General features: G+C 34.0%; 3 protein-coding genes and 2 long non-coding RNA genes across 9 annotated transcripts; 2 read left to right on the forward strand and 3 right to left on the reverse strand.

Moving 5' to 3' along the window:
• Positions 1-25,584: 25,584 nt before the first annotated feature.
• LOC139512505 (uncharacterized) lies at positions 25,585-30,371 on the reverse strand. Its single transcript, XR_011662291.1, has 3 exons — positions 30,176-30,371; positions 26,959-27,046; positions 25,585-26,084 (listed from the first exon to the last, which is right to left on the reverse strand). It is a non-coding gene; the product is annotated as an uncharacterized lncRNA (long non-coding RNA).
• Positions 30,372-36,359: 5,988 nt separating this feature from the next.
• On the forward strand, positions 36,360-40,658 carry LOC139512504 (uncharacterized). The gene is made up of 3 exons (XR_011662290.1): positions 36,360-36,486; positions 38,482-38,680; positions 40,045-40,658. It is a non-coding gene; the product is annotated as an uncharacterized lncRNA (long non-coding RNA).
• A 1,258-nt stretch (positions 40,659-41,916) lies between these two features.
• Positions 41,917-47,073, reverse strand: LOC139512507 (uncharacterized). The gene is made up of 2 exons (XM_071300151.1): positions 46,401-47,073; positions 41,917-44,293 (listed from the first exon to the last, which is right to left on the reverse strand). Exons 1-2 carry the CDS (start codon positions 46,991-46,993, stop codon positions 42,100-42,102), a joined length of 2,787 nt encoding a protein of 928 aa, XP_071156252.1. The 5' UTR covers positions 46,994-47,073; the 3' UTR covers positions 41,917-42,099.
• A 5,212-nt stretch (positions 47,074-52,285) lies between these two features.
• LOC139512513 (lysozyme-like) lies at positions 52,286-55,588 on the forward strand. The gene is made up of 5 exons (XM_071300171.1): positions 52,286-52,443; positions 52,743-52,808; positions 53,876-53,958; positions 54,335-54,449; positions 55,329-55,588. The coding sequence occupies exons 1-5, from the start codon at positions 52,383-52,385 to the stop codon at positions 55,532-55,534; spliced, it is 531 nt and encodes a 176-aa protein (XP_071156272.1). The 5' UTR covers positions 52,286-52,382; the 3' UTR covers positions 55,535-55,588.
• Positions 55,589-57,154: 1,566 nt separating this feature from the next.
• Positions 57,155-71,858, reverse strand: LOC139512510 (neuronal acetylcholine receptor subunit alpha-10-like). 5 transcript variants are annotated; one of them, XM_071300159.1, is made up of 8 exons: positions 71,745-71,858; positions 63,551-63,651; positions 62,675-62,811; positions 61,473-61,517; positions 60,330-60,439; positions 59,308-59,852; positions 58,409-58,602; positions 57,155-57,804 (listed from the first exon to the last, which is right to left on the reverse strand). In XM_071300159.1, the coding sequence occupies exons 2-8, from the start codon at positions 63,621-63,623 to the stop codon at positions 57,223-57,225; spliced, it is 1,686 nt and encodes a 561-aa protein (XP_071156260.1). In that variant the 5' UTR covers positions 63,624-63,651; positions 71,745-71,858; the 3' UTR covers positions 57,155-57,222. The 5 variants fall into 5 exon arrangements, with proteins under 5 accessions (XP_071156260.1, XP_071156259.1, XP_071156258.1 ...); XM_071300158.1 differs by having other exon boundaries at positions 71,714-71,851; XM_071300157.1 differs by having other exon boundaries at positions 71,581-71,754.
• Between the last annotated feature and the right edge of the window lie 231 nt (positions 71,859-72,089).

Genomic DNA, 72,089 nt, shown 5'->3' on the forward strand with positions numbered 1-72,089 from the left:
CTTCAAATGCCGATTAATATATTATTTATGTTCCCGCTATCTGTAAATTTAGTTAAGTTTTGCGTTTCAAAAGATGTTTGCCCTCCTTCGTCAAAAAGAATATCCGTATCGATAAAGAACTGATTTGAGCCTATTTGTGCCACGGCAGTTTTCAAAAGTACATTCGATTGCAATTCTGTCCGTTGAGAATACAAAATAGTAATATTATGTTCCGTATCATCAATGTCATTCACGAGTTGAACGTTGGGCGAATTCGAAGATAGTGGGTTTAACGTGCATTACATTAGTTTGTGTGGTGTTTCTCATTACAATGTGCGTTTAGATTTACATTCGTTTAGTCTGTGTATACCAAGGTAGTTAAAGATAACAAATTTGTTCATACGGCATTATGTGTCGGCTGTTTTACTGCAATGAGTTGGTGGATGTATTTCGTGACATTAAACGCTAGGTCTAGTCTCAATATTCTTGTAAGATTTAGATTTCACCAATTTCGGATGTCGACTCTTTTGTCCTGTGTCCGGTATAACGATATCATCTAATATGCTTTCAGGGAGGTCCGTTATACCAACGTTTTTGTTCTATGTCCTCGCGCGAGATATTTTGTGACTTCAACGGGTAATTTGTAGACAATAATGGGAAGAAGTAGTGTGCCGTATGTTTCATGTGTCTTACCCAAAGTTTCTAGATCTTGACGCTACCTCCAATTTGATCGTAAAAAACTTCGTAAGCTTGTTTACTGATTTATAGGCGAAGGAATTTCTAAATCTAGTGCTTCGTGTTCTACTTCATGAGCTTTCAAGCAGTTACACTTTTGTATATTTGAAAGTAACTAGTTAAGATGTACGGACGACTCACATGAGTCCCAGAAGGTTTACCATTCTGAAATCGTGCCTTCGAAAGTTGGAAGCGTACGTTTTGGTCCGTTACTCTGATTAAAAGTTGCAGGAAATGTACTTTATTGCGTGTTGATTATGAGAATGGCTTGGGCAAACTGGTTTTCAAACGACAGTGCGTTGTGTAGGTTTGCTATGTTTTGCGTTGAAACAAACGGTATAGTTTTTGGAATTAAAGTGTGCGTTCTAGTACTTTAGTATTTGATTCAATGTGACGGGACTGCAGGATTTTGGACATTTGTATGAACTTACGTACGTGTCAAATCAAGGTTATAATATTAACCGTAAATTCATCTGAATGAAATAATCTAATTTACCACATTTTCCGGTTCCGTTAACTTTAGAATTTGTTCATTCAAGTCCTAAAACAATGTTTGTGTTTGCACAAGTTTTCCTAGTGTTGTAATGACTTCTACTTGATCGAATTTTGTATTCTCCTTTGTTTCATCTAATCTTCGGTATACCTTGAACTACACGTATTTTGCGACTGACTATCTGAACAACGGAACCGAAATTACGTTAGTGATTGCGAAAAGCAGATTAGCGCAAGTGAAAACCCTTACATAACCGCAACTAGAACTTATGGCCGCAGTTATTGGAACTAGACTAGCTTTTCATGTAAAATCGACCTTCTAATGTAAAAACGTGGCTTTCTGGTCGGATAGCTGTATAGTATTGCACTGGTTAAATCATCGAAACTGTTTAAACGATTTATTGTGAATCGAGCGCGAGGAATAACAAAATCTACAAAATCAACATTAATGGAGATATTGCCCAAAAGAATGCAACCCAACCAATCTCTTAACACGAGGAATTGACGTCGATCAATACATCGATAGTGTCCTTTAAAAAAAGACAGAATTAGTTAACGGTATTGACAATTACAGAAAAAAAACGAAGACGAGGAATTTCTAAACAATGAAGTTCATACTGATCACTATGATATCAGTAACGTTATAGACAATTGGAAATATTGAAATTTTCAGGAAAGTGATTTGAGTAACTGCTTACGTTCAGCGGTTCATATTTAACTACCAATATACCGATATACCAAACATCTGAGATAAAAACACAAGGCAATATCCTAGCACTAGACAATTGTGACTCTTCATAGATGACGGTAGCTTTTTGAGATGCAATGGAAGGATTCACAGCGGAATCATTTTAGAGAATACCAAATTTCCGTATTTATTACCTGCGAATCATTTACTTACCAAACTGATAGTGACAGACGCACACGAGCGTTCACTTAATTCGGACTCAATGCTACGCTTACTTACGTATTACAATCGTATTGGGTACCGATACTTAGACACTATGTTAAGGAGTAATTGATCAAGTTTTCGCTGTTGTTAATCATTGTAATGTTACGTAAGTGTCACGTGTTGACATTATAGTCAAAATAGATATACATACATTCTATTCGCTTTTGCTATTGTTAGCTATATAGTTGTCCGATGTAACCTCTTAACGATATTGGTGTCAAGTTAACCTCTTAACGATATTGGTGTCAAGTGACCAGGATGAATTTACAGCTGAAATCGATACTAGCAGGACATAGTAGTGCCGTCTCCGGAATATTCCAGAAATTCGACGAAAAATGGGGAGAGCGGCACAAAACTTGTTGATTCCAATAACCTTCGAAACAGAAATCGTTAACTCTGATGATTATTTATTTAATTTAGAAAAAAAATACAGCCAATAGCAAAATTTATCTAAGTACAAACATCAACGCTAAACACACATGCCACAAGTTCGCAACATCACGCAAACGTACATGAATGCATAATTTTACATACCTTCATACAAGAGCTTGCGTTATTTTTTACGACAAAATTGAAACATATGTACGTGGTTTAGAATCCCTTGGTCAGACAGAGAATACATATGACCCATTATTGGTCCCTATCATATTGAAAAAGTTACCGGGGACGTACGCATAAATCTTACAAGACACCATGAATCAAATAGTTGGCAATTAAATGAACTACTACATATACTATCTCAAGAACTCAACATTATGGAGAGAGGCAATTCCTCTGATCATACGGAAACTTAAACCACTACAGCAGCATTTCACACCAATGCAAAGGTACGTACAAAATAAATCAACACAAATAAACGTAAAATCATGTGTACTTTTGTAACGAATCACATGTTCCCGTTAATTGCACTAAGATAATTGATCAAACAGCAAATATTTCTGTTGTTAAACAGCATCGTTTATGTTTTAACTGTCTTTGACCCCCAATATAGCTGATTGCAAATCACACAAAAGTTGCAGGAAATGTAAAATAAAGCAGCATACTAGTTTATGCAAAGACGAGGTTAAAAAGATGAAAAACAGAGTAACACTAATGAATATATTACTAGTAACACAATTCAGTAAACACAACACAACGCGAAGAAAACGGGTACAGTTCTTCACTCACAGACACAGACTAAAAACTGTCGTAGCGCAAGTAAGTTCGGGCATTCAATGTACTTACACAAACACATTACTTGACAAGGGCGCACAGATGCCCTCATCACAGAAAAATAAGCTACAGAGCTTGATTTGACAATTACCAGACAGAAGACCATAAACTTGTCAGGATTTTGTGACACAAGTGATGGCACAGACAACGGCAAATTACCTATCAACGTTTTGATTGTACCAGAAATAGCTGTACCAATGAAGACTTATGTACGTAATATAACAAATTTAAAGTATTTGTTTGGCTTGAAATTAGACCATCCGGTCTCACATGACCCAATGGTTGAAGATTCTCTATTGAATTATATCTAATTCGATTATTACTGGTCAATTGTCGATGATAGAATAGTATGAGGAACAGGACCTACTACCGTCAAGTCGGAAATCCGTAACCTTCTGTCCGGCACAATCAATTGAATACCTGCAAATCCAGATCACACACTTACGTCAATGATGAACATATTAGTAGGTCACAAAGTTGAAGAGTAGAACTTTTATAATGGAGAAATTTATGGAAGTTGTAGCTGCTAGTATAAATAATAGTGACAACAAATCTGAAAACAGACAATTCCAAGATTTATATAAATCAAGTGGTAGAGGTTACCATATGGAAACATAAAGATATGTTGATAAGTTACCTTGTAAGGAGGAACACCACACCTTACTAGAAAACAGAAGTATTGAATAACGGAGAACAGAAAATGTCATTAAGCGTCTAAATCGTGAACTTACACTTTTACAGAAAAACGGAAAAATTATTAATGAACAAGAAAAACGTAGATTTATCGAGAGAGTTGATGAACGATCAGCCAAAACAATTGTTCATTCCATACCGCACCATCATTTCCGTAAAAAGTCGTCAACCACGCCAATCAGAATTGTATTTGACTGTAGCTGCAAACCTTCACCTATTAATCTAAGCTTAAATGATTGTTTGATGGATCTTTGGCCAAACTTTAATGATTTAACCGGAATTTTTCTCCGATTTAGAATGCACAAATACGCCGTCTCGACAGGTATAGAAAAAAGCCTTGCTTATTATGGGCCGGAGGAAGAGGATCGTGATGTTACCAGATTCTCTTATGCGTAGTAACCCGGATGACCCAAATAATCAACTAACCGCAAACAGATTCAAGTCAGTATAATTTGGAGCAACTTTCTCTCCGTTTATCCTAAATGCTGTTATACGTAAACATTTGACTGCAACTCAACAGACTGGACAGCAATGTTAAAGAAATACTTTTATGTTGACAATATTATATCGAGCTTTAATTAACAAAGAGCTTTGTTAGACTTCTTCCATGCATCACGTTTATTATTTGTATGATGCGAGAGCATAAGAAATTGAACATTTATCAAAATCATCATGTAACCGAGAAGCTTAATCCTTATGGAACAATTTTGTTCGGTGGATGGTGGGAGACATTGAGAGGAATAACGAAAAACTGCATTAAACGAGCACATATGGACAATAAAACATTCAACACGATAATGACTGAAGTAGAACGTTTACTCAGTGATCGCCCACTAACATACGTTTCATCGGATCAAACGCGGACGACGAACCCCTTACTCCGTCACATTTATTATATTGAAAACGGACCAAGACGCTACCGTCTAACGGCCTTAAAGACTGTAGTTTACAACCAGGAACCAAAGACACTACGCATGAACCAGTAACTGGCTAGACAATCGAAGATTCTTTCATTAATTCTTAAAAACTACATAAAAAGATGGAAGCAGGAATACATAAATTCGCTTAGGAAATATTACCGATACACAGATCGAAACACATAGAACATTAACGTCGGAAATATGTAGTATAGATTCAGGACTATGTATCTAGAGTAAATTGGACTTTGGCGATCATTGACAAATTATTTTACGGCAAAGATGGACTTACACGATCAGCCATAATTCGAACAAAAACTGGTTTGGTATCTAGACCAATCATCAAAATTGAATTCTTTGGAACTTGAAAATATAGCAGCTCAGAGTGAGGAAAAGACGAAAACAAAACATAGACTAACATGTGTTAAATATAAATCGTGAAAAGTAAAATGATAACGTGTGATTAGCATATGGACATTAAAATTAATTTAAACCGTGGGCTGTTAAATATTTTACATATAAACTTTAAAATTTTACTAGTAATTTATTTTATTAGAACTTTAATAATTAATGTTGTGATCACTTTCATTTATTCTAAAGTAATTCATGTGCGGCCCAAGTATGTTAAGAGCAAAATCACAAACGCAACGTTCTCGCTGCCCATATTCATTGTAACATGTGTGACATGTTGACATTAGAGCTTGAATAGAAAGAATTATTCACACGAGTCATTATATCAGAGGGAGAGGTATCCATTGCCTCAAAAATGACAAAAATCTGTAATGCCCTAGACTCGTACGACTTAGCCAGGAAAGGATAAGGTTGGTACCTTTATATATCACAAATTCGAAATGAACTATTGCCAGCTGGCCAAACCAAGACATTTTCCACATGGGTCATGACACAAGAGGTATATGTAGTAGTTGTATAATGGCCCATAGTACGTATGTCCTAGACCCGTACGAGTTTGTCAGGAGGGGATAACAAGGGTTGTGGTACTCCGATTCATCACGAAGTCGAAATGGCCAAATTAAGAAATTCTCCACGTGGGTCATTATATCAGAGGAAGAAATAGGAATTGCCTCTAAAATGACCCATACTACTATACCCTAGACCGTACGACCTAGTCAGCAAAGAGAAAGATGGGCACCTTTATATATCTCAAAGTCGAATTGAACTATTGACGACTTGTCAAACCAAAAGATTCTCCTCGTGGACCATGATACAGAGGTTAAGGTACTAATTACCTTTAAAATGACCAGCAAGTAAAAGTATGTTTGAATATTTTGATATACAAGAGTACTTCCCTTACCCTTTTCCTACCAATACGTACGGATCTATGATATACGATACATGGGCCTTTTTAGAGAAAACACCTACGCTAATCTTTTTGTTAGCCCACAAGGAGAAACTCTTAGTTTGTTCTTTGTGATATACAAGAGTACTTCCCTTTGCTGTTCAACAGGTACGGGTCTAGGACATAAGAACCATGGGTAATTTTCGAGGCAACATTATTCCATACATCTGATATATTTGACAACGCAATCAGGGTTAGTGCTATGGCCCATCTTAAAGGCAATGGCTACCTCTACCTCTGCTAATATGGTCCACGTTTAGATTATCTTAGTCGGTCAGCTGGCAATATTTCATTTTGACTTCGTTGTACACCGGGATACTATATCCCCCTTTAAACCGTCTGCTGACAAATTTGCACAGGTCTAGGGCATGATTGTTATGGGCCATTTTAGAGGAAATTTCTACCTCTACCACTGGTATAATGGCCTACGTGGAGAATCTCATAGTTTGGCCAGCCGGCAATAATTCAGATCGAATTCGTTGTATACCGTGACACCATATTCCCCCTATTAACCCTTTACTGACAAAATCGTACGGGTCTAGGGTATAAATGCTATGAGCCATTTTAAAGGCAATAAGTACCTCTTCCTCTGGTATCATTGCCCACGTGGAGAATCTTTTCGTTTGGCCAGCCGGCAATAGTTCATTTTCGAATTTGTGATATACCAGGGTACACCCCCCCCCTTATCCTTTCCTGACTAACTCGTACGGGTCTAGGGCATTAGTGCTCTGGACCATTTTAGAGGCAATACCAACCTCTACCTCTGGTATAATGGTAGATGTGGAGAATCTCTTAGTTTGGCCAGCCGGCAATAATTCAGATCGAATTCGTTGTATACCGTGACACCATATGCCCCCTTTGAACCCTCTACTGACAAACTCGTACGGGTCTAGGGTATAATTTGTATGGGCCATTTTAAAGGCAATAAGTACCTCTTCCTCTGGTATCATTGCCCACGTGGAGAATCTCTTCGTTTGGCCAGCCAGCAATAGTTTATTTTCGAATTTGTGATATACCAGGGTACACCCTTTATCCTTTTCTGACTAACTCGTACGGGTCTAGGGCATAAGTGCTATGGGCCATTTTAGGGCCAATACCAACCTCTACCTCTGGTATAATGGTCGATGTGGAGAATCTCTTAGTTTGGCCAGCCGGCAATAGTTCAGTTCGAATTCGTTGTATCCGGGATACCATATCCCCCCTTTGAACCCTCTACTGACAAACTCGTACGGGTCTAGGGTATAATTTTAATGGGCCATTTTAAAGGCAATAAGTACCTCTTCCTCTGGTATCATTGCCCACGTGGAGAATCTCTTCGTTTGGCCAGCCGGCAATAGTTCATTTTCGAATTTGTGATATACCAGAGTACCCCCCCCCCCCTTATCCTTTTCTGACTAATTCGTACGGGTCTAGGGCATAAGTCCTATGGGCCATTATAGAGGCAATACCAACCTCTACCTCTGGTATAATTGTCGATGTGGAGAATCTCTTAGTTTGGCCAGCCGGCAATAGTTCAGTTCGAATTCGTTGTATCCGGGATACCATTTCCCCCCTTTGAACCCTCTACTGACAAACTCGTACCGGACTAGGGTATAAGTGCTATGGGCCATTTTAAAGGCAATAAGTACCTCCTCCTCTGGTATCATTGCCCACTTGGAGAATCTCTTCGTTTGGCCAGCCGGCAATAGTTCATTTTCGAATTTGTGATATACCAGGGTACCCCCCTTATCCTTTTCTGACTAACTCGTACGGGTCTAGGGCATAAGTGCTATGGGCCATTTTAGGGCCAATACCAACCTCTACCTCTGGTATAATGGTCGATGTGGAGAATCTCTTAGTTTGGCCAGCCGGCAATAGTTCAGTTCGAATTCGTTGTATCCGGGATACCATATCCCCCCTTTGAACCCTCTACTGACAAACTCGTACGGGTCTAGGGTATAATTTGTATGGGCCATTTTAAAGGCAATAAGTACCTCTTCCTCTGGTATCATTGCCCACGTGGAGAATCTCTTCGTTTGGCCAGCCGGCAATAGTTCATTTTCGAATTTGTGATATACCAGAGTACCCCCCCCCCCTTTATCCTTTTCTGACTAACTCGTACGGGTCTAGGGCATAAGTCCTATGGGCCATTTTAGAGGCAATACCAACCTCTACCTCTGGTATAATTGTCGATGTGGAGAATCTCTTAGTTTGGCCAGCCGGCAATAGTTCAGTTCGAATTCGTTGTATCCGGGATACCATTTCCCCCCTTTGAACCCTCTACTGACAAACTCGTACGGGACTAGGGTATAAGTGCTATGGGCCATTTTAAAGGCAATAAGTACCTCTTCCTCTGGTATCATTGCCCACGTGGAGAATCTCTTCGTTTGGCCAGCCGGCAATAGTTCATTTTCGAATTTGTGATATACCAGGGTACGCCCCCCCCCCTTATCCTTTTCTGACTAACTCGTACGGGTCTAGGGCATAAGTGCTATTGGCCATTTTAGAGGCAATACCAACCTCTACCTCTGGTATAATGGTCGGTGTGGAGAATCTCTTATTTTGGCCAGCCGGCAATAGTTCAGTTCGAACTCTTTGTATCTTGGATTCCATATCCCCCCTTTGAACACGCTACGGACAAACTAGTACGGGTCTAGGGTATAAGTGCTCTGGGCCATTTTAAAGGCAATAAGTACCTCTTCCTCTGGTATCATTGCCCACTTGGAGAATCTCTTCGTTTGGCCAGCCGGCAATAGTTCATTTTCGAATTTGTGATATACCAGGGTACCCCCCCTTATCCTTTTCTGACTAACTCGTACGGGTCTAGGGCATAAGTGCTATGGGCCTATTTAGGGCCAATACCAACCTCTACCTCTGGTATAATGGTCGATGTGGAGAATCTCTTAGTTTGGCCAGCCGGCAATAGTTCAGTTCGAATTCGTTGTATCCGGGATACCATATCCCCCCTTTGAACCCTCTACTGACAAACTCGTACGGGTCTAGGGTATAATTTGTATGGGCCATTTTAAAGGCAATGAGTACCTCTTCCTCTGGTATCATTGCCCACGTGGAGAATCTCTTCGTTTGGCCAGCCGGCAAAAGTTCATTTTCGAATTTGTGATATACCAGAGTACCCCCCCTTTATCCTTTTCTGACTAACTCGTACGGGTCTAGGGCATAAGTCCTATGGGCCATTTTAGAGGCAATACCAACCTCTACCTCTGGTATAATTGTCGATGTGGAGAATCTCTTAGTTTGGCCAGCCGGCAATAGTTCAGTTCGAATTCGTTGTATCCGGGATACCATTTCCCCCCTTTGAACCCTCTACTGACAAACTCGTACGGGACTAGGGTATAAGTGCTATGGGCCATTTTAAAGGCAATAAGTACCTCTTCCTCTGGTATCATTGCCCACGTGGAGAATCTCTTCGTTTGGCCAGCCGGCAATAGTTCATTTTCGAATTTGTGATATACCAGGGTACGCCCCCCCCCCTTATCCTTTTCTGACTAACTCGTACGGGTCTAGGGCATAAGTGCTATGGGCTATTTTAGAGGCAATACCAACCTCTTCCTCTGGTATAATGGTCGGTGTGGAGAATCTCTTATTTTGGCCAGCCGGCAATAGTTCAGTTCGAACTCTTTGTATCTTGGATTCCATATCCCCCCTTTGAACACGCTACGGACAAACTAGTACGGGTCTAGGGTATAAGTGCTCTTGGCCATTTTAAAGGCAATAAGTACCTCTTCCTCTGGTATCATTGCCCACGTGGAGAATCTTTTCGTTTGGCAAGCCGGCAATAGTTCATTTTCGAATTTGTGATATACCAGAGTACCCCCCCCCCTTATCCTTTTCTGACTAACTCGTACGGGTCTAGGGCATAAGTCCTATGGGCCATTTTAGAGGCAATACCAACCTCTACCTCTGGTATAATTGTCGATGTGGAGAATCTCTTAGTTTGGCCAGCCGGCAATAGTTCAGTTCGAATTCGTTGTATCCGGGATACCATTTCCCCCCTTTGAACCCTCTACTGACAAACTCGTACGGGACTAGGGTATAAGTGCTATGGGCCATTTTAAAGGCAATAAGTTCCTCTTCCTCTGATATCATTGCCCACTTGGAGAATCTCTTCGTTTGGCCAGCCGGCAATAGTTCATTTTCGAATTTGTGATATACCAGGGTACCCCCTTATCCTTTTCTGACTAACTCGTACGGGTCTAGGGCATAAGTGCTATGGGCCTATTTAGGACCAATACCAACCTCTACCTCTGGTATAATGGTCGATGTGGAGAATCTCTTAGTTTGGCCAGCCGGCAATAGTTCAGTTCGAATTCGTTGTATCCGGGATACCATATCCCCCCTTTGAACCCTGTACTGACAAACTCGTACGGGTCTAGGGTATAATTTGTATGGGTCATTTTAAAGGCAATAAGTACCTCTTCCTCTGGTATCATTGCCCACGTGGAGAATCTCTTCGTTTGGCCAGCCGGCAATAGTTCATTTTCGAATTTGTGATATACCAGAGTACCCCCCCCCCCTTTATCCTTTTCTGACTAACTCGTACGGGTCTAGGGCATAAGTCCTATGGGCCATTTTAGAGGCAATACCAACCTCTACCTCTGGTATAATTGTCGATGTGGAGAATCTCTTAGTTTGGCCAGCCGGCAATAGTTCAGTTCGAATTCGTTGTATCCGGGATACCATTTCCCCCCTTTGAACCCTCTACTGACAAACTCGTACGGGACTAGGGTATAAGTGCTATGGGCCATTTTAAAGGCAATAAGTACCTCTTCCTCTGGTATCATTGCCCACGTGGAGAATCTCTTCGTTTGGCCAGCCGGCAATAGTTCATTTTCGAATTTGTGATATACCAGGGTACGCCCCCCCCCTTATCCTTTTCTGACTAACTCGTACGGGTCTAGGGCATAAGTGCTATTGGCCATTTTAGAGGCAATACCAACCTCTACCTCTGGTATAATGGTCGGTGTGGAGAATCTCTTATTTTGGCCAGCCGGCAATAGTTCAGTTCGAACTCTTTGTATCTTGGATTCCATATCCCCCCTTTGAACACGCTACGGACAAACTAGTACGGGTCTAGGGTATAAGTGCTCTGGGCCATTTTAAAGGCAATAAGTACCTCTTCCTCTGGTATCATTGCCCACTTGGAGAATCTCTTCGTTTGGCCAGCCGGCAATAGTTCATTTTCGAATTTGTGATATACCAGGGTACCCCCCCTTATCCTTTTCTGACTAACTCGTACGGGTCTAGGGCATAAGTGCTATGGGCCTATTTAGGGCCAATACCAACCTCTACCTCTATTATAATGGTCGATGTGGAGAATCTCTTAGTTTGGCCAGCCGGCAATAGTTCAGTTCGAATTCGTTGTATCCGGGATACCATATCCCCCCTTTGAACCCTCTACTGACAAACTCGTACGGGTCTAGGGTATAATTTGTATGGGCCATTTTAAAGGCAATAAGTACCTCTTCCTCTGGTATCATTGCCCACGTGGAGAATCTCTTCGTTTGGCCAGCCGGCAAAAGTTCATTTTCGAATTTGTGATATACCAGAGTACCCCCCCTTTATCCTTTTCTGACTAACTCGTACGGGTCTAGGGCATAAGTCCTATGGGCCATTTTAGAGGCAATACCAACCTCTACCTCTGGTATAATTGTCGATGTGGAGAATCTCTTAGTTTGGCCAGCCGGCAATAGTTCAGTTCGAATTCGTTGTATCCGGGATACCATTTCCCCCCTTTGAACCCTCTACTGACAAACTCGTACGGGACTAGGGTATAAGTGCTATGGGCCATTTTAAAGGCAATAAGTACCTCTTCCTCTGGTATCATTGCCCACGTGGAGATTCTCTTCGTTTGGCCAGCCGGCAATAGTTCATTTTCGAATTTGTGATATACCAGGGTACGCCCCCCCCCTTATCCTTTTCTGACTAACTCGTACGGGTCTAGGGCATAAGTGCTATGGGCTATTTTAGAGGCAATACCAACCTCTTCCTCTGGTATAATGGTCGGTGTGGAGAATCTCTTATTTTGGCCAGCCGGCAATAGTTCAGTTCGAACTCTTTGTATCTTGGATTGCATATCCCCCCTTTGAACACGCTACGGACAAACTAGTACGGGTCTAGGGTATAAGTGCTCTTGGCCATTTTAAAGGCAATAAGTACCTCTTCCTCTGGTATCATTGCCCACGTGGAGAATCTTTTCGTTTGGCAAGCCGGCAATAGTTCATTTTCGAATTTGTGATATACCAGGGTACCCCCCTTATCCTTTTCTGACTAACTCGTACGGGTCTAGGGCATAAGTGCTATAGGCCATTTTAGAGGCAATACCAACCTCTACCTCTGGTATAATGGTCGGTGTGGAGAATCTCTTAGTTTGGCCAGCCGGCAATAGTTCAGTTCGACATCGTTGTATCTTGGATTCCATATCCCCCATTTGAACCCTCTACTGACAAACTCGTACGGGTCTAGGGTATAAGTGCTATGGGCCATTTTAAAGGCAATAAGTACCTCTTCCTCTGGTATGATTGCCCATGTGGAGAATCTCTTCGTTTGGCCAGCCGGCAATAGTTCATTTTCGAATTTGTGATATACCAGGGTACCCCCTTATCCTTTTCTGACTAACTCGTACGGGTCTAGGGCATAAGTGCTATGGGCCATTTTAGAGGCAATACCAACCTCTACCTCTGGTATAATGGTCGGTGTGGAGAATCTCTTAGTTTGGCCAGCCGGCAATAGTTCAGTTCGAATTCGTTGTATCTTGGATTCCATATCCCCCTTTGAACCCTCTACTGACAAACTCGTACGGGTCTAGGGTATAAGTGCTATGAGCCATTTTAAAGGCAATAAGTACTTCTTCCTCTGGTATCATTACCCACGTGGAGAATCTCTTCGTTTAGCCAGCCGGCAATAGTTCAATTCGAACTCTTTGTATCTTGGATTCCATATCCCCCTTTGAACACTCTACTGACAAACTTGTACGGGTCTAGGGTATAAGTGCTCTGGGCCATTTTAAAGGCAATAAGTACCTCTTCCTCTGGTATCATTGCCCACGTGGAGAATCTCTTCGTTTGGCCAGCCGGCAATAGTTTATTTTCGAATTTGTGATATACCAGGGTACCCCATTTTATCCTTTTCTGACTAACTCGTACGGGTCTAGGGCATAAGTGCTATAGGCCATTTTAGAGGCAATACCAACCTCTACCTCTGATATAATGGTCGGTGTGGAGAATCTCTTAGTTTGGCCAGCCGGCAATAGTTCAGTTCGAATTCGTTGTATCTTGGATTCCATATCCCCCCTTTGAACCCTCTACTGACAAACTCGTACGGGTCTAGGGTATAAGTGCTATAGGCCATTTTAAAGGCAATAAGTACCTCTTCCTCTGGTATCATTGCCCATGTGAAGAATCTCTTCGTTTGGCCAGCCGGCAATAGTTCATTTTCGAATTTGTGATATACCAGGGTACCCCCCCTTATCCTTTTCTGACTAACTCGTACGGGTCTAGGGCATAAGTGCTATGGGCCATTTTAGAGGCAATACCAACCTCTACCTCTGGTATAATGGTCGGTGTGAAGAATCTCTTAGTTTGGCCAGCCGGCAATAGTTCAGTTTGAATTCGTTGTATCTTGGATTCCATATCCCCCCTTTGAACCCTCTACTGACAAACTCGTACGGGTCTAGGGTATAAGTGCTCTGGGCCATTTTAAAGGCAATAAGTACCTCTTCCTCTGGTATCATTGCCCACGTGGAGAATCTCTTCGTTTGGCCAGCCGGCAATAGTTCATTTTCGAATTTGTGATATACCAGGGTACCCCCCCTTATCCTTTTCTGACTAACTCGTACGGGTCTAGGGCATAAGTGCTTTGGGCCATTTTAGAGGCAATACCAACCTCTACCTCTGGTATAATGGTCGGTGTGGAGAATGTCTTAGTTTGGCCAGCCGGCAATAGTTCAGTTCGAATTCGTTGTATCTCGGATTCCATATCCCCCCTTTGAATTCTCTACTGACAAACTCGTACGGGTCTAGGGTATAGGTGCTATGGGCCATTTTAAAGGCAATAAGTACCTCTTCCTCTGGTATCATTGCCCACGTGGAGAATCTCTTCGTTTGGCCAGCTGGCAATAGTTCATTTTCGAATTTCTGATATACCAGGGTACCCCCCCCCTTATCCTTTTCTGACTAACTCGTACGGGTCTAGGGCATAAGTGCTATGAGCCATTTTAGAGGCAATACCAACCTCTACCTCTGGTATAATGGTCGGTGTGGAGAATCTCTTAGTTTGGCCAGCCGGCAATATTTCAGATCGAATTCGTTGTATCTTGGATTCCATATCCCCCCTTTGAACCCTCTACTGACAAACTCGTACGGGTCTAGGGCATAAGTGCTATAGGCCATGTTAGAGGCAATACCAACCTCTACCTCTGGTATGATGGTCAATTTGGAGAATCTCTTAGTTTGGCCAGCCGGCAATAGTTCAGTAAGAATTCGTTGTAAACCGGATACCATGTCCCCACTTTGAACCCTCTACTAACAAACCCGTACGGGTCTAGAGTATAAGTGCTATAGGCCATTTTAAAGGCAATAAGTACCTCTTCGTCTGATACCATTGCCCACGTGGAGAATCTCTTCGTTTGGCCAGCCGGCAATAGTTCATTTTCGAATTTGTGATATACCAGGGTACCCCTTATTCTCTCCTGACTAACTCGTACGGGTCTAGGGCATAAGTGCTATGGGCCATTTTAGAGGCAATAATATGAATTGTTAATAATGACTCAGATTGGTCTCCATAATTTTGAAGAATCATATGTCATTGAAATAGTAATTGACAGTTGTTATTTTTCTGTTATTTTTATTTCTGCAATTAACTATGTTTGTATTTTTCTGATATGTTTAAATAGAAAATACTGTCGTAATATTGTATGTTTTAGTTTCATGATTGGACTATATTTGTAGACAACGAACAAATTACCATCAATTCTCTGTCATTCCTAAATTTCTATATTTAATCAATTTTTTTTAATTTATTGTAGCTTACATTGATTTAATTATCACAAAATTTTAATAAGAACTGTTCTTTACTTTATTTGTTTGTTGTAATTAATTTCTATATTTAATTATATTTTTTTAAAACTTGTTATTGCTTTAGTTTACATTACTTCTCTAATCACAGAATGTTAAAAGACCATTTCTTTGTTTTATATTTATGGAGGCATTTACATTGTTTTTATTACATTTACAATGTTGTTTAAAGACGCAGACCTTGAAGAAGACCCAAAGTTGATTCAATAAACGCGGACCTCGAAGAAGACACCCATTGACATGCCTATTTGAAGTAATATCAAATATAAATAGGAACGTTATTTAATTATAATTATCGTTCATAGTTTCTAACAACACTTCTTCGAACGCAAGTCATCTCATGAATATTATTGACGGCTCATGAATATTATTGAAGGCTGGCCTCATGAATATTATCGCCGGCTGCTATCGACGGCTAGATCCACACTAGTACTTTTGCCCTGTATTAGCTTTCTTTCAGGTAAAACATGTAATTGTCTCGACAATTGTATCGAAATTGGAAGTTGGTGTTGACATTCACAACTATTTGCGCATTTACAAGTTAATTGTTCTTATTTAAATATAAAAGTTGTCTTATAAATAGGAAAAAATCGATGCGAAAATTATTTTGGAGCAGGAATTTCAGATGTTGAGAAATGTACACTGAATGTTGATAAAACAAAACAAAGACTTTCGTTACCGTGTCAGTTCAAAATCGATCATGCCCGCTTGGTTAGTACCTATATCCGCTGTACGATGATACACGGTGATAAATGATATCTGGGAGTCTTGAACGTCAGAAAAATATACTGGATCTGAACATGATTGAAACATTTGCCCCTGGATGTTAGGCTACAAACAAAATCAATTATTTTTCTTTACCTTCTTCAAATTATATTAACAGTATACTATTCCAAGAAGAGAACTTCTCATACATGTACTTTTCATTTTAAAATAAAGTATATGAATCAGTCATGTGAGTGTTGGATGATGCCTTTAAATAGTTTTGTTTAAAAAAAAACCATCACGAACTACTGACTTAAAAAGTCACTTTAATAGTGACGGTTCATTATTATGGATACAGAGAGGAAATTATGGGACGCTAAATTGATGTGAACAAAATTTTTAGATTTGGTGTCATCTTTATCATACGATCCGTCCTGACATAGAAATATTATTGGTTTACAATGAGGCCATATATATTTATTTGATAAAGTGTAAATATGTTCAGTTTTGGTTGATGCGGTCAAATAATGTTGTTAAAACGAATCAGTGGTTGTCGTTTGTTTATGTGTTACATATTTGTTTTTTGTTCATTTTGTTTTTTATATAAATAAGGCTGTTAGTTTTCTCGTTTGATTTTTTTTACATTGTCATATCGGGGCCTTCTATAGCTGACTATGCGGGATGGGCTTTGCTCATTGTTGAAGGTTGTACGGTGACCTATAGATGTTAATGTCTGTGTCATTTAGGTCTCTTGTGGACAGTTGTCTCATGGGCAATCATGCCACATCTTCTTTTTTATACAGTCTGATATATCGAAACTACTGAAATTTGTTTACTATTCAATATTTTGAATAAAAAGAGGACATGCTGGTACTCTAATTGATGTGGAAATTTTTCCAATATTGCTGTCATTTGAATGATACAATCCATCGTGATATGTAACTATAAGTGATTTACTATGCGGCTTTATATATATATATTAACATTTACATAATAAAGTGTAAATATGGTCAGTTTGGGTTGATGCTGGCAAATATGGTCAGTTTTGGTTGAGGCGGACAAATAAGTTTGTTATATGAGTCAGTCTGAGATATCAAAACTACTGAAATTAGTTTACGGATCAAAATTTTTAATTAAAAGAGGACATGCTGGCACTATAAACTGATGCGCGTGATACGCCTGTTGTCCTCGGTGTTACTTAGGAATTAAGGGTATCAGGGGAACTAGCTGTCTACTGACGTATACTTTTCTCTACTCCATAGTTTGGTTATTGACGACAACGTTGTCGTTATTTTACAGGTATCTCACTTGAAATGTCCCAAGAATAACTGACTCTTGTATAAAGTTACATTTTTAATTCCATCTCAATTATTGAAATATCTTTTATAATTATACTGCAATCAGCTATTTTACTATACAGATAAAGCTATACGTATAAACGTTAGCTTTATACGTCAATGACCTCAACTCACCTATAAGCCCCGCCTACTTACAACGTCACGTCACAACCATGACAACGTGTAGTAACAATGGTCAAACTTTTATGAATTTAAACCTGTTATGTCTTCAAATTGGTAATTTATATACCATGTTTATCAAATGTTATTAATTAAATTCATTTTCCCTTTCTAATTCCTTAAATTGTCAATGCTTACCGCCTAGACTACGCTCATAGGGAAATACCCCAAAATGGTACCCCAAGGGGGAAATTCCAAACACTTTTTTTTAATAATATTTGTTTCATATTTTTATTATTTTTTTTATTTTTTATCGATTTCAGTATAAAAACAATATACGTATAGTGTCTTGAAATATGAAATTTATTTGTATTCGGCACGAAACGGGAAAATGCTCGGTAGAACCTCGCATTTTCCCGTTTCTAAGCCTCATACAAATAAATTTCATATTTCAAGACACTATACGTATATTGTCTAATTATTAATAGGTGTATATAGTTTCAGCTTAGATTAACAACTGGCCACTCTTAAGTATTTCTTTCTCATTCCCACGATCGCAACTTTAACCTTTCAACTCTAACATGTGTTTTCATTCAATTCTCACTCCGATCTAGATCTTACCAACTTTACCCTAAAGTGCACTCGCCACACGAGCATAATTTTGTAGTCATATATATATACAATGTATTGTTTTCCAATATTGCTTTCATTTATATTAAACAATCCATCCTGATATAAAAATATAAGTGATTTACTTTGCGGCAATAAAGATTTACATCATGTACATAATAAAGTGCAAATATGGTCAGTTTTGGTTGATGTGGACAAATAATTTAGTTATACCAGTCAGTCTGAGGTATGAAAACTACTAATATTTGTTAATGATACAATATTTTGAATAAAAAGAGGACATGAAGCAAACTAAATTAGGTAGCATTGTGTACCAATATTTCTATTATTTGTATTATACAATCCATCCTTACATAAAAATATTACAGATTTACTATGCGACTATAAGAGTTGGTCAGTTTTGGTTGATGCGGACAAATATGGTCAGTTTTGGTTGATGCTGTCAAATATGGTCAGTTTTGATTGATGCAGACAAATAATTTTGTTACATGAGTCAGTCTGAGATATGAAAACTACTGATATTTGTTTCTGATGCGATATTTTCATTAAATATAGGAAATGCTGGCACTATAAATTGATGCGAAAAAAAATGGTGGTCATTGATTTCCAATAGTGCAGTTATTTGTATGCTACAGTTCCTCTTGACCTAAAATTATAACTGAATTACTGTGCAGCTATATACATGATATAGATTTACATAAACAAAAAGCAAATATGGTCAGTTTTTATTGATGCAGACAAATAATTTTGTCACATGAGTCAGTCTGAGATATGAAAACTACTGATATTTGTTTCTGATGCGATATTTTTATTAAATATAGGAAATGCTGGCACTATAAATTGATGCGAAAAAAAATGGTGGTCATTGATTTCCAATAGTGCAGTTATTTGTATGCTACAGTTCCTCTTGACCTAAAATTATAACTGAATTACTGTGCAGCTATATACATGATATAGATTTACATAAAAAAAGCAAATATGGTCAGTTTTGGTTGATGCGGGCAAAAGATTTTATTACATAACTCAGTCTGAAGTATCAAAACTACTGATATTTGTTTGTTTACAATTTAGTATTTTGAATAAAAAGAGGACATGCTGGCACTCATGATAAATTGATGGGAACATAATTTTTTGGTCATTGTTTTCCAATATTGCTGTAACTTGTAGTATATTACAGTCCCTCTTGACCTAAAATTATAACTGAATTGCTGTGCAGCTATATAGATTTGCAGAAAAAAAGAGCAAATAATGTCAGTTTAGATTGATGCGGTCAAAAGATCTGTGTTAAACAGGTCCTTCCGAAGTATGAAAACTACGATTCAATATTTTGAATAAAAAGAGGACATAATAGAACTATAAATTGAGTGCAAACAAAATTTTAAAGTCATTGTTTTCCAATATAATTGCTGTCATTTGTACAATACATCCTTGCCTAAAAATATAACTGGATTACTGCAGTATAACGTTGTGCACGATGTTCCTACAACACGACGTTACACTAAAAATGCGGCGTCAAAGAGGGTTTTTGACTTCGATTAATTTTTGCAAGTTTTATTCGGTTTTTTATATGTTGTTGTTGATTCTGGTTCTGTTCTTTTTGTGATGTCATTTTACCATAAATTACCTCAAGTTGTGGAAATCGATTTAATAATGTTTACCCTTTAAGTTATTTCACCTAAATATGCAGTACTGTCGCAAGTAATGTAGGAAGGAAAAATGGGACGGAATTACATGTAACGGTTTTCCATCAATAAATTATTTTTTTTTAGATGTACAAAACTTTTATCATACTAGGATGTTTGATTTTCATGGTGCATATCATCTGTCATTGTAAAATATCTATATCTTAATTCAACCCCAATACAAATATATCTGACACTCTGCAAGTAAATCGAAACATTTTTTCCCTTGGTTAATTTAAATAGAATTGTATTTTCCCTAGCACATAATTTGTTGAAAAATGAAATATCAACTTGGACAAAATGGCTACCGCTTGAAAAACGACTGTGTAGAGAAGATTTTATTGAATCAGCAATATTTGAACTCACAAACAATGAGGCAAATATTTGTACTTTTGGTAGATGTAATTATTGTCTTTCTCTTTTTATTCATTTTCTGCTATATATTATAATACTTATAAAATTCACTTTTAGTCGTTGAGTTAACGAAAAACGTCGTTGGACATTTTTCTTATTCCAGCATAATATGCAACCACCGAGTCAAATGAAATTTGGCAAAATAACGGCTTTAACGCCACAAAGAACCTACACATGTCGTTGTTCCTGCCAAGTTTCTGGAAGATCAGAGAATACGAAATAGGATCACTATACATAAGAGTTAAAACAGTTGTTCATAAATGTAACGTTGGACATCCGTTTTTTTCATATAGCTTTGTTTTTTTAATCCTCAAATATACTAGATATTAATTAGTATATGATCAAGAGCTATAGAAACATAATTTAAGTTATTTTACCTAAATATGCAGTACTGTCGCAAGTAATGTAGGAAGGAAAAATGGGACGGAATTACATGTATACGGTTTTCCATAACTAAATTTATTTTTTTTAGATGTACAAAACTTTTATCATACTAGGATGTTTGATTTTCATGGTGCATATCATCTGTCATTGTAAAATATCTATATCTTAATTCAACCCCAATACAAATATATCTGACACTCTGCAAGTGAATCGAAACATTTTTTCCCTTGGTTAATCTAAATAGAATTGTATTTTCCCTGGCACATAATTTGTTGAAATGCACCCCTTCTATTACTTGAACCTTGGCTTGGGAATTATTTCCTAACTCATCTAAAGTTGCTTGCTTAAATTGTTTAACTTCTGATATACATTTTAAAATATAGTAATCTATTCATTGATCGTCCGTAAAAACGGCTTATATAATCCCGGGTTTTATTAATTCAATGAAACGGGTTTCGTCGCTGTTTGGGATTAGTCTTTCAATTACCTCCATTCCATCCACAAGTTTATATTCACGAACAGTTCCGGCTTCGCTAGTACAGGAATTACTTGCATCACGACAGTTATAACATGAATAGCAGGACAAATTGCAAAGTAAAACTTTCCGTGAACTTGTATTAAGTCTTTCAATATTGGTGAATGTGGTGAAGTGACGACTTTAAATGATCTATTTCGGAGTACTTCCGCAACATAAAAAAATCGCATTTTACATTTAGAGGACTGTCTTGGTGTCTCCAATTTGTCTTTTCAAAAGTTGAACGAAATTCATGTAATGAGATTTTTTTGTCCATTTCACTATTGTTTTAAATAAATTGTTAAAAGCTATAAGGCCACACCAATTTAATTTCTTGTTCGACGGACCCGCCCGCACCTATTTTATTCAAAACAGATTTTTTTTATTTTTTTTATATTCCCGCTTCCCGCATCCGGAAATGTAATCATGTCTATTTCCCGCACCTTTTTTGGTAAATATTATAAACAGATATCAACATTTGTTTTTTTTAAAATCACAGTCTAACCTGTATTTAACGATTTTAAACATATAAGCACCCCATCACACTGTGTAAATATCTGTGAGAATATTTAATCCAACGTGGGAGTGCTTCCGTTCGATATAAATATATAACAGCGGAAATACCTGTAAGGAACATAACATTGGTTTCTTTCCCCCTTACTTATATTCCCTATCAAAAAATGTTCGTTGTTAGAATAAAGTACAAAGAACTTCTGAAGGATTTGCCTTCAACTGCAATTATATTGTATGCTGGCGAAACAAAACTATTCATAGCCGCTGCATGTTTATGCACCTGTCCTGATTGATTGAGGGGCCTGTCGTTCAGCAGTTATCGTTTGTTGATGTGGGTCATTGGTATTTTCCCGTTTGGATATATAAATTAGATAGTTGGTTTTCCTGTTCGAATTGTGTACACTTATAATTTTGGGGTCCCTTGTAGCTTGCTGTTTGGTCTGGATCAAAGCCCTGTATAGAAGCCGTACTTTGACCTGTGTTTGTTATTATTAGGTTGGGAACAACACTCCCTCAGACAAGGGGTCATTTTACTGTTGTAGAAAAGGAAATAGAAATATCAAGGATTTGTATAGTGCTACTAAACTTTGAAAACTTTTTTGAGAATTGTTTACTCAAAAAGAGGAGAAATACATCATATTTTAAACAACTTTTCTAAAAGAGGGGTTCACTTATTTTGAATAATAATATTAAACTGTTAAAGTAAATGTGTTAACATGGTTTAAGTCCAGGATTATTACAAAATTCTTGGACATGTTTTGACCATTTAATACAAGATAGATATAAAGTTCTTTGGGAAAATATGAGCCCTTTTGTACTAAAAAGTGTTTTTACAAACAAATATATTATAACTTATATTGACCCCTCATTAAAGGGATATTTAAAACATCAAAGGGGTTGTTGCCAACCTGATTATGACTTAGATGGAGAATTGTCTCAGTGTCAGTCACACATACATAGACTAGATTTAATTATACAATTATTTCTTGGTAAACAGGGAAAAGTACTTCATAAATTAAAGAAATCATGGAAATGTCAAAGTACAAGTGATAAATCAAGTTTTAATATTGTCAAAACCTACTATTTTATGTTTACAAAAACAATTATAATCGCTCGCCTTTACTTTTCAAGCTTCGCCTCAAAAATTTGCAGATTAAATATTTTTTTATTAAAATTTTCAAATCGCTCGCTCGCCCCAATTTTTGGAGTCCAACAAGAACAAGAAATTTAATTGGTGTGACCTAAACGATTATTAAAAATTGCAAAATTTAACCTAATATGTCGAATCTATGTCCCCGGTCGGAGTCTATTCTTTTTGTTTTCGGCAGCCATCAACATCTTTTTCAAATTTTAACCACACGATTTTTTAGTTATCATGAACAGTTAATTGAAACCTAAGCACATGAAACGTCGGAAATTAGCGTTTTTCGGATTTTCCGACGTTTTCAGACGCTTGGACAAATTGGCTACCGTTTTGTAATGTGTCGAAGAATTTTATTCCTTTAGGACCCAAATATGTAGTTTATAAGAAAAGAATCTTGGCATTTTGTACACTTCGTATATCTAACTTTTGTTTTGATCAATTATAAATAACTTATTGAAATATCAGTTAAAAAATACACGTTAACTGCTTTGAAAAATGAAATATCAACTTGGACAAAATGGCTACCGCTTGAAAAACGACTGTGTAGAGAAGATTTTATTGAATCAGCAATATTTGAACTCACGAACAATGAGGCAAATATTTGTACTTTTGGTAGATGTTATTATTGTTTTTCTCTTTTTATTCATTTTCTGCTATATATTATAATACTAAATTCACTTATAAAATTCACTGTTAGTCGTTGAGTTAACGAAAAACGTCGTTGGACATTTTTCTTATTCCAGCATAATATGCAACCACCGAGTCAAATGAAATTTGGCAAAATAACGGCTTTAACGCCACAAAGAACCTACACATGTCGTTGTTCCTGTCAAGTTTCAGGAAGATCAGAGAATACGAAATAGGATCACTATACATAAGAGTTAAAACAGTTGTTCATAAACGTAATGTTGGACATCCGTTTGTTTTCACATAGCTTTGCTATTTTAATCCTAAAATATACTAGATATTAATTAGTATATGATCAAGAGCTATAGAAACATAATTTAAAACATATATTAAATTTGTTTTAAAAGTGGTCCGTGTTTGCTGACATTTTTATTTTGTTTTGCGGAGGAAATTTCGAAGATTCTGTTTTAAATCTTAGGGGTTGTAGGAACAGCGTGCTTAACGTTTGTGCGGTTAAATGTTTATAGATGCACAAGATGAAGAACAAATATGGTCAGTTTAAGTTTAATTTAAAAACATATTTATTTATAATAGTGGATTGGGAAGCAAGTAATTACATTTGGTTAATGAGGTCAGATAATTTTGTTATGTGAAACGAGCCATCCTGACTCCCGGAATGACAAATGTAAAACAATTCAAATAATTACCCTCCCCCCTCCCCCTAATACTAACGGTCTAATTTACGTACAAAAAATTAACGAAAAACAAATAAGTTATGTAACACATCAACAAAAGAAAATCACTGAATTACAGGCTCCTGACTAAATGGAACAGGCACATACAAGCAGAATGATGGCAGGGTAAAACATGTTCTCTTGATTAAAAATCTAAAATAAAACCGGCAAAATAGCAAAACTCTATATAATATTAATCGCTATTTTGCCGAAGCCTTTATTTTTAGACAAAGAGTTCTTAAAACTTATAAATCAATTCTCGCCGTAGAATTTATAAATCAATTCTAGCCGTAGAATTTATAAATCAACCGTATAATTTGTTACAGTAAATTAATTCTAGCTGTAAAATTTTAATTTGTAATCAATTCTAACCGTAGAACTGACTAAAAATTTGGTTAGTTCTACGTAGAACTGTCTAAAACTAATTTGGGTAGAACTGTCAGGATCAGTTCTAGGTAGAACTGTCCAAATCAGTTCTAGGAAGAACTGACCAAATCAGTTCTAGAACACTGGACACTTTTAATTTGCAAAACACTCATTTGCAAATCCGCCGCCGCCTCAAACAAGAGCTACAATATCATGTATATAACCAAAATGTGCGGAATTACATGGGATTCAATAATTTCATTGGTTTTATACTGTTACTTTCATATTTATTTTGCAATTTGAATTATAAAAACATGGGATTTTCAATATCCCATGGGACAGGGCAAAATCCCATGGGATTTACCATTATCCCATGGGATTTTGGTTAAATCCCATGGGATTTTTTTTGGTCCCATGGGATTATTGTAGTCCCATGGGATATTTGTTGTCCCATGGGACAAAAAAAATCCCATGGGACTATAATTATCCCATGGGATTTTTAATATCCCATGGGACAAAATAAAATCCTATGGAATTAAAATTATAAATATATATATATATATAAATATAAAGTTATGTGTATGTTACAATGAATGCTGTTTGGTAGTAAAATGTTTTAAATGTATACGAGTTTTTTTTATATTTTTTATATATACATATATATAATTTTTTTTAAATTTTGTCACAAACATGTTTTTTATTTCTTTATATGACAATAAAGATTATTCTTATTTTGGAATGTATAATAATAATATTTTACAGTCAATTTCTAAATAAATGAAAAAATATTGTTTTGAAATCTTTGTCTTGTTTATTCTATTATGAAAATAGAACTGAAAAAATATTTCATATTCTGACTGAATAGTTCACTCTTTTCATGAGGTAAGATTTTCTTTGTTATAGGTTCATTGCAATACTTGTATAGGCAAACGATTTGAATTATAATATATAACTTTGTGGTGTACATAATAGTATGCTTATATTTGCAAATTTATAATATAAACACTTTTTGTTAAAGTTTTTGCTTTCTTTATTCACAACTTGCTATGTACAATTATTCAGTCCACTATATAAGAGTGAAGTCAATAAATAATTTCATTCACTAGAATATTCCTGCAATTCTTAGACAAAACATTTTTTCAATCTGTTCTTCAAAGATCTTCCTCTGTACATCTTTATTGAATCGAGAGATTCAAATGAGAAGACAAAGCAAGTTTATTTGGACAACAACATTCTAATATCTTGTTCATTCGTTCCATCTTTCAATTGATAATTACATTGTTGTATTTATATGATCAAGTTCTTGTGCATCAATGATCGTGATGATATGACTCCTTTTTGTTTATAGTCATCATGTTGAAATTTCCTCTTTTAAATAAATGTAGGAAAAAACATGTTCCATTTCAAATTAATAAAAAAGTCGCACTATGGAGAAAAATATCAGCTTTAAGTTTTCCGTTCAGTATTGATCTGTGAATGATGACCATGAAAATCCAGATTTCTGACCTACAAATACACAAACTCAAAAATTATCAGTGAAGAGATCAATAAAATGGCTATTATATTATGTTTATGATTAATATGATAAACTTTCATTTAAATATTCAAGTACTAAATTACAGAAATCGCTTAAATTTTATAATAGTTTAGTTAAAGTACAGCTTATTTAAAATTATAATAAAAAATATAGGCCACCGTTGAGTTAAATAAGATATTACATTTTTAATGCCAAAAAATGGCATTTTTGCACCAAAGGGAGATAATTTGGAGCTTTTTCAATGATATATGCATTTTAAAAGTCATCTGGGGCCAAACCGAATTGATTGTTTTGAATGATTTGGTGTACCATATGATAAAGATATAAATAAATTGAGTTATGAAAAAAAAATATTAAAACATTTTTCTGAAATTGTTATACCCTAGAGCCTCCTTAAATGTCATTTGATCTCTATTGGAGAAATGTCTCATTGGAAATCAGACTGCTAAGTGTTTCTTATTTTTATATCAACCTAGCCATATTATACCTGTCTAATATCAGGAGCTTGTACATAGTTCAGTGGTTGATGTTGGTTCATACCCGTCATTTTTATTTTTCATAATTTTTTGTTTTTATAAATTAGTCTGGTATATTTGACGTTTGAATTGATGCTCTGTTTCAAATTTGGTTAGTGTTGACTTTTATAGATTACTATAACATGTATAGGGTATGGGTTTTCTCATTACTTACAGGTCATCAATGGCCTCTAATAAGTAATGACAATGCTTACATCCACTAAATTGAACTCTGATGGATAGTTTTCTCTTTAATCATACCACATCTTATTTTAATAAATATTTAATTATTATTCAAGGACAAAATTTTTTATAACAGTGGACTTACCATTTAGGCTTTGTTGACCTCTGTAAATCTTATTTTGTTGATAATTTCTTCTGTTTATAGTTTCCCCTTTATCTTTCATGTTCTTGCCCTACACATAAAAGGGTAAACATCATTTAATGACAACAATAACTACTACATGTATTACATAATTAGTAGGCAACTGAAAATTTTGTCTTATTTGTATATAACATCAACTTACTCATCATTCTTGCTGTTCAATATCATGAATATTATCATTATTCTATGAATATGAGGTCACAGTAAAATTAACCTTGGCAGGCAGACATCTTTTTTTATTTGATACCTTGTAGTCATTCCATACAACAAGTAGACCTATGCTTAAAAAATCTAAGGCCAAAATTAAAAATATGTTTGTTTCCCCTCCCCCCACACGGGTCAAAAATAAGCGCCAGGGTCAAAAAATTATTTTCCACAAAAAAATCGAAATTATTTTTTTCCTGAAAATAATTTGTTTCCATTTTTGGAAAGTGCTTGAAAGCAGAAGGATTGATAATCTAAATAAATACACTCAAATTGAGCACAAACAACTGATAAGTGGCCTGGACTGGACAAGTCAAACCATTCATGTGACCATGCTATGACAATCACATCCAGTTAAAAAAAACTAGAGGCTCTCAAGAGCCTGTGTCGCTCACCTGTTAATGTTTTTACTGATGTCGGCCATCTTCGTTGGTAGGCGGGGTCATTAGACATTTTTTTTTAAATAGATACCCTAGTATTATGATTGTGGCCAAGTTTGGTTAAATTTGGCCAAGTAGTTTTAGAAATGATTTTTATACAAGTTACAAAAATGACGAAAAGTTGTTCAATATTGACTATAAAGGGCAATAACTCCTTAAGGGGTCCTCTAACAATTTTGATCATGCTGACTTATTTGTAGATCTTACTTTGCTGAACATTAATGCTGTCTACAGTTTATCTCTATCTATAATAGTATTCAAGATAATAACCAAAAACTGCAAAATTACCTTAAAATCACCAATTTTAGGGCAGCAACCCAACAACAGGTTGTCCAATTCAACTGAAAATTTGTGAGGGGATATATCTTATTCTGATGGACATTTAAATCTTGAAAGATTTGCCCTAAATGTCTTAGTTTCAAAGATATAAAGCAAAACCTGCATTTTACCACTATGTTCTAATTTTAGCCATGTCGGCCATTTTGTTTGGTAGGCTGGGTCAGCGGACACATTTTTTAAACTACAAACCACAATGATAATTGTGGCCAAGTTTGGTTAAATTTGGCAAAGTAGTTTCAGAGAAGAAGATTTTTAAAAAAGTTACAAAAAATTATGAAAAGTTGTTAAAAATTGACTATAAAGGGCAATAACTCCTTAAGGGGTCGACTGACAATTTTGGTCATGTTGACTTATTTGTAGGTCTTACTTTGCTGAACATTATTGCTTTTACAGTTTTAATATCTCTATCTATAATAGTATTCAAGATAATAACCAAAAACTGCAAAATTTCCTTAAAATAACCATTTCACAGGCAGCAACCCATCAACAGGTTGTCCGATTCGTCTGAAAATTTCAGGGCAGATAGATCTTGACCTGATCAACAACTTTACCCCAATTTGCTCTAAATGCTTTGGTTTTTGAGTTATAAGCCAAAAACTGCATTTTACCCCTATGTTCTATTTTTAGCCATGGTGGCCATCTTGGTTGGTTTGACAGGTCACGCCACACATTTTTAAAACTAGATACCCCAAGGATGATTGTGGCCAAGTTTGGTAGAATTTGGCCAAGTAGTTTCAGAGGAGAAGATTTTTGTAAAAGTTTACGGACGACGGACGCAGGACATCAGACGACGAACGCCAAGTGATGAGAAAAGCTCACTTGACCTTTCAGGTCAGGTGAGCTAAAAAAAACCTGCCTTCCTGGTCTGTTTACAAAGGGTAGACCCGGGGGAGGGGAAACAGACATTCTTTTAAATGTGGCCTGATAAAATGACAAAACCAAGAAAACTTATCATTGACCAAAGAACAATAAAATGCGGTCATGGTTTATATATGAATCTGCCATTCAGACATGCACACCTTACAATTGTTTCATATCTACCAAATATAATCTACCTGTAACTTTAAACATATATGATAAACTGACAAAACAATGCAGTGTTTCATTGACCAATGAACCATGCATGAAAATGAGGTCAAGTTCATATAAAATATGACACACAGCTAAGTGCATCTTACAATTATTTCATTCACTAAATAAAGGGGCCTTATTGCTTACAGTATCCGGAAAATAGACCAAACCACAAAAACTAAATATTTTCAAAGTTCCTTATACCCTGCCAATTTGTTATGGTTGTGCCTGTTCCAAGTCAGGATCCGATAATTCAGTGATTGTCATTTGTTTATGTGTAACATATCTGTTTTTCAATTTTTTTGTACATAAATTAAAGCACAATACATTTGTACATGAAACACAAAGCTCATCACTGAGATAGTAGTCTCAGATAGAGGGAGGCGGGGTCAACCAAACTCCCCTATTCAATCTGAATGCAGGACAGAAAGTCACAGTCAAAAAGTCACACACTGTCACAGGACAAAAAGTCACAATTTAGTTTTGAGATTATTTTTCTTTGAACAAGAAAACACTCTTTTTGTATTTTTCTTGAAGTTTTATACATGAACATGATGTAGCAACTTTTAAATTAAAATTTATTAAAAACAAATAAATCAGTGCATTAGGTTTGTGCACATTACCATTACATTTGCACACAAAAATCATTACGTTTGTGTGCAGCTTTTGATTACATTTGCACGCATTTTTTAACATGTAAATATAAAAAAAAAAGATATACATGATATAGTATGATTGCCTTTTACAGCTGACTATGCGGTATGGGCTTTACCTCGGGCTTTGCTCATTGTTGAAGGCTGTTTGGTGACCTATGGTTGTTAATGTCTGTGTCATTTTGGTCTCTTGTGGACAGTTGTCTCATTGGCAATCATACCACATCTTCTTTTTTATATTATGAACAATTTTCTAAAATTAAAAATGAATATATGTAATAAAAAGAAGATATTTCAAAATCTTTTTTCATTTATATTCAATCAATTGTCAACAAATTGTTTGTGACTTTTTGTCCTATCAACTTTGTTACTCTATGCCTGAGTTTGACATGTGTTTGACTTTTTGTCCTGTGACTTTTTGTCGGAATGTCCTGTGACTTTCTGTTCGTTTACCTTCCATCTAAATCAGTGAACTGAATAATTGTTTTTTGCAGAAGTCCGGGGAGTGTTAAAAAATCACATGACTGTGCAAGTTGAGAGTCAACACTTACACAGGGACTACACAATACTTTTTCAGAATGTCAGCAAAAAAGAATCACTGGTGACAGGGGAGTGTAACCGATGAATTGATCCTGAATCAGATAAGATTTTCCCGGTACGTCTAAACACCGCTCAGGAGGACCTCCTGGTGCACACATGCAGGACATACAAAGTGCACTCATGGCAGACCCTATATAGTCGCCGTCGTATCTGCACACATGATGGATGCATATATTCGTTATAGATCGTCATACACTTCTCATTTTAGAGTTAAATTTGCAAGCAACCTCTTAAGATTTTAAAATAATAATGCTACTAAAAATATATTATTTCCCCCAATTTTCGCAATTTTTTCGCCATATAAAATATTTAGGCGACTGTGCTTTTAGTGAATATAAACGATTACGAGGCCTCACGAATAAATATAAATATGAAATATACTGGAACATCGATTAGCATAGATCGAGCAGCAGAGAAAACTTCCACATAAATCTCGAAGTTATTTACGCCGGAGAATAGAACTTGAGTCTCTGTAAAAAGGCAGTCAATCCTAACAGAACTGTATTAACTTAACGATACATGTACATCAAGTTCCAGCACCTCACCAAGCACACCAAGCACCCTTGCCTTGCATACTGAGATGGCAAACTGGTGTGTGTCAGTATTTTAATATAAAACTGCGTAGGTTCATATCGTTTGATTCAACGTTTGTTTGGTTATTTTTTAAGGATCGTTGTAAAATTATATCTAAATCTTTGTTAAAATACGATTTTAAATTGTTCAATTCTTTCTATTTCATAATTTTGTCAAAGTCTACTTTTTAAAGTTTTAAATTTTACAGAAAAAATGAATATTCCATTTTGATTTGAAGAAAATCTTTTTGAACTGTCATGACATGGTGTTGCAAAGCTGATTACAGGTAACTATAACATACAGTAATTTTCCATTTCGACAGTGCGTGTATTCTCGGGTGTGTATAACGTATAGTTTTCTAGAGAACATCCTGTCTACGTGTAATACAGATTGATGACATTATACAACATTTCTTTGGTTAAATGTGATAAGGTATCTGTGTCCATTCCCTATTTCAACACCACTAATTTTTCGAAGAAAAAAAATAAAAAAAAAAATTTATATGAAATTGAGAAGAAAAGTAGCAAATATAAACTTCAGTAATTGCGCATTGAGTAAACATAATTCCAATATTGCATGAACAAATCCGTGAGAAAACGTATATATACATGTATGAATAAAGATGTGTTTTAAAAGACCTATTGGCATTATTTCACACTAGGACCTAAGATAACTAGAACCAAGGACGTATATTATATTATATATATACGTCCTTGCTAGAACTAAGCAATGGTTGATCCAGAAATTTTCATAAGTGGGGACTCATTGACTGCCTTAGAGTGTTCACGTCCAGTCATGCTTCCGTGATTCCCTATATAATCTACCATTTGTTTCCAAAGATTTAGGAGGGGGGCTGGTACACACATATATATATAAATATACCTCTGCGGCGGAGCCAGCCATTTGAAAAGGAGGGGGTCTCAACCCAGGACAAAAGGGGGAGGGGGTGGTTCCAACCATATGTCCCCATTCAAATGCATTGATCGTTCAAAAAAAGGGGAGGTTCCAACCCCCGAAACCCTCCCCCTGGATCCGCCACTGATACCTAGTATGCATATAATTAAGAACAGCTTTGAATATATGCATATAAAATAATGGTACGTTTAAAAACCGTTCAGGATCTCCTGGTTGCACACAGGACATTAAGTAACTTGGGACATATATATATAATAGTAAGAGTTCAGGGTATACATTCGATAACTAGCATATTTTATAATTTTGTTATTTTTGTTTTGATAAAATCAGAGACATATAATACATGTATTGAGACATATATATATGTGTGTCTCTGAAAAAATCAAACCATCTTTAAAGAAGTTATTTCAGTTTGAATCGACTGTCTTTTGCATTAGAATTCCAAAACGTTAATGTTATTTACAAATGCCAAAACCTGCAAGAAAGAAACATTTATATTCGGTGATTTTTACAGTAAACGTTTTCGTAATTTGTTTTAAAAAATATTAAAAAGTACATGTACATCGTTTTTTCAAGATTTGTATAGTAACTGGTTTAATTAAGTCCCCTTGATGAAATTTTAATTGCGAGACGCTAATTAATAAACTATGATCTATCTATCGGCATGCGTCGTTATTTGGGATACGTCACGGATGACCGATGATCATATTCAATACGATATACCAATCGTCATTTGAATTTGGTCAATTGATCTTTAATAATTAGGACTAATTGGTGATGGCAGAGAATAAGTCGCTGGTGATGGTTAAAAACACATAGAAGTAAACTTTGCAAAAAAAAAGGTTTCCTCGGAAAAAATTATGAAAATATATGAATATGCTAAATATTTTTTTTTTCCGAAATAATAATTAAAGACGTTTAGAAATAACAAATTTTCACAGTTGGGAAATTTTCAATTCAAGTTATTTCATTTTGAAAACGTTGAGAAATATAGATCTTATTATATGTTAAATGTGGGCCGCTTGGAGATCAACTTGTGAAACCCTGAATAATTAGGGTTTGTCTACTTTCGTCTTTTTCAATTGCCAAACATTTTATAATCAAGGATTTGTACAAGGCCTTGTTATAATGAATATTATCGCCAATATCACCATAATTAAATAAAGAACAGATACAATATTCGCCTAAAGAGTTTGCCATCTAACAATTCAAAATGAAATGTTGAGTCGAAACTGAGGTACCAAATCTATAAAAAGAATCACTATTTTAGTCGAAATTAAACTGTATATATTCTTTTTTTCAAAACTCCTGAAATAATTTAACATTATCTATAGAGAGCTTACATATGCAAATCTGTTTAGAAGTATGTGAGCGTAAATAAAATTTGTTTATTACCCCCCCCCCCCCTTTTTCCTTCTATAAAATTTAATTGTAAACGGTTTTCGTTCTTAATTTGTGTTTGCTCATTAACTGGGGTTCATGCTGTCAAAAAACAAAAATGTCTCCTTGTGTAAAAGTTATTGATAAAAAAAAAATTGAAGCTTCCAGAAGAATAATGGTACGTCTAAACACCGCTTGAAGGACCTCCTGATTGCACTCATGACATACGAAGTGCACTCAGGACCCTTTATAGTCATCGCACACAGGATGGATGCATATATTCTTTATACGCTTCTTATTTTAGAGTTAAATTTGGTAGAATTTGAAATCGAACTTAGATAGATATGTTACATTTGTAATTCTTACAATAATAAGGGCACGTGTCACTGATTACACAACTACTGAGCCATGAATTATCCAATCAACAAAATTAATTGGATTATCTTTATTGTTGTTTTATACATTGTGTTGTTAGTACAGTGTGACCATGCGGGAAGTAATATTGTGACGTCTAGAATGAATATCACGATGTTTTAAGATTTTCGTCTTTTATTAAGATTTCGTTCCATAAATTTTTAAGTTTTATTCTTAATTTTATTATCATGTCCTGGACCAGTAATTAATTCTTTGCACGAGTTTGAAAAGGGAAATAAATGTTCATACTTTAAAAGAATTTATATTAATTAAAGTTTTGTATATGGAATCCGTTCTAAACGGTAAAAGCCGTACTTTTCAAACAATCAAACTCATATACATGTAGTTAGATGTTATTTCTCATTTTTATCGAACTTGTCCAGGAATTTTATTTTTGAGTTATACGAATATTTTAAGAAATCCGTTTTTATTAAGTTTTTTTTTCTCTAATTAAAGTCGTTTTGTCCAGTTTCACAAGCCTGAAACGAATTTCAATGCGAAAATAAATTCTGAAAATGAACTTGTCTCCGTTTTCGTCTCCGTTTTTTAAAAATTATGATATTTTGGGTATAATTATTTCTAAAAAAATATGTAAGTTAGATTGTAGTAGCGAGAAATTATAAAAAAGAAGATGTGGTATGATTGCTAATGAGACAACTATCCACAAAAGACCAAAATGACACAAACATTAACAAAGAAAGACTATTTCGAAGACAGTTTATTGACACGAAATCCGTTCAAACCACGACTAAGTCTTCGTGCACAGATTTCCGTTAAGGTTAAACTGAATATTGTACATAATTGTCTTCTCTTGTATAATGGTTTGTTGAGAATAAAGATATACAAATGTAATAAAATTTGATATTCAGTCAACATTGTGTTTGTTTAAAAACTTGATTTAGATAGAGAGAGAGAAAAGAATCACACTGAAAAACAAAAATCGAACTTGTTACAGAAAAAAAACTATAAAATAATTTTCTTTATTCGTGAACTGCAAAACACAACAAATTAATTTACCCGTCATCATGAAAAATAAACTGAAAAAGCACATCGAATGAGATATATATTTTATTTTTTCTATATGCAAATTCATGTTAAAGGTAAAACTGAACTAAACGATACAATTCCTAAAAAACAATAAAGATAATCCAATCAATTTTGTTGATTGGATAATTCATGGCTCAGTAGTTGTGTAATCAGTGACACGTGCCCTCATTATTTTATAAGAATTAACATATCTATTTAAGTTCGATTCAGGCGCGGATCCAGAGGGGGAGGGGGTTCCGGGGGCGTTGGAACCCCCCCTTTTTTTGGCCGATCAATGCATTTGAATGGGGACATGTAGTTGAACCCCCCATTTTTTTGCCCTCGGTTAGGCCCCCCCCCTTTTTAAAATGGCTGGATCCGCCCCTGCGATTTCAACTTCTACCAAAATTTAACTCTAAAATAAGAAGCGTATAACGAATATAAACATCCATCATGTGTGCAGATATGATTACGGTAATGGGTCCTGAGTGCACTTTGTATGTCCTGAGTGCACTCAGGAGGTCCTGAGCGGTTGTTTAGACGTACCCGAAGAATAAATCATTTCCTGAACCTAAAATACATTTATCTGTAATTAAAGAAAATTCGCCTAAAACATTCTCTCATATAAAAATTCGCCTAAAACATTCTCTCATATATTTAAACAATTAATTGTAAAATAATTAATTCAACGTCGGACTTTCTGTCTGTTTACTAATACTTTTCTTGTTCAGTTTAGTTTATACCCATAATAGATGAACGGAAATAAGTACTTTTTTTAGGAAAATTTACAACTAGATGAACGGAATTAAGTACTTTTTAGGAAAATTTACAACTCAAATTTTCAAAAACAAAATTCTACACTTTTTACCTGGATGTTTTTCTCTGTCTCGAAGCCGCAACCTTTGACCCCGTATCAAACGTAGCGACCAACACCTCACATGACGTATTCTCGATGTTGAGGTATTGACAATATACAATCACATTTATCAATATACAGCAAGTAAGTAATTTGGTGTTGAATGCCAGTAGATCAGAATTTGTTAATTGAACTTTACCTGTTTAAGGGGCACTAGCTGCCAAATTCATGTTCTTCATCGATTTTAATAAAATTCACATTAAACGTGTATATAGTGTTGAATTGTTTATTAAAATGTTAAATTGCGCACAATCTTGGCTGATATGCATAAAACCATTATATTTCATGACACTGCATGAAAAAGAAATTGACTTATCGTATAATACAGTGGCGGATGCAGGAATTTTCGAAAGGGGGGGTGCTAGCCCAGGGCAAAGGGGGGGGGGGGTGCAGGGGGGGTGCAAACATATGTCCCGATTCAAATGCATTGATCGGCCAAAATAAAGGGGGGGTGCGGACCCCCGGAACCCCCCCTCTGGATCCGCCACTGTAATACCAGAACCAGAGACATATATATTGTATCTAATATCTCTGCCAGAACTAAAAAAATAAACTACAGTAAGTCCACATACACATAAGAGGGTATGGATGTGAATTAACAGTATAGAGAAAAAAGGACAAAGAAAAAAAGGAATAAAGAATAGTGAAAGAAAGAGAATAATGGAAAAAAGTGTAAGTTATTAAAAATATAACTAAAAAAAGAAGACAGAAAAAAAGACACCCCTCCGAGACGAGCCTTACATGCACTGTTATTACCCAAGGTTAATTTTACGGCGGCTCATTTTATTTTGGCTTAGAAATATTATAAACATAATTGACAAGTTTCCTTCCCCTGCATTCTCGATCCCACATGTAAATAGCACGGTGATTTTCAAAAAGACATTGATACATCATTACAACACACACTTGCCGTCAGTATTTGAATATATTGATTAAGAAGGTATAGAAGATTAATGCACGCACACTATTATCCACCACTGGCCTAAATAGTTAGTCCGCAAACAACGAGGGTAATAAAAACCCAGCACTTTGAACACAGCCACCGGCATGGTGTGAATCTGAAAGCTTCCCACTATCCATTTCTACCCATAGAAAACTTTCGCCTTTCATTTATCAAAAATGAAATATGTTGATATTAATGGTATATAAGAATTATTGGGGAATTCAAACCATTCCTATTGTAAGTGATAAAACTAAATTTATATCAGGGTGATTGAAATGAGGAAAAAAAAGGGGGGATCAGGAGTTCAGGGCCCCCTGTTTGGGAAAAGAATTGGTTGATTATATATGGAATCACTGAGTCATGGCAGGAGCAGGCCCCTCTTAGGCAGTCGGTGGGCCCCACTTATGAAAAATTCTGGATCCACCACTGTGGTCAGGGTGGTCTTCAGTTGTATTATCTTTTTTAAAAAAAAATTACACCTGTATAGTGTATATTCTTTAGTGTAAATCAAGGGAAAATACTGTGAACTATCTGTGCATTGGGGCTTATTAAAAGGTATTTCGGGGGGAAGAAAGAAGGGAGGGTGAGTCCATGGGAGGTAATCCCCACCCCTTTCAATTTGAGAATATGCTATTATCTTGTAAACGGTCCAGATCCCCATCCCTAAACCATATATATTCTTGAATGGGACGATAAAACAAATCAAATGAAATTAAAAGGAGGTCTTTGGGGGTTTCACCACTCTGTTCAATTTGAGAATGTGCTATTATCTTGTGAACGATCCAGATCCCCACCCCTAAACCATATATATTCTTGTCGGGGACAATAAAATTAATAATGAAATAAAATAAAAGTGAAGTCCCACCCCCTCTAGTTTGAAAACTTGTAAACGGTCAAGATCCCCACCCCTAAACCATATTTATATATTCTTGTATAGAACAATAAAACAAATAAAAGGAAATATAGGGAGAGTCCATGGGGTTCACCCCCACCCCCACATGTTTGAGAAACTTTTAAATGGTTGAGATCCCCTGTCATCCAGTGGTTAGGTGAAAAAATTTCAGGATCCCTGATCCCCACCGTCAAACCATATATATTCTTGTATGAGACAATAAAACAAATCAAATGAATATAGGATCATCCCCTTTGTCTTGGGTTGGGAACCCCCCTTTTTAAAATGGCTGGATCCGCCCCGGCATACCATCTAGCTAGCTATAAAGGCTTTAAAAATATGAAATCAAACAAGGAAATTAACAGTTTAGGCAACTGTTTTGAATTTAAAAAAAAGTCTTTTACATATATAACAATGTTAAATTTTTTGTGCATTTATTTTTGCTTATCGTATTTTCAATAATGGACAAAATTGCATGATTGAATATTGTAATTTAAGAAAAATCAGCATACATGATATAAAATGGGAAGTGGAAACTGGGAATTTGACAAAGAGACAACAACCCAATCAAAGAGCAGACAACGGCCGAAGGTCACCTATGGGTCTTCAATGCAGTGAGAAAAATTCGGCACTGGTCTTCAGCTCATAAATATGTATCAGAAATGAAAACGAGATACAGCTTTCAGTTGTATTAATAAAAACCTCATAATAAGTTCTGAATATCAGAATATACAGTATTGCAAGATTCTCTCAAAATGTACACATAGAGCTGAAAAACTGTCAGTGACTGTAAAATTAATCATGCTAACATTAAAGTCCATGGAGTCCATCTTAATATGCATACTCTCGTACAAAAGAATATAAGTATGCAATAGACATCAAGTTTTCAAAAATAAGAGTATCTATGCCATTAATTTACGACAAGATCTTAATCAAGTAATAATTTCGGTTTTTTTAAATATTTCGGAGGTTAGTATGACCTCCTCTTTGGTGATGATGTTTTCGTTTTAAAGTTGGGAAAATTGTTTGTACATGTACCAACAAAAATAAAAACACAAAGTCAATCTAGAATTATGTTTTTATCATTTTTTTATGTTTAGGTTGTCAGCAAGATGAAAAGGACAAGTATGCAGTTCAAAATTCAAAATGTGGATAAGTTGAGGTTCTAGGTCTTACCTTTGCAGATTTTCATATTTTGCATGAATGAAATCAAAGGTTATATGATGGACAGCAGAGAAAGAAAAAAACAACTTTTCAATTATCCTGCTCCTGGATAAATGTAAAACATCTTGTTTTTCGGTAAGTTTTATGCTCTGTTTTGATAGTGTTAGTGCATTCATCTTTCCAGTCTTTCCTCTAAATTGTAAGTTTTTGGTGAGTGTTCACCATGAATTTCAGTAAGTAACTTGTGGATTTACATGTATATACTCAAAATTTAGTACTAATATTAATGGGATTTTAGCATGACATCCTGCCAAATGCTTGTTAATCATGTTTATGTTCCAGAACAAACAAGTATTTGGACTGTACGCTTGCCCAATTTTAAGAAGTTGGTCAAGTTTATTACAAACAAATGTACAGTACAGATCAGCATAACTGAAATCTTAAATAGATTAATACAAAAAGTTTAATTGCAGTTAAAATAAAAACACAGGTTTGGTCGAGCTGGTACCAGACAGTACAAATATACTTAAATGGTCTGACTGTACACATATGGTGGGACTGTAAGTTCTGGACCGTAAAAGTAACATCCGAATACTGATATGGTCTGGAACATTTATACATGTCTTAAAATTAATATCAAACACATTGGTGTTTGATAGAACTATAATGTTTTGGGATATCAAAATCAAAAATATCCCATTTTTACTTTTAATAAAGAAGAAGATTATTGATGTATGTTTAAATGTATATTAAAATGAGACAGCAAGCCAACAACACAAAAAATAAGGATAAAACATACATATTTTTTTTGTATCAATGTTATAATTTCCAATATGTTCAAGGTATTTTTTCATTGAAATAAAACACAAATTGAAATCTGTCTGAACTTCAAAAGCTTAAAGAAATATTGTTTCTGTTGTCTGCATTTTGTATAATATATTGCAAATTCTTGTGAATAATAGAATGTTATTACAGTTGTCTAAAGTTTTAACATTGATCATAAATTCATAAATTATTACGTGCATTTATTATTGCGATTCTGTCATTTTAGACTAAAATGCAATTTTAAATTTTACGATTTTGAGAAAAATCCTGTTTAATCCATATAAAATATTTCATAATGCGAGTTTAAATTATTGCGTTTACAACTCCGTTGCATTTTTCGCAATAAAAAAAAACTCGCATTAATTCCGAATTTACAGTATATATATATATTATGTATATAACTTGGGAAAATACCCAAATGTTATAAAGAAGAATAAATTAATTGATTGTTATATGGTATTAGAATAGGAAGATGTGGTATATTGCTAATTTGACAACCCTCCATCAGAGACCAAAGGATGTAGGCCGTTAGCAACTGATGACACTGGACAACCTTTAACAATCAGTAAAATCCATATCGCATAGCTATTTTTATTGAAAATCATATTATTGCTACATGTATGAAAACAATTTTGTATAATCCATTACTTTAGATTTTATTGGTTCTTTTTCAGAAGGATTGAAATTCACCACCTAGAATAAATGGAGAAAACATAGAAACAAGACCAGAATAAATTCAAAGACAAAAGTTGGATCAGTTATTATTTTCATCACTCAGTCAATGATTTGAAGTTCTTTTAAATTCAAAAAAATATTGAAACCACAATAATGTCAAAGTTCTGTGCTGAATGTCCAAAAAGTGGACTATACCATCAAACAATGCTGGATGATAAGAAACTAGTAATGTTTTGTGTTGAGGGATATTGTGAAAAAAATAGATTAACTTAAATAGCTACTAGTATGTTAAGCCTAACAATAGAGTTTTTATTGATTTCAAATGGCAAATAATTGTGTTTCAAGAAAGTATTCTATAATTCATGAATAAACATATATTGATACTTACATTATCTGCTTTGTTGTTTAAAAGTTTAGTTTTGAACAGTTAAAGAACAATATGCTAAATTAACATTTCCCAAGAAAAAAAGATATTCAATTAAAAAGATTCATCTTATAATAATTTACTACCAAATAGAAAACATTGTAACATACACATTACTGTTTATTTATATCTATATATTTACAATTAGAATCCCATAGGATTTTAATTTGTCCCATGGGATATTAAAAATCCCATGGGATAATAAAAATCCCATGGGATTTTTTTTGTCCCATGGGACAACAAATATCCCATGGGACTACAATAATCCCATGGGACCAAAAAAAATCCCATGGGATTTAACCAAAATCCCATGGGATAATGGTAAATCCCATGGGATTTTGCCCTGTCCCATGGGATATTGAAAATCCCATGTTTTTATAATTCAAATCGCAAAATAAATATGAAAGTAACTGTAGAAAACCAATGAAATTATTGAATCCCATGTAATTCTGCACATTTTGGTTATATACATGATATTGTAGCTCTTGTTTGAGGCGGCGGCGGATTTGCAAATGAGTGTTTTGCAAATTAAAAGTGTCCAGTGTTCTAGGTTAGAACTGTTCTAGCTAGAACTGACTAAAAGGTGTCAGGCTGACAGTTCTACGTACTGTCCTAGAACAGTTCGCCTGACAGATTTAATGAGAGGTTAGAAGTGATCTCCACTGTAGTCTGTTAAACCTTGGTGAACTTCATTTTACCTTTTTTTTTAATTCAATACATATTAATAAGTAAATGCAAATGGTATTTGGTTTTTCGAATTCATAGATGATGAACGTGCGGAGGATTGTCTTTAAATAAGGCAAATACTAAGGAAGCATGTTATGAAAAGTATCCCAATAACTTAAATCTGACAATTCATTGTCAACGTCATGGACGAAAGGTTGCCGTGAACAAAATTCCTTTATAGAAAGATAACGATAAGAATCCAGTGTATCTTACAAAAAATATACTTCTACATTATATGTCACTCAGTGGGGTTTGCATACAAACATATTGGTTCCGTAACACAATATTCACTCAAGACTTTATAAAATATACTGTTGTATTTTCTAATTTTCGGTGCCTCTTATGGCTTAGTATGCTGTATAGGTTTTGCTCATTGTTGAAGACCATACGGCGACCCTATAGTTGTTTAACTTCTATGTTATTTGGTTTCTGGTTGAGTTTAATTGTCTCATTGGCAAATACCACATCTATTTTTTTTTTTTATTTTCATACCATTATTTTGTTTATTTATGGTTACCAGAAGGCTCAATCAAATAGTTATCAAAGGTACCATAATTAAAACTCAATACGCCAGACGCGCGTTTCGTCAACACAAGACTCATCAGTGACGCTCAGATCAAAATAGTTACTAAGTAAAACAAATACAAAGTTCAAACATTCCTTTTGAAATATGCCTATCCCTTAATTATTGTTATCCGGCTGCACAAAAAAATAGTGGAAATGTGGTATAGTTGCCAATTTATTGTGAAGGAGAAAAATTTGTATAAACTTGTTTCGTCTAAGGGGGATAGGTCTGTTTCAAACTGTTTTTAATATCAATATCAAATTTGAATATCCAAATCATTCTTCATCCTGGAATTTGATAATATTGAACTCTGCTCCACATTCAGAATATACCAGTATTTCATTCAACTCCAATTCGAGATAAAACCTTACACAGACTTGTTCTGTCCTTTGTGTTTAAAAGATCAAATGGCGAAGAATATCGGACTACAGCTTCGTCATCTGCATTCATAACACCGTCTATGGTGAGATGTTCGAAATGATCATGACACATTTCAAGGGAGACAACAACAACTCTAGTTTTGTGTAAGATAAAGCCAACTGATACAGGTTTTGTCTTCGTGTGTGGCCATTCAAGGAGCAAACTTCGAATGAATTCATCTGGAATGTATGAATATAATGGTTTGGTAGCATTGTAATTTGTATTAACTATATTATTTACAAAATCTTTAGTGTAGTCATTTGTGAAAATTTGATCAGGGTATTTACCGACATTCACATCTTTTTGGGGAGTATCAAACATCGTGAAAGCTTCCGAAGTATCCGGAACACATAACGGCTGTTGTAATAGCCATTCGACAGTTTTCATTCGGGCAAACGTCTTTTGTTTACTTTTAAGTGTCTGCATACAATCTTCGGCATCATTATTATCTATTTTAAATTGTTTACATTTCCATTCATCGTTTGATGATATAAGTTCTGAATTCAATTTCACAGAGTAAACACTGTTTTGTGGTGTAGCTGTAAAAATATCTGGTTTATTATGTCCACCTGAACTGGAAAAGACAGTATTTGTCTCCTCTAAGTAGTTTTGAGGAAAACTACTTGTGGAAACACATACATGTGCGCCATCGAACTTCCCATGGAAATTCAAATCAGCCATGCCGGAATCACTGCTTATACGCTCTTTTCCTTTATTTTCGTCTGTTTTTATTTTATTCACCTTTTTTCTTCTTTTCTCATTTTTATGCTTTTGTGAAAGGTTGTTATTGTGTTGTATGGGCTGGGCCTGTTGAACACAAGAAATATCTAACTGATTTGGTCTTTTTCTGTATCGTTTTCTTTTCTTTCTGGTCCTTTCCTGTTTTGTTTTCTCCAAAACAGATATTTCGTTGCTTTGATTTTGAGTAGAGCCATTCTTACTATCTTCAATTCTCATAATAAAGTCTTGAATGCCCATGTCTGAGCTACTTGATGAAATTTGACATTCCCTTTGTGTTTGCGATAGGATTTTGCTATTCGTCTTATTGTATAGACATGCATTTGGTTGAAAGACAGTTGCATAATTAACCACGTGATTATCAATTACTTTAGATGACGTATTTTTATTACTTCCTGCACTGTTCCGTATGTGTTCAGAACCAGGGATGTCATCTAAAATGCAGTTATCATTTTGTCTGTTATCCGACATGATTGAAAAATTGCTTTCTTTTATGAAAGTATCATTATGGGATCTGTTATCCTCTACCAAAGATTCGGAAATACATCGTGTTACATCCATATCTTCATTTTTGGTATCTTCTGTCTGACTTTGGTGTGCAGAAGTTAATTTTGAACATTCAAAACTGTCTAATGGCTCTTGATACTTGCAGACGATCACATGTTGAGCGCTAGAATAGGACTGAGTCCCGTCTGAATTATGCATGTTTTCTTTTTTATTATTTTCTAAAGATTCTGAGATAATTTTCTTGCGTTTTATATCTGCTTCGGTTGCCTCTGGTGTAGAGACTATTATTGGTAATGGGCCTTTTGAAAATCCAGGTTTGGGGTTTTGCTGCAAAAAGCTTGGAAATTCCTGCTCGATCGCTGATCTGACACCTGAAAACAATCGTTTAGGTATGTTCAGCTTTCTACCTGATGCTTTAAATGAAGGATCTATTGAACGACCGACAAATTCTTGTTGTTTCTGGGTTACTTCGTTACTACCTTCAGTTACAGGTTCATCTGGAGCAAGTGTTATAATGATTGGAATTTTATTAATAACTCCATTAGGTGATAATTTTACAGCTGGTATTTTTATTCGGCCTTCTACAGTTCTTTTTCGTATATGACAATACATACCATATGTGTCCGAGGTACTTCCAGCATTGACGCTTTGGTCCAGTGGTGGACCACTTTCACCGATCATACAACCAGATTTGCGTACCGGCTTTGACGCGTTACAAGTCGCGGGTTGTATTTTCCCTGGTATTGACGATGAAGTAGACGGTGTTTGTGCAAAGGAGTCAATATTTTTATCATTTGATAAATCTTTTAACGTAGATTTTGGTGAAGACGCTTTAGTCGATTCTTTACAGATTTTTTCCTTTGATGAACTGAAAAGGAAATAAAAGAAAACTGTGACAAAAGGCCAAAATAAAGTAATTGTATTTATGACATCACAAGTGACCTGTCTGTAGTAGTTTCCAGGCATACGCAACTGCAATATCACCATAGTTTTAAAGGACCTGGATAAAATTTCTATTTTGGCAATTTCAGGGGACAAATAATCATATTCTTACCATATCTCCTTTGTTCTCACTTCTAGCCTATATTATACATGTATTGACTTTTGATGAAGTTAATAATTCATTCATTATATTTGCGTCAACTTATATCGAAACTCAACAATTGTTTTATTATAATGATGCTTTTTATCCATCTCCATTGTACAAGAATACGAAGATATGTATATGTTCCTTGGAGAATTTTTTTTTATTTGACCATATTAAATAGCTTAGTTTTCTCGATTGAATTGTTTACATTATTATTTCGGGGTCTGTTATAGCCGACTATGCGGTATGGGGCTTTTCTCATTGTTGAAGGTCTTAAGGTGACCTATAGTTGTTAATTTCTGTGTCATTTTGGTCTCTTGTGGAGATTTGTCTCATTGGCAATGATACCACATATTCTTTTTTATACAAACATTACCCATTACTATAGCTGTTCAAAATCTTATATTAATCTCGTCAGATTTTCTTCGCTATGTTTATATTATGTCTCACAAAAAAGAATAATAATTTCCTATGCTATAAGCCATAGGTACATGGGAACAGGATATTTTTGAACCCTCCCCCTTTTTTCTGTAAACTATGCATATATCAATTCCAAGTTTATTTTCCACAGCGGTCACTGATATTATTTGAAATTAATAGGGAACTAACAGATTTTGGAAAGAAGGGGGGGGGGGGGTTAAAAAAAATGTCATGTCCCGAAGTACCTATGATTTAAGCGAAAGAGAAAACAGGAAATGTATATTAAAATAATAATGTACGAGCCTAACAACTGGTACACCTATAGTTGCCGTTACATGTAAATTGTTTGTGTCGTTGTGTTGCTGTCTTATTAACGCGTATTACACAAACCATATTATTTGTATGTATAGATTATCGGTACATACATGTACATGTACGATTTACAAGTTTGATTTGGTGGTGCACCTCTGCATTACGATAACCAATCGCATATTTGTATTTTTTCATGAAAATCATCCGTTAATTGAAGATAATTTATATTTGTCAGAAGTGAAGTAAAAATGTCCTGGTTCTCTTCATTCTTTTTTTCGGCCTAAAAATTTTCTGATATCGCAATGTAGAATCAATTTTTGTTCATAATTGTGAGGAAGCTAACATAAAAGCATCTAATGTACTTTATAAATTTTTGATACACTTTAACAAATGTTCAGGGTACATTAATAAACAATCTAGGTTTGAAGTAGAGTACATTATTCATACAAATTAGGTATAGAACATGGTTTAATTTCAAATTGGATAATCTCCCGTTAACCAAAACAAACCCAATTCCAACTAGAAAAATACACTAATCACGTATCCTAGGATTAAAATTGTGTACGCCACACGTGCATGTGGTCTGCCAAAGACTCATCAGTAACGTTCGAATCAAACCAAATACAGTACGAAGCTATAAAGCATCGAGGACCCAAAATTTCTGAAGATTTTCAAATTGACAGCTAAGGTAATTTATTCGTCTTTAGAACATCCGTAGAGTTTTTCTCGAAAAATTCAATGTTTGGTAAACAGCTAACATGCTGTTCAATCGACAAAAACAATCATATCTAAATGTAAAATGTATTTCTGAGATTAATAGAAAAAAATAGAGGGATTAATTGATTATTGATTGTTGAACGTCCAGTGGCTAATATTTGTGGCTGATGCATGCTTAGGACGAGAATAAATCATAAATTATGAATACAATAGGTAGGTGTTACAATAGAGGACGTGCGAGATGAAAGACAGTGAATTGTTGAATCTCTCTATTCTTCATTTCAAAAGAAAACAGGAGCAAAAAAACATTAACCAATGTTACACTAATCTAAAACAAGTGCATTGCGAAAAAGTGAGTTTTTTTTGTACACGTACCGACAGACAAAAAAAAAAAGGAATTAATGGTAGTAATAAATAGTTAGTCAATAATTCTTCTTACCTTTTCTGTAAGTTCTCAGGAGAGTAAGATAATATACCGATTGTGTTCAAACATAAGTCTGCAGTATTTTGAGGTAAAAGGTAATAACCAGGATGTTGACTAAAAATTTCTCCCGCCACAAGAGTCTTTCGATTGAAAACTTCACCTGGTATCCCTTGAATTCTAAATATATCCAAAAACGACATAAAAACATCCACATAGAGACTATCAGGAATCTGTTTTGTCCTTATTAAAGATAAAAGCAATATATTAATTTTGCTCATAAACTTTTCAACAGTTAAAACAACTTCTTTCCTTGTTTCGGACGCATCCCGTTTCAGTTTCGTAGACTTCACTTTTGAAGTAGATCCATGTAGACAAAAAATAGCGTTCCATAATTGTTCTTTACTAGTAGAAAGAGTTTCAACATCAGCCACGTCAAATTCTAACGAATCGAACGCTTCTGTAATATACCGTTCTCTCTTTTGATTTGCCGGATAAAACAAGGGAAGTAACTTAGAAACTTCACTTGTAGGTGCTGTAGTTATTCTTACGTTCCACTTTTCTGTCAGCTCTGTATACTTATTTTCATCGGCTTCCTCACTTTTCTCCATTGTTTCAGCATCACTGTTGGGCAAGGAATTTCACGTTACTAAGGACGTTGATAATGAATCATATTGTACCGTCTACTGTTCAACGACGTTTATGACGTCGATGAAGAACATAGAAATTATAGAATTTGACGGTTACGGTTACGTAATTGTCGTTGATTGCTGTTTGTAAAACCGCCAGAATAATCTAATTCAAATGTTAAATCTAAATAAAGTAAAGTATTTCCGCTATAATTCCTCGATGCGTTAAAGACCCTTTGGTGGCCGTTGGCTGTTATCTTCTCTTTGGTCGGATTTTTGTCTTTTGACATATTCCCCATTTCCATTCTCAATATTCTCTTCTTGTTAGTAGAAGTCAGTATTTTGCTGACTGCTGGATTACTGGTAGTGCTTGACTATATAACTAACTATATGTTTTAGAGGATGGGTAGTTTAAATCATCAGATTGTTTCAGTCTTGAAAATACGCCATGATTAAACATAATTCGGAAGAAAGGTAATAATCAGGATGCAGGCTTTATAAGTTTATCCAGTCAGAAGAGTCTTAAAATTGAAACCTTCATTTCGTATCACGATTATTCGAATAATCATTTACTACACAAAGTCATATAAAAAAACACAAAAATTCTGAATGAGTACCTATACTCCCTACAGAACAGTCCCCGCGGAATATTCTGTACTATTAAGTGTAGAATGAAGCTTTATGTACGTGTAACTCATTCGTGCTTTAGATATACTCTGTTTTCAGCTCTGGTATGGATGGCAATGGTCAACTCTCCCACAAAATCTAAATGAATAACAACTATAGGTACCCGTACTGTTTTCAACAATGATCAAAACTAAAAGGCCAGTAGTTATAAGTGGTTGTCGTTATTTCATGACTGTCATATATGTTTTTCGTAAATGATTTTGGTATAAATTAGGCAATTTCTTTTTTCGTTTGAATTGTTTCACATTTTTCATGTCCGATGGATAGTTGTCTCATTGGCAATTATACCACATCTCCTTATTTTTATATCCGATTTATCAGCTTTGTATTTGCTTACACATTACTTAAGCATTGCAGTTGTACTGTAAAAATTTATCAATTACGACATATCAAAATAGAATGTCAAAAGATATGGGGTATTTATCCATGACCCAAAATCAGTAACAAAAAAAAATCAAAGGAGCAGCGCTTTTATAACTTCCTTCATTTACGATGACTGACACCGTCTAGTTGTTAATAACACCAAGCATATATTAGGTTATGAATAACTTAGTTCTGGGCATATTGATTGACAAATGAGCAGATTTTTTTTCATATTGTTGACTAATGAAACACGAGGATCTAGACCACAATACTGTGAATGGTATGACATGTAGATCTCAATATACAACACACAAGGCGTTGTTGCATGATTCCAAACGAGGCAGCTTGCTATCAAAGCACAAGGATGAAACAAAATATATGTCACTGTATGGCCTTTTACGATGTGAAAAATATATACCACATAGCAGATTATAAAAGGACACTGAATACCAAATATGAAATTCAAACTATGTTGTTTAATGTACTGTTGTTTGTTTGTCTTTTCCTTTTTAGCCATGGCGTTGTCAGTTTATGTTCGACCTATGTGTCCGAATGTCCCTTTGGTATCCTAATTCGCCTCTCTTTTACTTTGAAAATAATGGTTAAGTTGGGGGAAATGAATATATTCCTATCTGTCGGACTAGTTTACCTAACCTAAGAATGACTTCACGGTTCAGCTAGCAAGCAAGCTAACCATTTTGAAGATATTACCTTTGTCTGCCTACACACTCAATGTAATCGGCTATAAAACAAGTGATTCAGTTTCGGTATACTATTAGGTATATTTTTTGCTGTATTCGAAGTATTTTTCATTAATATCATTATTTATGTTGGAATTGAGATACGACCCGGAATGTGTCAAAGAGACCAAAGCCCGACTAAAAAGCAGAACACAAACAAAGGTCACGAATGGGTCTCGAGAAAACATATATGTTGCATATTAAGCAAAACTTATTTTTGATAGTTTTTAGCAATAAAATGTAAACATCATATAAGATAAGCACATCATTGTGTACAATTTGATCAAAATATAGATCTCTAATTTTGCTATCCTCATATATGTTCGAGCACACGAGTGAATAAAGATTAAAAAAAAATGATGTTTTGGAAATATAACTAATAACTGTTTATCTCTCATCCTTATTCAGAGATGTTTCCGCAATCCGTTGGTGCTATATTAAATAATGTCCCTTTAGAGATAACACTAGACTCTGTGCGTTCCTCATCTGTATAGCAATCTTCTGGTGGTTTCTCTATACTCTGACGACACTTTACGGAAAGGATAACGATAAGACTTACATTAATCAACTAATGTACGTATTGCCTATTGTGTTGTCATTGTGAATAATAACCTATTGCTAGTTACTATGTTATTTGATCAAGAAGTTTATTGCCTCCCTACTTATATATAGTTGCTTTAATTTTCTTAATTCCTGTCATTGCCCTTGTTATATCTTAAAATTGCTTACAGAAAAACACAGACAAACGGCGATCGGTGAAAATGGTTCATTCGATTATTGCTGCAGAATGGATTTGCATTCTTTGCAAATTGTATTTTGTTGCTGCATCTTTGCTACACTTTTCAATTTCAATGACCTTTAGTGGCATAGTCGCACACAATAGGATTAGCACAATACCTGTGATCATTTATTGAAATTTAATTTGTGCTTTGCTTTGAACTGGATATATCTTTCTAAGTTTAAAATATACACATTTGCGTAACATATCTCGTAATAATTTATTCTCACTGGCAATTTGAATAAAAACTTTGATTCGGATCAGGCAATAAGAAATTCGGTCTTCTCGTTCGTTTAACTGATAGTGAAATTGAGAACGGAAAAGGAGAGCTGTGGCAAAAATACAACACAACCAAAGAGCAGAACATACTGGATTTTTTTTTTATTTAAAAAAAAATGGTCGTATTAAAAACATGTACACCTTAGTTTATATTGATGACAGAGATAGTGTTGATTTTAATTTACATTAACATACATTTTGCATGTATTCAAATCTTTATTATGTAGACACTGTGTTTTATACTTGATTGTCATATTAAGTGTGTACTTATATTATAGCTCATCTAGCAATCTAATTTCCGGTATCGGAAATCTTGACTCGAGATATTTAATTTAAAACGCAATCATATAAACACTACTTGGATACTGTACTGGATAACAAAAATGTTGAGGGACAAAGCTAAAAGCTCAACATTTTTATATAGCCAAGGATGAAGAAATAATTCATTACTTACGGATGTTATTGAAGTCCTTTTAAAGTTTCGAAATATTTTTGACAAATTCGTAGATCATTCATATCATTTATAGTGTCTATTTTTATTCATAGTATTTTTCATGAAAATTTTAATAGAAACTTGAAATTGGTAAACTTAGCCTATAATAAACAGCTGCGCCATGAGCGCATGATACGCCCGACGTCTTGTGTGGAAGTTATAAGCAATAACCATTTATTGTTTTTGAGACACGGCGGGACATGTGAACTCCCCCCCCCCCCCCTCACCCTGTTTTTTTTTACAAATATCACTAAAATAAAATTTTGAATCAAACCAAAAAGTATACAGAACTTTAAATTAGTATAACAAAGAAGTGTGTACAGTTTCAAGCAATAATCATAAATTGTTTTTGAGATACGGCGCGACATGTAAAAAAAACCCTCCCCTTTTTTACAAAATACTCAATAACTCAAAAATAAAATTTTGAGTCATCACCAAAAAGTATACAGATCTTTAGATTAATATAACAAAGAAGTGTGTAAAGTTTTAAGCAATAATCATAAATCGTTTTTGAGATACGGCACGACATGTAAAAAAACCCTCCCCCTTTTTTACAAAATACTCAATAACTCAAAAATGAAATTTTGAGTCATCACCAAAAAGTATACAGATCTTTAGATTAATATAACAAAGAAGTGTGTAAAGTTTTAAGCAATAATCATAAATCGTTTTTGAGATACGGCACGACATGTAAAAAACCCCTCCCCCTTTTTTACAAAATACTCAATAACTCAAAAATGAAATTTTGAGTCATCACCAAAAAGTATACAGATCTTTAGATTAATATAACAAAGAAGTGTGTAAAGTTTTAAGCAATAATCATAAATCGTTTTTGAGATACAGCGCGACATGTAAAAAAACCCTCCCCCTTTTTTACAAAATACTCAAAAACTCAAAAATGAAATTTTGAATCATCACCAAAAAGTATACAGATATTAAGATTAATATAACTAAGAAGTGTGTAAAGTTTTAAGCAATAATCAAGAAACGTTTTTGAGATACGGTGCGACATGTGAAAAAAAAACACACCCCTGTTTTAGTTACAAAGTGCCGTAACTCAAAAAGTTTAAATCTTATTTTCACCAAAAAGTATACAGATCATTTGACCATCATAAGAAACAACTACATAAAGTTTCATGAAATTTGGATAAGTCGTTCTCAAGTTACGGTGCGACATGTTTACGCCGGACAGACGGACAGACGGACAGACGGACAGACGGACAGACGGACGGACACCGGACATTTGAATACCATAATACGTCCCGTCAAAATTTTGACGGCCGTATAAAAATAGGTTAACAATTAAAACAAAAAATGATAAAATTGGTCACAACTCTGAATTTAAAAGCAATAAGACTAGTGCAAAGAGCGGCGAAAGATACCAGAGGGACAGTCAAACTCATAGATCGAAGATAAACTGACAACGCCATGACTAAAAAAGGAAAAAGACAAACAAATAATAGAACACAATACACCTTTTAAAGTTAAAGATTAAGCAACAAGTGATGAAGAGTCGTAGAATGTAATCAGATCTCGACATTCTGATAATTTTGTCTGGTCTATCTATTATACATTTCAGTCATACATTTAGGTTCTACTATAAACCTTGTCGGACATATCATTTGATAAGCAGCAATATAATAATGATAATAAACTTATCAGTCAAACATATTCGTATACATAAATAAAGTCTATTTGGGGAAAACAAACGAAAAACAATTATGTTCTCATTTTTGTGTGAGGGTTTGGTTACTGTCTCATAATTTCCTTTTATGCATACAGAATAGATACTTACTTGGCCCTATCATTACTTCCTTATAGTGTTTTTAAATTATTTTCTATTTTAAACTTTGTACACAATAAGTACTTTACTTTCTATTATCATCTGTTAAGCGACTCATGACCGGAAAGTCAAAATATTTATAGAAATTCGTGTTTACAGAAAATTGTGTCCTTGTTCCCCGCTTGTTTTAACTATTATATAAGATCATACTAGTATCTAAAATTATATATTTTCCTCCTTTAAGATCCATGATGACTGAGCTCAAAATGTCTGTCGCACTATTCTTTGCATTGCTTTGCGGACTGAATGGTAAGTTTTCTATTTAAAAATTATCTCTGATTATGTGCTAACGTGTATTAAATTTTTATCATTTTTGATCTTATCTCAACAATTGTAATGAAAATGATTTTTCAAAATAGAATGCACAATCCATAATCGTTTTAAATGAAAATAAGACGTATTTGTATTAAGAAGGGAAAATATCGGTTTCAAATTTATCATTGTGTTTACTTTTTATTCTAATTCTGATCAACCATTAAAAAAAGACAAAAAATAATACTGCGAAATAGTGGAAGTTTCAGCTTAATATTGCATACATTATATTTCAGTTTGCTGCGGACTAAAGGAAATTTTGGAATCATATAAAGTGGAATTTGAACAACGTGAAGTAGATGGTAAGAATAACAACAAAACAATCTGTCTTTGTTTTGAAAAATAGCACTATTATGTTTATTTTTTTTTTCTTTATTTTTCACAAAAAAATATCAAAAAGAAACAAATAAGAAAGATGTAAACTTCACAATTTGAATAAGATATAGATCTTGTATCAAAACTGTGCTTTATTTTCTGTTCTGGCAATTTATTATTATTTTTGCCAATGATATTTCCTCATTCAAAGTTATTCATGGTGACATAACCAGAGGATCCCGAAAGGTCTTAAAACATGAAATAGAATGGAGCGTTTTTAGATCCTTGTAAGCAAAGATTGGATACAAGATCCGCATTTTGATCAGATTGTAAAATTCTAAATTATTCAACCCGCATATTTAAACTAACTTACGCACACGACTTACAAACATGTCTAAATCAGAAACAGTGACAAAGAATGCAGTAGTTTTCCTGGTTTCTTCAAATCATTCATGTATGTCATTTTATTTTACTATATAGACATAAGAAGATGTTGTATGAGTGCTAATGAGACAACTCCATTCAAGTCACAATTAAACCGTCATAGGTCAAAGTACAACTTTCAACACGGAGCCTTGGCTCACTCCGAACAGCAAGCTATGAAGGGTCCCAAAAATGACTAGTGTAAAACCTTTACTAGTATATGTTTCTTTGTAAAAAAAAAAGAAGAAATTTCATCATGAAAAAGGGAGACACTTATGCATGAAAAACGCACATCATTAATGCCTTTTACAGTTTGTCAACATGTAGTTATTAAAAAAAGTTATGCATTAACTCCCTTGACACAGTCTGCGAGTATGGTCTTGAGGAAACGATGATAGTCCAACGGAAGGGGACGATAAATGGTTGACCCGTGTGAAGAGAGAGCCATATCTCTTGCACGTTAAAGACACCCTTGTAGATTTCGAAAAAGAGTAGGCTAATGCCGCTACAAGGCAGCACTCGCACCCGCAAAGTGGAAAGGGATTAATATAAGTTGCAAAACTTGTTTCCCAATCCACTATAAATAAATATGTTTAAACTAAACTAACAGTTGAATATTTGATAATTTCAGTGGAATCTGATGAACCTGCTTCTGCTGATTCAATTGAGTCCAATGGACTTGTCTCTGATAAATGCATGAGATGTATTTGCATGGTAAGTTGTACTGATTTAATGTAATGCAAACAAAGTTGCCTTAAAACTGAAAATTATTTACTAGTTTTCCGGTCTGTATGTCCGTTCGTCCATCCCGTATCTGATTAGCTTTAAATTTTATAAAAGGTAGATGACATTGTGGGGGCATCATTGTGAGATTTATTACATATGTTTATTCACGGTTATTACTGAAAACGATTGAATAAATGATTATTTTTCAACGTAAATTGCAGTCTCATGATTTGATGTATAATTCCTCTTTTTTAATGTATTTATAAAAACTTTCCTACGCCTTAAACCTTATATGCATGTTGTTATTACAAATAGGTTTTTTTTCATGTTAAAAGCTTTATGTTATTCCCCATCCTTTCTATAGGTAGAGTCTCATTGCAACAACAATATAGGATGTCGTATGGATGTTGGTTCTTTGTCCTGTGGACCCTTCCAGATTAAAAAGGCATATTGGATCGATTGTGGACAACCAAAAGGAGGTAACATTATCATTTACAAGAAAAGAAATGCACACATGTTGATGTAGATATGTACATCAAATATATATGTATTAATTACTATTATCTATATACTTGCAATGGTATGTGTTTGATTTTGGATCCTCAATGCTCTTCAACGTCGTACTTTATTTGACTTTTTTATCGATCGTGTCAGATGAGTCTTTTAAAGATCAAACGCGCGTCTTGCATTTAAATTTTTAATCCGGATATCTATGATGAGTTTATTTTGAACTTTTGTCCTGCAAAATTCAAAATTCAGTCTGTCAGTGCACTGGTAGTTGATACAGTAAGCAGTTTCTCATATAGATATGAGCAAGATATTTACCCTCAAATATATATTGATACAAAATGTATTTTACAGAAATATTTTAAATTGTTTGTATCATATATTTTGCGTAAGTGCTCATATACTTTGACCAAATTGTACGTGAAATAGTATTAATATGTCAAATGCGTAAGAATTGGAATTTCTCGATCAAATCTATTCTTATTTTCGTGTTTCTTTTGTATAGTTTTTATTGGTATGTAAAAAATTGCATCTTTTATTTAAACATTAATCATACACCGTCTTTGGTTTGTGCAGATGACTGAAACAAGAGAACTTAAAATTCTAAAACGTAAGAAGAAGGTTGAAAGGATAGCGAAAAACGTTACTTATTGTTTTGTTGTGTTGCAGTCTTATATTAAGACATGACACCCAAAGTATCTGTTTAACAGATAACGTGAAAACATTTTCAAAATGAAATTGAAAGAATGGGCCATTTACACCACTTTAGGTAATGCACAAGTTTCCCAGAAGTTTCACATGATCACAATATAATAACATGACGATAACAATGATTGTTTATTTCATTTTAGACTACAAGACATGTGCCAACGACTATTCATGTGCCTATAACTGCATCCAGACTTATATGGCGAGGTACATTGGTCACAGTGGATGTCCAAAAAATTGTGAAAGCTATGCTCGAATCCACAATGGAGGTCCAAGGGGATGTACAAACCCAAACACCATTGGATATTGGAACAAGATCAAACAACAGGGTTGTACGATATATAGCTAAAGCCACCGGACATATAGATTAAATGTGCATAACAATTAAAAGACTTTTGAATTACTAGTTTCAAATTTATAATTCATTGTTAGCATTTTCCGAATTTTTACTTTGTTGCATAGTATACACTATGTTAATAGAAGTTGGTATTTGCATCGCATAAAACTACGGCTGCAGCTAGAAGAGCAGGATGTGCTAAGCCTTCTGCCGTATTTCAAGTTCACTGCTGCTCAATCTCGAGTGTTCTGTGTATTGTGGAATTGTTTGCCCTTTCGTCATCTTCCGTTTGGGCCATGGTTGTCTGTTTTACTACGGCTTATGATATTTTGTTGTTCTCTTTTTATCGTCTACCTGTTGTTATTACAGGTAAGCCAAATCGGTTAGGTCAACTTTGCCGATGGACTTTGCAATCTTTTTTGTTTGGTAAAACACATGAAAACGTATTTTCTAGCCTCCTGTAGTAGCGAGTATATTTTGACTTTTATTTCTAGTTGTAAGCAATGCACGGACGTTTTTTTCTTTCTTTTTATTTAAGTTAATGGTCATCCTCTTAGTAGCTGTATTGTGTAAGTTGCATTGATGTGGGATTCACTTTTAAGACAAATAGTCTTTCCAGTCCTAGGGGGAGTTATGTTAGCATTTAAAACTGATTTCACCTTATAACGTGTTCTTCCTGCACAACAATTATTCATAACCAATGGGACTTTGTTGTCTCTTTGTAAGTCAATTTCTTCGTGTGCTGGTACTTTCTGTGGCCTGTATTTTTTGCTAAAATATCTTTTGTAAGGAATCATTCACTTTCAAAAGTATACTTTAGATCCTGGTGAAGGTTTGTTATTTCACATTCAATTGTTTATACCGAACGCATAACATTTATTAAAAAAAGAAGAAGAATTAACTTAAATGTCTATTGACTGTGTTTGTTACATTGTCAAGCCGTTAGGGAATGGCCCAGCTCTGGAAAAAAAAACTTACGACTTAGATTTATCGTAAGTATACTGATTTGTTCATGACTTAAGACCAATCTTAGTCGTAAGGTTTTTTTTTTTTTGTGAAATCGACTCCTGTGATGTTTTTTTTATTGATTGACAAATATAATTTTTTTTAAATAAAAAAAAATACACACCAATGTTCTTCAGCAAAACCATGAGGACAATATAATCAAAAGTGACTACTTCCAAGTTGGGTTATACAATTTTGTAAGTCAACATCAGTGATAAGACATACTACTTGATAGTTGGTTTGTCAAAAATAACAAAAACTTAGTCTACCAATTTTTTACCAGTTTCCTTTGTTGTATTTATTTTCCCTTTATTGAGGTTTTAACAAATGGGATCAACTGCATGTTAATCAAATAGGTAAAAAATATGCCATATGATTTTGATTACTGTCAATTTTCGTATCGTTTTGTATGTGGCTATTTCTGTAAGGAATTTGTTTTCGTTCAACTTTTTCTTATTGTCTCAACATTTCTTTATTAATGGTAAATTTGATCTTGACATATTGAATAGTGATGTTTGCTGATATTCTTATGCAGTCAACAAGATGTCTTATATATTTCGTTAGGTAGCCATCTAATGACGTATAACACAAATCTATACCAATTCATTTGAAAATAACGACAAATCAAAATTTTAAATTCTTTAATTGATTTATCTTTCGACGTTATAGTATAAAACGTATGATTTAACGGCCGATCACTTCGCTTCGATATCAATATCGTTAACATCGTCTATTGCATCACTCCATTCTGAATATTTTGAGTTTGGAACAAAAACGAGTATTATGAGATATGATGCTAGCGTTCCCAAGAAATAGAACCAAAATAATACCCTATCGACAACTGTGGCTATCCTCTGCCATTCTGCTACAATAAATTTTCTTTTCACTAACTCGTTACGGGTTTTGCACTGAATAGCGTTTAGATTGAGTTCGACCTCAGCATCTGGTCTTATAGCAACCTCCTTTATTTGTGTATTTGATTCAATAAACTTTGATTCCTTTTTATTATTGTTAATTGACCGATTTGTGGTGTACTCTGTTTCTCTCAACTGACTGGGATGTTCGTGAATTTCGTCATTCTTGAGCCAAATTGTTTCTTCTAATTCAACGTCTGCCTCGTTTGATGCAGTTTCTGACTTGCTTCTATTCCTAAATCTAACTGAGGACGATGACGGGACCATCATTTGATTTTGGTCTGACACTGATTTCCATCTTGAAGGTTTTTGGTTTTGAATTTTGTGCTTTTTACATAGATATAAACCCTCTTTTTCTTCTTCCTGTAAAGACATCAAATTATATAGATTGGCTGTCAAGATATGTTGTTTGCAATTTACAGACAATTTCGAAATGTAAGTTTTCATTTACAAAATCTTGTTAACATATACTTCCACAAAACGAAGCATATATTAGACATAATCAACTACTAAATTGTAGTTATAGTGTTTCTTTCTAATCATTAATAATCCAAAGTTTTATGATCAATTTCTTCCACAAACATCATTCAAGTACAATTCTAAGTTTCTTAAGTTAATAAATTAATCTCTATTTTTTTGAATATCTTTCTGTGTTTAAAACTATTAAAATGTGTTTATTCATTTATAGGACTGTTTACTTATTTATCATTATTGTAATCTGAAAACTATCTGTATAATCCTGTATATTAAAGACGATGACAATTTAACAATCATAAAAAAGTAGCTAATGCCGCTACAAGGCAGCACTCGCATCCACAAAGTGGAAAGGGATTGATATAAGTTGCAATAACTTGTTTCCCATCCACTATAAATGAATATATTTAAATTTTAAAAAATATAGATATATAAAAACAATAATATAATATATTGAGTTGCTTATTGTGCATTATTTGAAACAGCATCTTACAAGAGATATGGTACTGGCAATCTTATACAGATCGTGCTTAAGGAATAATGGTTTTGACATCCATCTCAGAGCAAATATCCTCAACCACATAGGTGCTCGTTTAGTTTTTATTCCACGATTGTAAAGGTTGATAACCATAACTGCCATTATTACAGACAAAGAGGTCATTGTCATAACAACACAAAGGTATATTCCTGAAATTATATTAAAATGATATGGTGTGATAAAGAAGCAAAAGCATCTGTGTTTCTTTGTTACATATGCCATGGCTCTGTACTTATACTTCCCGTCATTGTGTTATTGTTCAATAATTTATGTATTCTTTATCTTTTTGCTAATATGCTTTCAAATTGTCTGTATGTTTTTTTAGTATTTCTTTATAACATAAGACATGGCTCTGTACTTATACAACCCGTCATTGTGATTGTGCCATGGTAAGTGTGTGTTTACATATTTGTTTCTTATTGTAGTGATTAAGATGATAACACAATGTTGACTGCTGTATCCCTATTTTGACATTTTTTTCCTATTACGTCTGTTTGTATTGTTAACACATCATTGTCGATATAATGGAATTTTATGTGACTATCGTTCAAGTGAGATGTTTAGCTAGCTATAACACCAGGTTTAATCCACCATTTTCTGCTTAGGAAAATGTTTGCACCAAGTCAGGAATATGACAGTTGTTGTCCATTCGTTTGATGTGTTTGAGCATTTGATTTTGTCATTTGATTAGAGAATTTCCGTTTTGAATTCTCTTCGGTATTCAGTATTTTTGTGATGTTACTTTCTTTAACATTTTTTATAAAATTTTGAGTCTTTATTTATGGTATTTATGTATTGGTTGATCTAAATAAAGTTTATGTTTTTATTGAAAATTGAACAACACTTGTACGAACCTATGAGTGGTACAGCTTCAGATGTTGCAGGTACTTCCTCGGCTATTAGAAGCATAAACATGGAAAAAGCTAGGAAAACAGATAGACCAAGTGTGATCTTTTCACCGGAAGTAGGTGGTAGCCAAAATGTCAATAATGTCAAAATTGATAGCATAACACATGGAACAATAATATTGAAAATGTAGTAAAATGTTTTACGTCTGATATGTAAAATGTAGGTAAGATCTGGATGAGGATCCGGGCAACATGAGTGTCGCCGGATATTTTTACGGAGAGTGACCGATAACAGGTCCCATTCACTGTTGTTGACATATGATGTAAGGTCTATCGGGGTTGCATTACTTGTAGACTGGTAGTCCATCCACTTGCCGCTATAAATCCATGAACCAAAACGAAGTATGCATTCTTGGTCATCAAAAGGGAAATATGTTATATCAACTTTACAGGAACTCTTCAGTTTAACTGGCACTGGCCATAAAACTGTCCCATCATAAGTCACTAGTATGTATGTTCCCTGCATAAATCCGGTGGAGCCGTCATCAGCGCTACAATACAGAATATGAGCATATTTAAAAATAACAAAACTAACTAATTATTAACTGAATATTATAGTATTGTATTACTCCTTTTTCCTGTTGACGATCTGATGTAGCAAATGTATTTATATTTTCCTCATCATTTATTTTCACTGATTTATTGAGGGATTCGTGCCGCTCAATCTGTATTTCTCCGTTTAATGAATGTTGTTATTGATTGTCTTTTCTTTTCTTATTCTTATTTTTTTTACTATTATGGTGTCTTTTTTGTTTGACTTTTAGTTAATCACTTTTTGTGTTATTTTTTGTGTTATTTCAGATGCAGAAACCTTCAGTTTTGTGTGTTATGATACCATTGGTAACATACAGTACTTGTATAAGCAAAAAAAATATAAGTAAAAAAATAGTAAAATATCAGAATTTCTGATATACATGTATCATTATTTTCTAAAATGTACTTTGTGTATCTATGTAAGTTTTACTTACTTGTTATATATAAATGTATCTGGTAGCCAAACTTGTTTAGTTGGTATTCGTAACGACTTTACATTGTTATACTGATTAGGCTCCCACATTAAATGTTCATCTCTCCATTCCTGTCAAATAATTTAGGTAATACTTTTTGTTATCACATCGAGTATTACTTATATTTATTGGAACATGTATGTTCATCTGTTCAAATATAAAAAAGCATGAACTTCAGTCGGATGGAAACCGGGCCTGTAAAAATTTACGTTTTTTATTGAGTTAAGCCTTCCAATTGATATGTATCAGGTGTTTTTCTATGTTGTATGTTATACTATTGTTTCAGATAAAGGGAGAAGGTTTGGTACCATTAAAACGTTTAATCCCGCTGCAAATGTTTGCACCTGTCCTAAGTCAGGAATCGGATGTACAGTAGTTGTCGTTTGTTTATGTAATTTATACGTGTTTCTAGTTTCTCGTTTTTTATATAGATTAGACCGTTGGTTTTCCCGTTTGAATGGTTTTACACTAGTAAATTTAGGGCCCTTTATAGTTTGTTGTTCAGTGTGAGTCAAGGCTCAGTGTTGAAGGCCGTACATTGAGTTTACTTTTATAAAATGTTATTTGGATGGAGAGTTGTCTCATTGGCACTCACGCCACATCTTCCTATATCTAGGATAAGCATCCCCTGTCATGATTGCACCAACCGCTATGTAATTCCAAATCCGTGTCCAGTATTAATATATAAAATGTGTTTTCTAAGATAGCTTAGCTTTAGAAGAGTGACTTAATGTGACTTACTCGTATGCAACTGTCATACAAGTAAGATATTTAGCTAGCTATAAACCAGGTTTAACTCACCTTTTTTCTAATTAGGGATGCCTGTACCAAGTCAGGAGAACGACAGCTGTTTTGCATTCGGTATAATATGTGTTTTAGCTTTTAATTTAGATATTTGATAAGTGACTTTCCGTTCTGAGTTTTTATTGGAGTTCGGTATTTTTAGTTATTTGATGTTTTAATTTGATTACATCTTGTCGGATATCATAGTTCCAATATACAATGAATGTTATTGTATATTCGAGATCTAAAGCGCGATAATCAGTTCTTGGTTTTTTTTTCTTTTCTTTTTTTAATAAAATTTGACAAGCTGATAACTTTTACCTGATCAATGAACACATTCGTTGTTAAGACTTGGTATCTTTCATCCTACAAATAATATATATAAAATGTCTTAAAGTTTCATTGGGGATAGTCGTTTAATACAGTTTATTTATAAATAGTGTTTCACAGTTATAGAAGTATAATAGTCCTTCAAACGATAATGGAAATGGATTTTTTTAAACAGGGTGTAAAGGTGTAAAAAAGATCAAATACCTCTTATAAATAGAACAAAAACAATACAAATATATTTTATCAGTTTTGAAGTAAAAAGATATTCCTGTTTTTTGTAAGACGATGCCATTGTTGGTGGACGTTTCGTCCCGAGGGTAACACCAGCCCAGTAGTCAGCACTTTGGTGTTGACATGAATATCAATTATATTGTCATATTTATAAATTAACTGTTTCCAAAAGTAGGACTTATTCGAAATACTAAGGTTTCCTTATCCCAGGCATAGATTACCTTAGCTGTGTTTGGCACAACGTTTTGGAATTTTGGGTCCTCAATGATCTTCAACCTTATACTTGTTTGGCTTCTAACTAACTAGTATTGTGATCTGAGCGTCACTAATGAGTCTTGTGTAGAGGAAACGCGCGTCTGGTGTATTTAATTATCAGCCTGATACATTGGATAAGTATTAAATAAATAATTGATTATTTTGATGTTTTTCTATTCCGTGTGTCCGACTAAGTCGAACAATAGACAGATTTTGGTATGCAGATATTTATCACGTCACTAAAAGTGTTTAAAAGTCATTCGAAATACTAAGTTTTTTCTCATCCCATGAATAGATTACCTTAGCTGTATTTGGCACAGCTTTTTTGTATTTTTGGTCATTAATGCTTTTCAACTTTGTACTTGTTTGGCTTTATAACTTTTAGTATTTTTATCTGAGCGTCACTGATGAGTCTTGTGTAGACGAAATGTGCGTCTGGCGTATCAAATAATAAGTCTGGTACCTTTGACAACTATCACGACCGGGAACAACGAAAGACTTACGACTGGTCAAAACGGTGCCTCAACTAATGGAACTTTCAAGAAAATCTAAGTATAACTTCAAGAGGAATTGTGAGGCAGATGACAAGTGTTTCATTATTGCATATAACAGCATAATGTTGTATTAACGTTTTATTCTTAATTGTATTTCATCGCTGACATATTTATCATATTCCAAAACATATATTAGTATAAATATCATCTTACCAAGTCTACAATTTGGTTGAGCTTTAAACCTATTGTTACAGTTAAGACAGACGAGGAGTTAACTACTGGACGAACAGACTTTTCATATCCTACCATCAAATCTTGGAATAACAACTGTTCGTCTGGAACTCGATTACCTGGATGAGATAATTAGTTTTAATGGGTAGTCTGTATAAATATACATCCCATGCATTGAAAAGGTAGTTGAGCAAACATATAAATAATCTTTACATAAAACTGTGCATAACAGGACAAAAACATCCTCATCTATTACTCCTGAGTTATCACTTGTCAACTGATTAACATACTTCATCAATCAGTTAGTCTGAGGGTAAAACAAAATCTTTATTTAATCTGCACAGAGACGTCTCTGGTTTAGATAATCAGTACTTTAAGCATGTTAAGATTATTCTGTGTATTGACTGTTGAAGCTTGTAGTACAAAATGTATTTGACAACCAAGCGAACACTATATACAATCTTTATGTTACGGTCTATTCATATATGCATAATATGAATAATGTAGGTATTCATTCTTATTGTTACACGTTAAATGATAATATTCGATGATAGTGCTGATGATTTATCGAGTCGTTTTCAACCTAAATGTAGTTTTGAATTAATAAGATAATCCTTGTGCTGCAATTTAATTATGGCACATCTACTGATAAGTGGGGTTTTTTTTTATGATAGTTTAAAATAGAACACTGTTTCGAACAAATCGCTATTCATGGATAAAACATTAGTTGTACATCAGCTCATTTTGAATATAAAAGTTGATTAAACTCTATTTATGAATTATAGTAAGAGAAGTGTTTGCAAATTTACTTTTTCATATTTTCCATTTCAACTTAAATAAAAGGATATAATTTCATACTGCCTGTGTTATGTAGATGAAAGCCAAGAAGACAAAGCACGTGTACTAATGAGCATTTGTAAGCATCATGCATGTTTTAGGTGCGCGTCACTCATTCAGACCTGAAATAATAAAAATAAATATTGACATTTCAACATATTAATAATAATTCATATCGAGGACAAAGAGTTTGTTCGATTTGTTTGTCTGAAACATTGATTAAGGTGATATACAGCAGATGTGACAATGTATCGCTACCATCAGTAATTCATCATATCTATTTTATTAAAGTAAAGTGGAAAGGATATCAAATAAAAGTAAGGAGTACTGGGTGTTCAATTCGTCATATTCAAGATCCATAAAGAATCAAAACAGGAACAACTAATTTCTCTTGAATCTTTTAATCATAAGGTCAAGTTTATATAACCTACTGGAAATCGAATATGAAAGAGTAAATAATAAACATTAAAGATTTAACGATGATTTTAGATGAAATCATAAAGTCAAAATGTTATTTAAAGCTATAAATACATTGTTGTTGCAGGCAGTTTTGCCATAAATGTTTTGGGTACAATTTTGCATTGAAGGATGTCCCTGACCAAAAATATTATTTGTATCTGAAAGTACACATTGCAATATGATTTTGATATGTGTTAATTAAGAATGTCTTTCTTATTCGTGTTTGTAATATTCGGAAAATTTGGCAAATCTATCATCATTGCAATTTTCCCCATATATAGGCATGCATTTATAGATTTAGTTACATATTCAGGAAAACATAATATTGTTAGAACCTCAAAGTACTAGTATAAATATGCAGCTGTCGTATTGTGAATATATGTACCTTACAGATAGATATTTTTTAAAAGACTGTTACTCAGTTGTTGACGTTTATTGCTGTATAAAATATTTGTTTTTCGTGAGGTGATTTGAACATAAATGCCGTTGCTGTTCTGGCTTAAATTGTCTTACATACACTTTGTCATTTCAAGCCTTTTATAGCTTGCTAGGGCTTATCTAATTGTTGAACGACTATGTTCCCACGGTTTAAGGCATCCCGTAGACCTATAACACTGACGTCATTTGTATTTTAGTGGATATTTGTCTCATTTACAATCATTCTAGATCGTCTTCTTTTATACCTTGTATGAAATAAATTTAAGGGGATATTGTCCTATCTCTTCCTGTTTTAGGAAGTTAAAGAGTCTTAAATCCAAGAGCACGTTGCTGTTAGATAAGTGCTAGTTTCTATCAAATTAATGCACAACCATAACATACATTAGAGACGAACTTGTCTATTTTAAACGACCGTTTGTTTCACTGTTATATGTCTTATAGCTGTTGTTAGGTTAGTTGATATGTGTCATATTTGCTTTTGTGTTCTGTTTAGTCATAAAAGGTCAGGTCATTGCATTCCTCATTTGATCTGTTTCACATTTTGTCATGTCGGGACCTTCATTTACCAAATAATCATATGGAATGGGTTTTGCTCATTGTTGAAGGCCATACTTATGTTTATAAGGTAATCAATTGCATTTTTTTTTTTTAATATTTTGCAATAACATATTTTTTTCTAAATCAAGCAATCAAAATAAAACTGATATATATGCAAGTTAAACTATCTTCTAAATAATTTCCTTTGTTTTAAATGCCAGGTTATAGTTTATGCTTGTACTGAAATTGACTTCTCTGACATTTAAGGCATATATACCATAGACCTTCTGATATAAAATATTAAATTAAATATTGAACTTTCCTATCAACACATCAAAAGTGTTTTAAATGATGTAATACAGGTTTGTGTATGTTCTGTAGGAAAATGTGAGGGAAATGCATAGCTATTTTCATGTGATTGCCATCATATTTCTAAATAGTGTACACTTAAGAGCAATGATCTATTATGTACTATGCTTTGGACATTTTTTAAATAAAAAAAGGCATAAAATCCTGCCATTTAAACATGATGCACGTGGAAGTTGTGGTACAGGCCTTCAACAATGAGCAAAGCCCATACCGCACAGTCAGCTAAAAAAAGTCCCCGATATGACAATGTAAAACAATTCAAACGAGAAAACTAACGGCCTTATTTAAATTAAAAAAATGAACAAAAAACAAATATGTAACACATAAACAAACGACAACCACTGAATTACAGGCATATAACTGTTTGTGGAAAAACGACGTTGTGAAAACCCCAAAGTTGAGAACTTATGTAAAACTAAATTTTGGAATAGAAACCTATATTAAATGAAATTTGAACAAAACTGAACGATCTTTCCTAACACAACTGAGATGTGGAATTCTTCCTTTGAGGCTAGAGACGGAAAGATATAACGACGAGCAACAAAATGATCGCTTATGTAAGTTTTGTAACAGCAACTCAACAGAGGATGAGTGTCACTTTATTCTCCACTGCTTCTTATACAATGTCTTTAGAGAAAGAACTTTTAATAATATCTTTTCTGACAATGAATTACGAAATATGACCAACGATGAAAAGATTTCCTTTTTTGATGACAAACTATCCTAGAATGCTGGCTAAGTATACAGTAAAAGCGTTCCGACATAGACGTTTAGTGTCATATACATAAAAAAACCTTGATAACAGTATATTGCAATTTCAAATTTAATCATGTAGTTGACAGTTATGAGCGTATTTGACTGTAATGTTAAAATGTAAAAAGGTCAATTCATCAAGTTCATGGTCAATTCATCATGTTCTATGTTCTATGGGAATATTTTCCGTTTCTGTATAATATAATATTTTTTTTTTTTTTTTTTTAACGATAACAAATATTTTATTCAATCATTTCCTGATATATAAATACCTAAGTAGCCCAGGTCGCATACTTAGGGGCCCCTGTATTTTAACAGCCTCACTTGACCAGGGAAAATATCAAATGAGTTTATACACTAGTTTTACATGCATAACTATATTTAAATAACCAATACAATTGATTTTCACACCTGATAAGATCATATCCGGTTCACTGAACAAACATGTGTTGATTTAAACTGGAAATACTTTAAAATTTGATTGCGAAAATAAGTTATAGTTTGACTTGAAGAATTTTGATGTGATTGAACAGAATTTGAAAGTATTCTTTAATATATATTTATGGATTATAAAATATAATATTAATTTTTTAGTAATTCAACTGGACATTTACTAAATCGATATTTAAATTAACTTAATTTTATTCAAATTTCAATTCGTCATTGAGAATTAATTATTTTGAATTAAATTATTCTTTTTTTTTCAATATTATCTTTGAAATCCGTGATCAAAGATTTGAAAGTGAAAATGAGTCGGGTGTATTTTATTGATTATATGATAGAATCATATTCAAAACAGTGTGGCTGTGGCCATTGATTGACGACCTAAATTATCCCATTGACTGGGACAGATTATGTGAACGTTTTCTGTCACGACCACTGCTCACTATGTAAGTACTTGTTAAAGACACTTCAACTTTGGGGTCACCAAAGGTTTTCAACACCTAAATGAAGTTATTCGAAAAATTAATCAGGAATAACACGATTTTATGATTTATATCAATAATATAAATCAAAACATAAAGATTATTCCTGATTAATTTTTCGAATTATTTTATTATTGAAGGCGTTAAGAACCTTTGGTTACCCCACAGTTTAAATTCTACAATAAGTAAATAGTGAGCAGTGGTCGTTACAGACACACGTTCACCTAATCTGTCCCAGTAAATGGGATAATTTAGGTCGTCAATCAATGGCCACAGCCACACTGTTTTGAATATGATTCTATATTTGTATTTTGTTAAACTGTTATTACAAATGTCACTATAATAAAAATATACTTACTTACTTACGTACTTACTATAAACGCAGCTGACCATATATATAGTTGAGAAGTTTATAGAAATAATGAAAAGAAACAAATATTGTTTGTACTTGAATAGCCTATTAAGAAACAAGAACCGTCACATAACTGAGCTAACGTTCTAGTTTAATGGGGAGAGGGGAATTGCATGAATTAATTTAATTAGAAATATAATAATATAAACACCAAAACGTGTGGTACCAAGCAGGACAAATAAATGATTAATTCAATAAGCACGGCGCTAAATATGAAACATTAGCTTATGAACTTTTGATAAATGTGTGTAGTTATAAATTAGCTGAACCTAGTGAAAAGTTGTAATCTCCTCAATATATATTCATATCTATTTTATTTTTTTTGGTATACATTAAAGTAATGATCAAAGAAATTCAAACAGCAACTTTATATGAAATAAACCATGATTTGTTTGAGGAAACAAATGCGCAAACCCAAGCTTCAAATATGTCAAACAAACGAAAATGGGACGAACAAAAAAAACGAAAAGACGGAAGGGTGGACGGTCATTGGTAACACTCAATGCACTCGTCACCTACGGCAGGCTTTACACATATAATTTATTTCAAAATGTACAAAAACGATTTGCACATTATCAAATTACAACCGCAAGAACTTGAACCAGAGGGTTTTCTAAAAAAAATCAAAAACTATCAAACCCTGGTGTCCAGAAAGAAAATGCCTTCTTGAAGACTCAGATTGTCACATTGTAAGGCATATGATTTCAGATATAGCTTCTTTTTTTAATGAAAGAAAATGTCATAGAAGACAAAATCCTCATGCTACACTTAAACTAATGTATATATTTTTTTCTTCCATTGATGTATAAAACTGAGGTATACATTTGCACAAGTTGATGTAGATGACAAGGGAGTATCTGCTTAAAAATGTAATTATATACAACATCGTAGACTGGCTTAATTTAATCTCCCAACAGAATAAGCGCCAAACTTCTAATAAAGGAATGTTTGCCTTCATTTTACTGCTATTGTATCAAATATTTAATTTATACTTATAATATTCATAACAATTTATACCCAGTTCGATTCGTCTTTGTGTTTAAGTACTACTAGAACACACCCGTGATATCACGGGTCCGTGACTGAATTAAAGTATATAACTATGCGCAAGCCTTATTTTAGTATTAGTATTATCATCTGATAAAGTCATGCCGATTATAAGATACACAGTTTTTCTCTGCTTTCAAGTCTTTCTGTTTGAACCCGTCGAACTGAAACAATAATATTAATTATTTGGAAAACAAAAGGTCCTGAAATGGAGTATTTTTTAATAAACAGCATTGTCCTATACAAGTTATAAATAAAGTTGAATTATTTGCTTCGCTGTTTTACGTCATGCCCACTAACAAATTGAAAACTGTACCTATACGCCTTATTTTTAGTCCAGATTTTTAGTATTCGTATTGTTATCTTAGAAAGTCTTACTGATTAAAATACTACAATAGGTAACACTTTGACAATTTTGTAGTGTCAACCCTGTGGTTATGACCCGTGTATATAGCATATTAATCCTGAATACAACGTTTGGTGGTGCGCCTGTCAGATGCGGAACGTACAGATAAGGTAATAGGTAACAGGTGAATATACTATTGGTATCGGTAGCGGACTCGACCCGGAACTTCTTAATTATTGGCAATATTAATTACGTGGAAAACAAAAGGGCCTGGAGTGGTGTAATTTTTAATCTACACCTTTGTACTATATTAGTTATATATAAAGTTGAATTCTGTGATTCGTCGTTTTTACGTGATGACGGCTGACAAATTGGACCTCGTAATTTTAGTATTATAGATGTATTGATATTTACGACCGTCTTCTGTTTTGTGGAATTCCGAATACATTTAAAGGAATATCGAATGCAAATGCAAATAAAACCGAAGAAAATTTGTGCCTGTGACAGGAAGTTGCAGGATCAAAGTTTAACAATACCGAATTTTAAGCGACTGTCATACAAGTGAGTTTAGCTAGCTATACAAAAGGGGTTATCCACCATTTTCTACATCAAAAAGTCAGGAATTAGACAGTTTGAAGTGTTTGAACTTTTGATTTTAGCATATGTTAAGGGACTTTTCGTTTGAATTTTACTCGTAGTTCGGTATTTTTATGATTTACTTTTTTATTTAGCTTGAGCCGAGTGTTTTCTTGATGAATAGGAAAACTAGCTTTTTGATATATTATAAATATTCTTGGATAAATCAAGGCATCTTCATGCAACCAAAGGAATATATTTACTGTTGGTTATAATATCAATCAGATATTTGATGCAACATAATGTTGTCAATTCCTACGACTGTGTAAATGTTAGACCTAAGTGAGTTCTATAGAAAATGAGAAAGATGAAATGTAAATATGAGGTTTATACAGAAAAGGCTCAATGCAAGTCGCCAACGTTATGTCAATGTTGTTTTTACGAAGAAATTCTTATAATAGATGGACACTTTGGTAATCTTACAAAAACAAATAAAACGTCAATACTGATACAAATGAATTTCTTCGAAACCTTGTATCTTTTTTATACATTCCCATGAGTAAAACCAACGAAGAATTTCCTCTTTGGAATTTCTAAATTACAAAACATCAACAACAAAAGCAAAATCATACAAACAACGGTACATTCTGGAATTTATCTTTAGAATCAAACAAGAAATTGAACCATATTAATCAAAACAAATGTCTGCTATTAAACAGATGCTTTAAGTATTCACTGTGCGATGATACTGTAGCAGCATAATCAAATGTGTTTTCTAATAAAAAAAAAAGAAGAGAATTAAACTTCATGCATTAAAAATATCTTGTTGTTTTGTTATAAAAATTAGCATACTTTCAGATGTTATCAATACATGTACATGTACCATATGTTACAATTGACGTAGACGAAAAAATAAAAACAAAACAATATCGATATGTTTTAAAAATAAAATAATGAAAATCAGGACAAATAAACGACCACTAGTGTAAATATATGTTTAATATGTTATGATTTTTTTGCATTGTTTATGTATTTGTATTGTCTTGTTTGCATGCCTTCAACCCTCGGGGTATAAATGCGCATTTCATTAATAAATAAAATTAAAATAAACATCCCTTTCTGAATGAACAACAAACAATAAAGACTGTTAATTGATATGGATAACCTTTGATTAACAAATGATTAATATTGCAGTTATATCTTCATAGAACCAGGGTAACTACTAGTATACTGATGGATACTTATCGATGTATAATAATTGTTTAGATATTTCAGAATTCAATATACAGAGAACCCGTTCATATACATGCTACTTTTCTTCTTATATAGAGCAAATATCATAGACAGGTGCCTAGATCATTGGAGATATGCCATGAATTATCATGTTTATCAAAAATGATGAATCTCTTTTATAAATTATACTCTGCGGAATTCGAATATTTGGGAAAGAGTCTTGAGAATACTTGTACTTTGAAAAAATATCGTGTAGATTGTTTTGTAAACAAAACGTCTTTACCAGCACAGGTATTACATGTAATGAAAAACCTCAGAATGCAAAAAAAAACATCGCTTGATGGACATAAACCTCTAGGGGACATAGAGTTTTATAGAGTGATAGATATGAAATGCTAATGTACCGGTTCTTTACAGACAGTATTGTTTTTCTGTGTTATATTGTTTTAAACGAATTATCTCATGAAAAGTGGTTTTTATTTCAAGTCTTTTTGTTTGTATTTGGTGTTTCTAAATGTTTTTATGAATTTGGTTTTAAAAATTTTGAACTCAAAGGGCGTTTAATTTAGTTTTTAAGACAATTGCATCAATATCATTGTCCAGATTGTTTAAAAAAAATGCAGGCTTAACATTTAACACCCACTGTCTTTAATTATCTGAGTCGATGGATCATTATTTGACATTTGTGTCTGATCGATTCGTGTGGCAAATCTTTATCATCATTTAATTTCTTTAAATTCTTCTTCTAAATTATGCACACAACTAACATATCAAACACAAGTATAACAATTATTTTTGTAATTATGAATACACCGTATGAAGAGACGGAAAACAAGAAATTAATGATATATTTAATTGAAAACTGCTTTAGTTATTCTGTCTTGTAGAACAGACAAGACCATCTATATTGAATTAATTAATCTTAAGAATGAGAATGAAATAAAAGAAAACATACCTCCGATGACGACAGTATTTCCTGACCTCTCAATAATCACGGTAAATATAGTAAATAACAGCTACATATTTTCATATTCACATCCATAATATCTGACAAGATGAATATTTATCAACAATATTAAAATACAAACCATCTATTCTAACATCTGCTGGTATACATACAGATATAATCAAATGTAGAAATTTCAATATTCCGTTTAATCTATCTCATCTGTATCATGTTCCCATTATCAAGCTGACTTGAATGATTCGATGTTTAATCAATCGCAGCTTCCTGTAATTATAAAGCACTCTAATCAGGTACATCATTTAGTTGGAGATTGATTATGTTTGCAATGTCAACCAAATAGTTAAAAAGATCTATAAGGCGTTCATCGTAAAGAAAATTTGAAAAAAGACTAGACAAGTTTTAAATGATACAGAATGAAGTACGCACAATCTGGTTTCTCGAACAATCTTACTTTGGATCGAGAATCCCGAAACACTTTTCCCGAAACACAAAGTGTT

The sequence above is a fragment of the Mytilus edulis genome, chromosome 2, assembly GCF_963676685.1.
Source record: "Mytilus edulis chromosome 2, xbMytEdul2.2, whole genome shotgun sequence".
Lineage (NCBI taxonomy): Eukaryota > Metazoa > Mollusca > Bivalvia > Mytilida > Mytilidae > Mytilus > Mytilus edulis.

Coding starts and splice junctions, on each gene's coding strand:
- LOC139512507 (XM_071300151.1), bottom strand. CDS start 46,993: ATGGAGAAAAGTGAGGAAGCCGATGAAAATAAGTATACAGAGCTGACA. Junction 44,294..46,400: donor CCTGAGAACTTACAGAAAAG/GTAAGAAGAATT, acceptor TTTCCTTTTCAG/TTCATCAAAGGAAAAAATCT.
- LOC139512513 (XM_071300171.1), top strand. CDS start 52,383: ATGATGACTGAGCTCAAAATGTCTGTCGCACTATTCTTTGCATTGCTT. Junction 53,959..54,334: donor GCATGAGATGTATTTGCATG/GTAAGTTGTACT, acceptor TCCTTTCTATAG/GTAGAGTCTCATTGCAACAA. Junction 54,450..55,328: donor TTGTGGACAACCAAAAGGAG/GTAACATTATCA, acceptor ATTTCATTTTAG/ACTACAAGACATGTGCCAAC.
- LOC139512510 (XM_071300159.1), bottom strand. CDS start 63,623: ATGCATGATGCTTACAAATGCTCATTAGTACACGTGCTTTGTCTTCTT. Junction 59,853..60,329: donor GATACATTTATATATAACAA/GTAAGTAAAACT, acceptor TCTGTATTGTAG/CGCTGATGACGGCTCCACCG. Junction 58,603..59,307: donor TGAAGCTGTACCACTCATAG/GTTCGTACAAGT, acceptor ATATAATTTCAG/GAATATACCTTTGTGTTGTT.